General features: G+C 39.4%; 1 protein-coding gene across 3 annotated transcripts; it reads right to left on the bottom strand.

The window, feature by feature from the left end:
* Positions 1 to 15,365: 15,365 nt before the first annotated feature.
* On the bottom strand, positions 15,366 to 36,065 carry MED30 (mediator complex subunit 30). 3 transcript variants are annotated; one of them, XM_006047513.3, is made up of 4 exons: positions 35,714 to 36,062; positions 28,791 to 28,949; positions 26,746 to 26,847; positions 15,366 to 15,766 (listed from the first exon to the last, which is right to left on the bottom strand). In XM_006047513.3, the coding sequence occupies exons 1-4, from the start codon at positions 35,888 to 35,890 to the stop codon at positions 15,671 to 15,673; spliced, it is 534 nt and encodes a 177-aa protein (XP_006047575.1). In that variant the 5' UTR covers positions 35,891 to 36,062; the 3' UTR covers positions 15,366 to 15,670. The 3 variants fall into 3 exon arrangements, with proteins under 3 accessions (XP_006047575.1, XP_025120977.1, XP_025120978.1); XM_025265192.3 differs by having other exon boundaries at positions 15,721 to 19,973; positions 35,714 to 36,065; XM_025265193.2 differs by lacking the exon at positions 15,366 to 15,766 and adding an exon at positions 24,853 to 24,998 and having other exon boundaries at positions 35,714 to 36,065.
* Positions 36,066 to 72,089: the final 36,024 nt, after the last annotated feature.

The raw sequence follows: 72,089 nt of genomic DNA, 5'->3' as shown, positions 1-72,089 counted from the left end.
GTTGTGGATCACAACAAACTGGAAAATTCTTAAAGAGATGGGAATACCAGACCACCTTACCTTCCTCCTGAGAAATCTGTGTATGCAGGTCAAGAAGCAACAGTTAGAACCAGACATGGAACAATGTACTGGTTCCAAATAGTCAAGGCTGTATATTGTCACCCTGCTTATTTAACTTATATGCAGAGTACATAATGTGAAATGCTGGGCTGGATGAAGCACAAGCTGGAATCAATATTGCTGGGAGAAATGTCAATAACCTCAGATATGAAGATGACACCACCTTTATGGCAGAAAGCATAGAGGAACTATAAAGCCTCTTGATGAAAGTGAAAGAGAAGAGTGAAGAAAACTGGCTTAAAACTCAACATTCAGAAAACAAAGATCATGGCATCTGGTCCCATCACTTCTTGGCAAGTAGATGGGGAAACAGTAGAAGCAGTGACAGACTTTATTTTCTTGGGCTCCAAAATCACTGCAGATGGTGACTGCAGCCACAAAATTAAAAGATGCTTGCTCCTTGGAAGAAAAGCCATGACCAACCTAGACAGCATATTAAAAAGCAGAGACATTACTTTGCTGACAAAGGTCTGTCTCGTCAAAGCTATGGTTTTTCCAGTAGTCATGTATGGATGTGAGAGTTGGACCATAAAGAAAGCTGGTCAGTGTGGCTTCCTATAAACCTCAAACTCAAGTGACACTCGGGAGAGGGAGTTGAATAACCCACGCTCCAGAGGGAGAATCCGAGGTCCACAGCATTAGTGGTCTTCTTGACCACCTTTCATTTGTTCAAGAGCAGAGCACTGATGCTCGAAGTTGTGGGCTGCTCCCATCTGGGAAAGGGCTTTCCTTCCTTGTGTTTCTGCTTGTCATGGGTTAAGGGGTCCGTGCTTCTTGAAATGAGAGCCAGATCTGTCAAATTCTAACCTTTGGAAGTGTGCAGACACTGTGGATGTTGGTCCAGTTACTATTTTCTGCTTCCTTCCTGGTAAAGCCAGCCTCTGATGACAATGGCTAAAATGTTAGATACCCACTTGCCCAGTATCTCTATGGCTCCAGGTGGTCATGCCCTTCATTCCTGCCAAATAGATTTAAAGAGAAGTATGTTAGGAAGTGGGGCTTCCCTGGTGGTTCAATGATAAAGAACCTGCCTGCCAGTGCAGGAGTTGGGGGTTTGATCCTTGGGTCAGGAAGATTCCCTGGAGAAGGAAATGGTATCTGGCTCTAGTATTTTTGCCTGAAAAATTCCATAGACAGAGAAGGCTGGCAGGCTACAGTCCATGGGGTAGCAAAGAGTCATACATGTCTGAATGACTGAGCACACACCAACACAGACATACGTGTTAGGGAATTCAGGATAAAATTTTCCTCCCTGATGAAACATTGTGCTGTGACCAAAGAAGTCCTAAATTCCCTCTGTCTTGCCTGTGGTCTGGCGGTGTAAGCGTGTAGTGTCTGAAACTATAGCAGCCATCACACCACCACTGTGAGGCAAGGAGCCTAAAGACTGTGAGCGAACATGTCAGGGGTGGAAGGGAGGAAGGATGAACACAGCCAGGGTCCTTGATGTCATTGTTCATCTGCTGACCCAACCCTGGGACCCAGACTCCTTGTTCTGGAGGGTAACTAGAAGTGTTTTTGTTTAGGCCATCGTTAGATGTTCTGTTGCTTGTTATTCAAACCATCCTAAGTGACACACAAGTTACGTACTCTCTCTGAACCTAAAATTTCTCATCTAAAAAGTGAGGTCAGCACCACCTACGAGAATTGGGAGTAACTAAATAATTTGGTACATAAGTCATCTGACAAAATGCCACCTCAGAATAGATACTCAGCACATTTTAGCTAAACGCAAAGAAAACTGGGAGTGTGCTGCACTGTATTTGGCCAAATGTGAATATTGCCACAGCTATTTGATGAACCTTCTCATGTATGGAGTGAACATACAATGATTTTTTTTTCTTTTGCTTTACATTGGTTTATGTTGTTACTCTAGAGAAGAAAATAACAGCCCATTCCAATATTCTTGCCTAGAGAACCCCATGGACAGAGGAGCCTGGCAGGCTATGGTCCATGGGATCCCAGGAGTCGGACACGACTTAACAATTAGAGAGAGAGGTAAATATGCATACCCACATTTACGTTTTTTTCTCCAACTGTCATTTTCACTGCTTAGTTGGGGAGCAGACTATTTCTCCTTTGTCTGGGAAGGAAGGGAGATTATCACAGTTGAGTTTAAAGGCTCAGAAAACAGTCTGGATATATACAATAGCTACCCATTTAAGAACTCTTTCTACAGCTGTCTAGGCTGGTTTAAGCCTCATCATATCAGGTTTTCCTAGTAACATTTTCTGAGTTTGTATAAGCTTCCGCAGACCAGACTTTACCAGAACCTTGGACAAGATGCTCATTGACCTACTATGCAAACACTGTGAAACCCAGTTTTCCTCCCAGATGGAGCAAATACATTCCCTGGTGAAGCTTCCTCTCTTTTGTTACCCATCTCTTTGTCCTTTCAGAAGTAGCTGCTCTCACAGACTCCTGGGTGGTTGCTGAAATTGGCTTTATTTTTCTGCTTCTTAGAAAGCAATCAACTTGTCTATGAAAATCATCTTCCATTGTCAGGCCAACAATGGCTCTTGCAGCCTCTTCTGTGTCTTCAAGTGGAATTCAAAAGGCATCGGTCTCTTCGAATTCCGAAGGGCCAGAAAGCGGCCGAGACTCAGCTCCTGGAGTACCTGATGAAAGTACTCCTGTGTCTTTCTTCCTTCTCAAGGAAGTATACAAAATGGCCCTTTCTCACTGGAAATTTTCAAGAGGGGTGGAGTACACCACTTCTTGTATGTTCCTCTTACCCACTTTTTTTGCAGCACAGTACACTTCAAGATGCAGAGACCCACATCTTTGGTAACAGTGGCTGTGGGCTGGTCTGGCATAGGCTGGTGCTGAATCGGACCAGCTTCCAAGGGAGGCAGCCCTGGGCCCCATGCCCATATTTTCCTTGCAGATTGAGGTCATATGGTTGTGTGTGTGTGTGTTAGGTGCTCAGTCATGTCCTACTCATTGTGACCCCATGGACTATAGCCTGCTGTCCATGGCATTCACCAGGGAAGACTACTGGAGTGGGTTGTCCTACCCTTCTCCAAGGGATCTTCCCCACCCAGGGATCAAACCCAGGTTTCCCGCATTGCAGGTAGATTCTTTACCATCTGAGCCGTGAGGGAAGCCCCATATGGTTGTTCTTACCAAATTCAGAACCAGAACATGGCTCAAAACGCATCTTTCATAACTAGTGTGAACTCCTGGAGGCAGATGCTCGGTATAGACGGTTCAAGTCTTACGACTTCTCAACTTCATGATGCAACATGATACACATTCAGTAGAAACTGTACTTTGACTTCTGATCTCTTCCCTGGCCTAGGGATATGCAGGGTGATACTCCCTGTGACGCGGGGCCTGTACAGCAAGCCCCAGATCCTAGTCAACCACATGGTCACAAGGGTAAACAACTGACCCACTTCTATACCCACAGCACCATTCTGTTTGTCACTTTCAGTACAAAAATGCTGCTGAAGGCAGTCCACCCTCTACCAGGAGGTAAGGAGGTAAAATCTCTTCTCACTCAGTTTTTTTTTTTTTTAATTCTGTGGCCAGTCATGGCTTAGAAGAGCATATCAAACACCACCCAGAGTCCTTACAGCACAGGTCTTACTGATTTCTAGCTAACAGACCTTGCAGAGTGAAGTGCTGTGTTCTGCCAAAGAATTGCACTCATTTGCTAGATGCATTTGGATTCTCCTTACAGTGAAATGCCTTGAGTGTGCCTGGTGGCTTCTGAGCAAGGATGTTGCTGGAGACAGGAAAAGACAGGAAAACAGGAGGAAGAAAGTGCAAAGGATACCTGGGGGCAGGACATAAAAAGGGAAATGTTACTTCTATTTTTTGATAAGGCTTTCTTTTACCTTTCCATGACCTGCCTGTTCAAATAGTCCTTCTCACTCCAGAAAGAGAAAATAAGATATAGAGTAATACATCTCCTTCTGTGAAAGCAAGCCAGATTCCATTATCATGTTCTAGCAAGTCAGTTCTTAATGCTGGTCCTTCCCCTGCAGCTAAGGGAAGACAATGGCCACAGCAGGAATGCTTGACATTTACTAAGCACTTGTGTGAACCAGGCCTGTGCCAAGTGCTGGACAGATATCATCACACCGAGTGTTTGTGTGTCTGTATGTCTGTAAGGGTTCAACCGATTGCTAAGGTCGAGGTCTTCCAGAGGCATTCAGATTATAATACCGCACACCTCAGTCGATGTTTTACTTGTTTTTGCATCTTTTGTCTCATATACTGGTTAAGAATGAGGACCTCAGAGGCAGACTGAGATTTGAATCCAGTTCAAGTACTTTCTAGCTGCGTGGCCTAGGGCAAGTGTTTTAAAGTCCCTGGGCTTCCATTTCTTGGTTTATAAAGTAGGAGAATTAATAGTTCCTATTTCATGAAGTTGTGTAGATTAAATGAGTTACTACATGGGCCTGGCACACAGAATCTGTCGTTTTCTTTTTTTTTTTTAATTTTATTTTAGTTTTAAACTTTACATAATTGTATTAGTTTTGCCAAATATCAAAATGAATCCACCACAGGTATACATGTGTTCCCCATCCTGAACCCTCCTCCCTCCCCCCTCCCGATACCATCCCTCTGGGTCGTCCCAGTGCACCAGCCCCAAGCATCCAGTATCGTGCATCGAACCTGGACTGGCTACTCGTTTCATACATGATATTTTACATGTTTCAATGCCATTCTCCCAAATCTTCCCACCCTCTCCCTCTCTGTCGTTTTCATTGATTCTCTATGATTCATCCTCCAAGGAAAATAGAGTCATTGCTTTCAGTACTCACCTCCTTTCTAGTATGTGCTTACGGCCCTTGATCTATAAAAAGGGAATAGTGTGTGTCTCATGCACATGTGTGCTCAGTTGCTCAGTTGTGTCTGATTGCAGCCCCAGGGACTGTGGTCCTCTAGGCTTCTCTGTCCTTGGGATTCTCGAGGCAAGAATACTGGAGCAGGTTGCGATTTCCTTGACTATGCCAAAGCCTTTGACTGTGTGGATCACAACAAACTGTGGAAAATTCTTAAAGAGCTAGGAATACCAGACCACCTGACCTGCCTCCTGAGAAATCTGTATGCAGGTCAGGAAGAAACAGTTGGAACTGGACATGGAACAACAGACTGGTTCCAAATCAGGAAATGAGTATGTCAAGGTTGTATATTGTCACCCTGCTTATATGCAGAGTACATCAAGCGAAGTGCTGGGCTGGATGAAGCACAAACTGGAATCAAGATTTATGGGAGAAATATCAATAACCTCAGATATGCAGATGATACCACCCTTATGGCAGAAAGTGAAGAAGAACTAAAGGGCCTCTTGATGAAAGAGGATAGTGAAAAAGTTGGCTTAAAACTCAACATTCAGAAAACTACTATCATGGCATCTGGTCCCATAACTTCATGGCAAATAGATGGGGAAACAATGGAAACAGAGAGAGACTTTATTTCTTGGGCTCCAAAATCACTGCACATGGTGACTGCAGCCATGAAATTAAAAGATGCTAGCTCCTTGGAAGAAAAGCTATGACCAACCTAGACAGCATATTAAAAGCAAAGACATTACTTTGCCAACAAAGGTCCATCTAGTCAAGGCTATGGTTTTTCCAGTAGTCATGCATGGATATGAGAATTGGACTATAAAGAAAGCTGAGGCTGAAGAATTGATGCTTTTGAACTGTGGTGTTGGAGAAGACTCTTGAGTCCCTTGGACTGCAAGGAGATCCAATCTGTCAATCCTGAAGGAAATAAGTCCTGAATATTCATTGGAAGGACTGATGCTGAATCTGAAGCTCCAATACTTTGGCCACCTGATGCAAAGAACTGACTTACTGGAAAAGACCCTGATGCTGGGAAAGATTGAAGGTGGGAGGAGAAGGAGATGACAGAGCATGAGATGGTTGGATGGCATCACTGACTTGATGGACATGAGTTTGAGTAAACTCTGGGAGTTGGTGAATGGACAGGGAGGCCTGGCATGCTGCAGTCCATGGGGTCGCAAAGAATCAGACACAACTGAGTGACTGAACTGAACTGAATGACTTAGGGACTTAATATATGTAAAGTATTACCTTCTATATGATGTATGTAAAGTATTACACCTATATTATCTGTTCACAGAGTGCCTTCCATAAATGAGTTTGAACTTCTCTTGATGTCGTAGTATGGAAACTTATTCTAAGATTTTTGTTTTATCTTTAATTTTGTGTGTGCCAATCAATAATAATGCATTCATTAATGTATAAATTTACTCACTAATATGTGAATTTGACCTCAAAAGTATTGTTTCTTGCATCAAGTATAATGAAAAAGAGAAATAACTTTTTAAGGCAATATGCAAAGTTGAAAGGTCATTTCCTAATCAGTAAAAACTTATGAACCAAAATTAACTTTGATTCAAACGAAAGTGAAAGTGTTAGTTGCTCAGTTGTGTCCGACCCCATGGAGTGTAGCCTACCAAACTCTTCTGTCCATGAGATTTTCCAGGCAAGGATACTGGAGTGGGTAGCCATTCTCTTCTCCAGAGGATCTTCTCAATCTATGAATCAAACCCCCAAACTTGACCACTACTAATTGAATATCTATGATGGTCATAGTACTCTGTTGGATAGAGAAAGAGGGAAAATTAATCCAAACCCCAGAGAGCTTTCCATCTCCCCAGGCAGACAAAGCACACACATGAAGCCACAACATAAGAGCAGAAAGTAGGGCATGATTGACTTACAGGTCCACTGAGTTCAGAGATGATGGAAATCAGTGTGAATACTTTTAGGGCCGGCAGTGGGTTCAGAGGAGCCTTGAAGAATTATTAAGGATTTAACCAGACAGAAGAAGAGTGCGCAGGGCATCCAGGATGAGGAAGAGGATAAGCCAATACTGGATTCACCAGCATGTGACATAGAAAGGCTGGAAGTACAGCCTTCTGAAAGGGAGCTGTCAGCCACCTGGGTCGGTCCCAGGAGGGTTAGTGTTTAGAATGAAACAGCCAGGGATTGGAGACTGACAGGACAGAAGTGAAGACAGAAACAGATGGAATCGAAAAAGCTCAGGGTAGGGGGTGAGTTGGGCTTCCCAGGTGGTGCTAGTGGTAAAGAACCTGCCTGCCAATGTAGGAGACCTAAGAGGGAAGGGTTCGATCCCTGGGTCAGGAAGATCCCCTGGAGGAGGGCATGGCCATCTACTCCAGTATTCTTGCCTGGAGAATCCCCATGGACAGAGGAGCCTGGTGGGCTACAGTCTGTAGGGTTGCACAGAATCAGACACGACTGAAGTGACTTAGCATGCACCAGGGGAAGAGTTAGGGATTTGCTGACAGAGAAAATGACAATGGCAATGCATCTGCTTGAGCTTTGAAATTTCCTCAGCATGAGGAAACTTGAGTGCTGCTTTGTTGGAGGCAGGTGGAGGAAGAACTGGCTGCAGAGAGGGGGAAATAAATGATGATGAATTGCAACCTTTATTTTGAACTGAACTCCACTTAGAGATAAGGATATCTGACATCTAGGTATTCCTTTCCCTTCTCTGTGGAGACATAAGACTACACCTTTATTTCATCTTATCCTTGTAAATGGCCAAGTGGATTGTTAAGTGAAGCAGTGGTAGATTTAAAGTATTTAACTTTTGTAAATATGAACTTTCCAGTTTTTAAAAAACGAAGATCATGGCATCTGGTCCCATCACATCATGGCAAATAGATGGGGAAACAATGGAAACAGTGACTCTAAAATCACTGCAGATGGTGACTGCAGCCATGAAATTAAAAGATGCTTGCTCCTTGGATGAAAAGCTATGACCAATCTAGACAGCATATTAAAAAGTAGAGACATTACCTTGCCGACAGAGGTCCAACTGGTCAAAGCTATGGTTTTTCCAGTAGTCACGTATGGATGTGAGAGTTGGACCATAAAGAAAGCTGAGCACTGAAGAGCTGATGCTTTTGAACTGTGGTGTTGGAGAAGACTCTTGAGAGTCCCTTGGACTGCAAAGAGATCAAAGCAGTCAATCCTAAAGGAAATCAGTCCTGAATATTCATTGGAAAGACTGACGCTGAAGCTGAAGCTCCAATACTTTGGCCACCAGATGTGAAAAACTGACTCATTGGAAAAGACCCTGATGATAGGAAAGATTAAATGCAAGAGGAGAAGGGGACGGCAGAAAATGAGATGGTTGGATGGCATTACTGACTCGATGGACATGAGTTTGAGCAAGCTTTGGCAGCTGGTGATGAACAGGGAAGCCTGGCGTGCTGCAGTCCATGGTTTCAGAGAGTTGGACATGACTGAATGACTGAACTGAACTGAAATATAAACTTTTCAGTTTTCGCATCCCTTAAAAAATAAGATTCATATAACATACTATTTGTCCCTTATACAGAGAGGAAAACCAAGTCATAAGTAAGCTGAAAATTTTGCCCAAAGGAACAACTGTGCATGATCAGTCACTCAGTTGCATCTGACTCTTTTGCGACCCTTTGGGCTATAGCCCACCAGGATCCTTTGTCCATGGAATTTTCCAGGCAAGAATACTGGAGTGGGTTGCCATTTTCCTCCTCCAGGGGATCTTCCCAACCCAGGTATTGAACCCGTGTCTCCTGAGTCTCCTGCATGGCATGCAGATTCTTCATGTACTGAGCCATCGGGGAAGCCCAAAGGAACAGCAGGTAAGCAGCAAAGCTGGAATATAGGGAGTTTGTCTTTAAGACTTACACCCTTGCCAACTCTTCAGCACTCCGTCTCCCAGGGTGAGAATTCTCTAAGAGCTGAGATATTACTCTCATGATCTAGAAGCACGAGACTCTTCATTATCTTCTCCTATCCTCTTCCCCACAAATACAGTGTCTTGTAAACAAGTAAGTAACCCAGTGCTTGTGCAAAAATCCTTCAGATTTTCAGGGAAAAAAATACATGCTCAAAACAGAAGCTAACAGGCCCAGGAAATGCCTCAAACTCTCTGACCTCACAAGGCCAACAGACTGTATTTCTCCAACCTTGCGTGGATTGACAAGAACAAGCAACACTTAGGAATCCATCAAAATGAGCAAGGTAATAAACACGCTACAACTCTGTTTTATGCTTTAGTTATTTCTCACCTGGACTACTGTTAGCACCTTGGCAGGTCCTCTTCTTTCATCCATCTTGCTTTTACTGTCTATTCAGAACATAGAAGCACATTTATTTTTTCCTCCCCCACCAACTGTAATTCTCAAACCACCCTTTGTGCAGGCAATTACACCAGTTTTCTATTTCATCAGAGAATTCAATTTAAAATTTAAGTGCCAGTGGTTCAAATACTTACTTCATACATAGCTTCAGGTTTGTATGCTGTTAATTTACATTTATGTTTCCGTTCACACCTTGCATTCTTTAATTGATTTATTTGTTAGCGATGCCATCTGTAGATTTTAAGTACTGAGCTTTCACAAATGACTTTTCTTCCCCTTCCCAAAGCTGTTTGGAAAACTATTTCCCTCACCTTATTGCAATTAAAGCTGAGCTACATTCTTGTTTTCAGAGTGGAACATTTTTAAGGCATTGCCTTCTTGTATCTTTAGGTTGTTACAAGTCTGAGCATAGATAGTAATTTTTTAACCACAGAGATACTCTTTTCCTGTGGAACCCCTGGGAAGGAGACCTCTAGCTTGAGCTCTATTATCTGCTCTGTAGGCACCAAGAAAATCTAATTCCCTGTACTATAAAACCGGGCCATTGATTCTTTGGGTTGGTTGCTGGGCCTCTAATTTGTAAAGAAGAAATCATCTGAGAAGCCTGGAGTTTGTGTATATGGGCAGCTCTCTTCTAGCTTGTATTCTGTAACCTTTGAGAAAGGGTCCTTTCTCTCTTGGTATATCCATCTCCTAACCTGGGGCCCAGAGTCTGTAGGTGATCTACAAATGGCTGTTAAATGAATAAATTATAAATCCAGGTTAGTTATTTTATCAGTCTTAAGACATGGCCGTGTTCAGCATGAAACGAGGAACAAGAAGAAGTGTCATCTTCCTTTTGTTTTCACTCAACCTCTCTAATGTCTTGAAATGATTATGACCTGTAAGGACAGAAGATCATGCATCAGCCTGCTTTTCCTTTGCCTCTAAAAGTTGTTGACTTTCTTTCTTCAGTTTTTCCCGTCAGTTTGATTGTGACTGAGTAGAGTGAGGGCTCTTTGCTCCTGACATATGAGAGTGTACAGTCAAAAATACCTTGGTTTCCAACCTAGAACCTATTATACAGAATGAAGTAAGTCAAAAAGAGAAAGATAAATACTATATTCTAACGCATACATAATCTAGAAAAATGGTACTGAAGAATTTACTTACAGGGCAGCAATGGAGAAACAGACATAGCAAATAGACTTGTGTACTTGGGGAGAGGGGAGGAGAGGGTGAGATGTATAGAAAGAGTAACATGCAAACGTACATTACTATGTGTAAAATAGATAGCCAAGGGTAATTTGCTGTATGGCTAAGGAAACTCTAACAGGGGCTGTGTATCAACTTAGAAGGGTGGGATGGGGAGGGAGATGGGAGAGTTCAAAAGGGAGAGGATATATGTATACCTATGGCTGATCCATGTTGAGGTTTGACAGAAAACAACACAATTCTGTAATGCGATTATGCTTCTATAAAAAATAAATTTAAAAAATACCTTGGTATATAGGTGAGTTTTAGGATTTTGTCCTCTTTAAGATCTTTGCTCCAAATATTTAACTGTTACTGGAAAAATCAATCCTTCCAGATTATTTCCATGCTCATAAATCTACATACAGCAATGCCTCTTACCTTGGCTGAACGTTGGAATCATGGGAGCTTTAAAATACATTGCTGCCTGGATCCCACTCAAGCCATCCTGATTGAATTGGCCTGGGACATGGCTTCTGCACAGGAGTTTTAACATTTTTCCAGTTGATTCTAACGTTCAAGCCAAGGTTGAGAACTACTCATGTAGAGTATTATTTTTAAATACTTAAAAGGCTAGAACTCAAAATATGGCATGAAACATTTTATATCAATATTGCTATTTTTAAGAATTTTTTATGTTAAAATACTCATGACTATCACTGAAATGCATAGAAAAAATGTTTTTCCAGTGCACTTGGATATCTTATCATTAAATATGCATATATTTAGACCCTACCTTAGAGATTCTGATTTAGTAAACTTGTGCTAAGTCCAAAATCAGCATTTTTAAGTGCACCCCGCTTGATTCCTGTGTTCGCTGAGCTTGACGAGGTACTGCTTCAAAAAGGCATAAGTTAAAACAAGTAAGTTAAAACAAGGTAATTCTGGACAACCTTAGGCTCATGCCACTTGGTGATCTTGTGATCCTGTGTCATAGAAGACTAAGACCTCAAAGTACAGAGAAAATATAGGTTTACTTTTTCCCCTTAAGTTTTGAACTGTTTGGGGAATGCAAATTACATATTGCAACAGTAAGAATTTTCCCCCCAAAATACATGCATGAATGAATCATCAGTACATTCATACATTTAGTGATATAAATGCATTAGTGTACAATTCAACCCTATGTAAAAAGATAAAGATATTATCTTAAATATATTAACTCTACTTCAAATTTTAAAAAAAGATATGAAAAAATTCAAGACTGCTTCTATGTTAAAAATATATATACATCTGGAATACCTTTCAATTTAGTCCTAAAAAAAAAAAAAAAAAAGAGTCCTTGGACCACAAATGTTTTAAAGGAATAAGAAAAATTTTAAGGCATCCAGTTATGTTGCACAAATTTAAGAATACTCAGGATAACAAAGTCTTTGAGCTTTAGGACAAAGTACACATTTTAGTTTAAGGCTGAAAGACTCCTCTATCTAGCTTAAACTTCCTTGGGAATTCAAGGAAAAGAAAATGAATTACTCAAACTGGAACTACATCAAAATGTCAAGTTAACACATTTTGGCTTGTAATGGTGCCAAAGGATCTAATGCCTGAGTGATGAGGGCCTTAGGTTTCCAAATCATTTTAAAGATAATTTCATTACCAGGATGCTGGAGCTTTCCTTTTCCTTTTTTCTTAGCTCTCTTCTATTTCTGTTTTAACCCATGCAAGGCTAACCAAGACCTGATAAGATCACATTGCAATTTATTGAAAAACTTGCAAAACAAAACAAAAGACTGCAAAGAAAAATGTCAGCACAGAAGACTACAAATCGAGAAAGAAAATTAACAATTTTCTTGCGATAATCAGTGATGCATTTAGTTTTCTCTAAACGTTTGTTAGGTTTTTGAGAGTTGAATAACTTATGTTGTCTGTATTAGAAGTATTAGAACCAAAGAAGAACAGCAGTGGACTGTGGTTGCCGTTGTTGTTAGGTTTTTCTTACAAATTTTTCTGATTGTTTCTTTTCCCCCTAGTATGTGTTCCGTGCTCAGTAACTTTTCCATGATTTTCACACCCAATTCCGAGAGAGATGGGCTTATAACCTGGGTGATCTAATCATAGTACCCATGTACATAACAGTTGGTCCAAAGGTTGGCTACATGACCCAAGCTGTGCTCATCAAGGTCCACTGTAGTTCTTAACATAAAGTGGGAGAAGGGGCCCAGACTCTGGGGTCAGGGCATGGAAAAGATGTAATAAGCCAGTGGGAGGCCGTCTTTCCCAACATATGGAGAAAGCTTGTCTACAGTAGGAGAGGATGAAGCAGAGAGAGAGCGGAAATTAGGGGTAAGCAAAGAGAATCCTAGGGCATTGATTCTTGGTTCTATTTCTTGAAGCCTTGGTTTCTGCAGCTTTTCTATGCTGCTATGAGTACTTCTCAAGCATCATTTCTTGCTACATGAACTATTAAGTTCCCTTTTTGGCTTAAGCCATTTTGAATTGGGTTTCGAACATTTGCAACTAAAATTCTAACACAGAATATAAGATCTGTATAATTAATATAACTAATCCCACTTATCATTGTACAGACAAGAAAACTGGGATTTACTTGCGCAAGGCCACACATCATGACTAAATTGGCTTTCTGGCTCTTCAGTCTCCTGGCATGCTCTCCCTCAAGAAAAAGCTGAAACTTTGTTAGGGGAGTCTCTGTTTTTAATAACCCTCGACACATAAGCAGGGCTTCCCAGGTGGCACTAGTGGTAAAGAACCTGCCTGCCAATGCAGGAGACATAAAAGACATGGGTTTTATTCCTGGCTCAGGAAGATCCCCTGGAGAAGGGCATGGCAACCCACTGCGGCATGCTTGACTGGAGAATCCCATGGACAGAGGAGCCTGGTGGGCTACAGTCCATGGGGTCGCAGAATTGGACATGACTGAAACAACTTAGCACAACACATAACCAGTCTCAAGCAGACTAGTGAGTGACTAGTTTTGAGGACTTTGAGAGCAGAGAATTCAAGGTTCTCAGAATTTGGGGCTCCTGCTCTGTAGCTGAGTAGCTGCATTGATTCTTGCTCCACAGAGAGGCTAGCTACAGAATCAAGCCCCCAAAGATGCAATTTCCACATTCCCTTCAGGAGCTAAGTTTGTGACACCTTGAATGATATAAGGAGTTGAGTATGATTTAAAAACAAACAAACAAAGAGAAAACCCCACTTGATTAAAACATTTCTTACAACTGTTTTACAAGTTGTCAGTATCAAAACATTAAATTCCCAGTAGTAATCTGCAATCTACTATGCAAAGAACATACAGTGAAAACCTGTAAGAAAAACCCTTACATGTCCACCTGATGATTGGCTAAATAAACTGTAAAACCCTTAGATACTGCAGACTACTGGGGCAGATTGAATAACTGTCGTCTTGTTATAACCTCATATACCTTTGGGCTTCCCAGGTGGCTCTAGCGGTAAAGAATCCACCTGCCATTGTAGGAGACACAGGTTCAATTCCTGGGTCAGAAAGATCCCCCAGAGGAGAAAATAGCAACCACCTCCAGCATTATTGCCTGGAAAATTCCATGGACAGAGGAGCCTGGTGGGCTACAGTCTATGGGCTACAGAGAGTCAGACATGACTGAGCGACTAAGCACGCACAGCACACCTATACTTTTAGCTTCTGCTTTATAACTGCTGTGCTTTCCACTGTGGGCAGAGTCAGCTCCCCATTTGACTAACACTGTGCTTGCTTAGGTGAACTTGTTCTGACAAATGTACAATTAGGTCTAAAGATGTCTCCATGCTTTGGCTTGTCTTGTGCTTCCGCCACTTGTTAAAGGTGGGCATTTGCATAACTTAACATGAATAGGCAGTATTTGCAAATGCTGAAAAATGCCACAGGTACCTAAGGGTATACACTAAAAAGTAAGCATCTTCTTTACCCTCATCTTCAACCACCCAGGTCCCTCCCCAGAGGAATGTGGTACCCTCTAGAGATTCCAAATATTACCAAGTCAAATAGTGGTATTTATTGAGTCAGAACCAAGGCCAGGGGGTAGGAGCTACTGGATCAGGCTGGAAAAAGTCCTTCCTGAGGAAAATCTGACTCTTATTTGAGGATGCACTATTTATAATCTAAGAGTCCAGCTGCTTGTAGGCAGACCTATAAAGGACTTATTACTGTAGAACCAAGCTACAAAAGAATTTGTCATTTAAACTCTTAAGAATTCACCGTTTCCAAAATTTGCTTAAGGTTACTTTAGGGTATACTTGAAAAATCAGATAGGGGATTGCTTCGTGGCCTAAAGCAGGTAGCAAATAAACACACAGTTGGCGTTTCAACAAAATTTTCTCTCCTTTTAGAGACAGAGCATGCCAAGTAAGAACCACAATAAAAGAAATCTTAATTTTCATCTACTTACAGCAATAGATAAGCTAACTGTTCTTTCATTCTAACTTTCAGTTCAGTCACTCAGTCGTGTCTGACTCTTTGCGACCCCATGAATCGCAGCACGCCAGGCCTCCCTGTCCATCACCAACTCCCAGAGTTTACTCAAACTCATGTCTATTGAGTCAGTGATGCCATCCAGCCATCTCATCCTCTGTCATCCCCTTCTCCTCCTGCCTTCAATCTTTCCCAGCATCAGCTCTTTGCCTCAGGTGGCCAAAGTATTGGAGTTTCAGCTTCAACGTCAGTCCTTCCAATGAATATTCAGGACTGATTTCCTTTAGGATTGATTGGTTGGATCTCCTTGCAGTCCATGGGACTTTACTGGGACTCAAACTAAAATTTTTAAATTGAGCTCAAATGGTAACTTTTATGTTTAATTTGTACCACAGATGGACTGAACTCGATATTTTCATCTGCAAGAATGTTTAAACCTTTAATTTTCTCCTAAACAGGTAATGAAATGAACAAAACAATCAGTGATCAAATTCAGAAATTTATTTACAAAAGTTAATTATTTTTGCTTTTAAAAAACAATTATTCAATTCATGAAGAGTAACCAAAAACAAATCTCATCAAAATGTATTACAACAGCCTTTCACAGAATCAATAGCTTTTTAAAAAACCATCAGTGAATACTTTAATGTAAAACCACAGTGTAAAAAATAGAAACTTTAATTCTAGTGACTAGACTGAAAGCCAATAAATAATCTTCTTCAAAGGGAAAAAATACTTGAGGGGAAAAAAAACGGTGTAACATGTGTAAAGCCGGAAATTTAAATATCAGTTTAGTTCCTCATTGCTAACATGGCATTTATATCCCAGATGAGATTTCGTAATTGATCCATAATTTGCTTCAGCTGTTGATTCTTCTGTTTGAGTTTCTGCAGAAACAAAAGAATTTATCAAAAAATGTTTCATGAAGTACATACAGACCATGAAGATATAAGATTAAAATGGCATTAAGTCAGAACTCTAATGAACCAGACAGAAATTAAGCTAAACACTTCCTTAAGGCAGAGTAGGAATAGGAAATGGCACCCACTCCAGTATTCTTGCCTGGAAAATTCCATGGACAGAGGAGCCTGGTGGGCTACAGTCCATGGGGTCCCAAAGAGTCGGACATGACTGAGGGACTAAGCATGCACTTCCTTAAGGCAGAAGGTCTCAATACTTTTCTGGCCGCAAACATCCACTGAAAGGCATAATAAATTCTAATTCGGCCTACAGAGCCTATGGCTCCAGCCCCCTACCTCCTTTTCCTCCTCCACTCGAACCACCAAAGAAAATAAGCTAAATATTCAATTATAAGACCTAAGCATATAGGTTTCCACAAGGCAGTGTAGCTTAATGGTTAAGAACACAAGCCCTAAAGCCTGGGTTCTCTGGGTTAACCCTCAGCTCCTTCACTAGGTAAATATCACTTAATCTCTCTGTGCGTCAGCTTCCACAACACAAAAATGGGGATAATAACTGAACCTATTTCATAAGGGTTGTTATAAAGAGTAAAAGACCTGATTCACATCAAGTGTTAGCAGTGCGCCTGGCATACAAGTAAGTGAAAGTGAATGAAAAGTCAAAGTGTTAGTTGCTTAGCTGTGTCGGACTCTTTGAGACCCCACAGACAACAGCCCGCCAGGCTCCTCTGTCCATGTGATTCTCCACGAAAGAATACTGGAGTGGGTAGACGTAAGCATTGAACAAATGTTACTGGTAGGCACAGAACATAAACTGTCAATAGAGAATATAAAGTATAATAAAAATGCAATTGATCCTTCAAACATGTGGCAGAAGTCACTAATTTCTCTAAGCATGAAGTGCAATCTACTTCTAATTCTGAAAACTGAAGACAGGATGCCACAGCCCCGATAGAATCTTCTTCATGACTGAGATTTGCTGGATGCCCTGAATGCACATGGAATTCTCCAGATCTGGCTCTCTAACAGGCCACAGTTTATAAACTTCTTATTAAGCATCTTTTCTTCAAATCGTATGTAGTAAATGTCTGTGTAGATAAAACAAGATCAAAACAGAGAATTTCAAAGTGTTCACTAGTTATTATAATAATCATTACTGTTAAGTGACCTCTTGGAAATACTATGTTTGAAAGTAATATAGTTAGTTAGATAATTTTAAAGACACTACATTAAAATACCTCTAGATTAAGTCATACATGTTCATTATAAGGAGACCTAGAAATCTTAATTTTGATTTATTAAAGAGCAAACTGAGATTAAATAAATTGTTCATATTCTATCTAGAGTCAGGGACCAGGAGGAAAGAAGCCAAAAGGGAGGAGAAAGAAATTCCTATTGGTATTCAACTTCTTGAAAGGCCAAGTTTGGTGAAAGAAGCTTAGTGATCACATTTTCAGTATTCATTAAGAAGTAACTGGAAGTAATAAAATTATATTAATGAATGATTAAAAAGAGACTTTCAAATTAGTATCAAAACAGAGGTTACAGATGGCTCCCACAATGGTTTCATCAATGGAATAAATGCTACTTTCAAGAATACTCACTTGGAAATATAAATTCTGATATTAAAAACTTTAGCTTCATTAACTCAAAAAATAAAGATAACTAAAAAACGGTAGGATATTTTCAAGGTAATACTCAACTTTGGGGAACAGTAAAAATTTTAAAGAGACCACTAAGTTTTAAATTAAAAAAAATTAGCATACAACTAAAAAATACCTGGGGCCAAAACACGTCATGAAAATATCAACACCAAAGCTGACAGCTATGCTTATTAGTGGTTAAACTGTAAATACATTTTCATGACATGATACAGGATTTAATATATACAGTCTTGCCACTGATTGATTTTAACAGAGGTTGACAGCTGCTATTATCAAAATCCATCAGCTGTGCCTGACTTGTTACATTAACAGGTGAATGTGTAAGTAGAGTACTTAAAAAGTTTATGCTAAGTAATACTATGTAATTTAATATTCACCCAAAGGCTATGACAATTGATCAAAGCAGTCTGTCCTCTGTATCCATGGTTCTGCATCTGCAGATTCAGTCAGCTGCAGATTGTGCAGTACTGTAGTATTTTATTGAAAAAAATCTGCATGTAAGCGGACCTGCACTATCCAAACCTGTGTTGGTCAAGGCGCAACTGTGGTTGAAAAATCAAACCAATTAATTTTGACTTTTAATAGCATCTGTGTAATTATGTAATTAAATTGTTGTTTAGTCACTCAGTCTTGTCTGACTCTTTTGTGACCCCATGGACTACAGCCTGTCCATGGGATTCCCTAGGCAAGAATACTAGAGTGGGTTGCCATTTCCTTCTCCAGGGGATCTTCTCAACCCAGGGACTGAACCCACATCTCCTACATTGGTAGGCAGATTCTTTACCACTAAGCCACCAGGGAAGCCAGTAATTAGATTAGACCAACATTTTACCATCTGAAGGTGGTTATTTCAAATAAACATTTTTCACAAAAACACTCAGGTATGTGTGCCATTAAGGCAGAAAAATATATCAATGATCATGAGTTTACTCAGTATTTTATAATTATTCAACTGTATTTTAATCATATTCCAGAAGGGAGGTACAAAATTTGAATAAGTAGAGGAAAGGAAAAAATAATTAGTAGCACTAATTATACATAAGATAAGTTGGTTAATAGGATATGTATTATGTTTAATTCACATTTATGATGCTTTATTTAAGGAATGAGTTAAAAACCTCTTTGGGTCAAAAAATCCACTTTGGTTTTTAGCTGTTAACTTTATTCTCTTTTGCTTTTTTAAGGGGAATTTCAATTTGAGTTAACCAAAACTTAGGCCTCTCCCCTTTAAAAAAAAAAATTTATATATATATATATTTTCAAACTTTAAACTTTTTAGGATGGACTTAGAGAGTATCATTCAGAGTGAAGTAAGCCTCTCCCTTTTTTTTTTTTTTTTTTGGTCTGTTTATTACTTAGTTCTTCAGTCTTTCCTCAAATTAGACTAACAGTTTCCAGGAAGTAAGAGAGAGCCATGAGGCCAATCAAATAAATACTTCTCCTGCCACTCAAGAGAAGATACTTTCTCTCTAAATTCTCTTTAAATTTTTTTCCAATGGAAATATAGGGCTAAGCTTTAAATCTGTTTAATTTAAAACATTTAATGGATTCTTTCCTTTTTGTAATAATCTTCAGTTCAATACCATGTTAAATGAAACAAGTTTTACCCCAAAGCCAGAAACACATACAACAGCAAATTCAACAGATTCAAATGGTTTAATCAAAATCAAAGTGTTCTGAAATGCCTGAAGTAGAAATGGGAACAGAATTTAAAATATGGGCTTTTATTCCAAAAATAGATAAACCTTCAGAAATACTGTTTTGTGTATTGAAATAAACTTACCGCAGATAAATACAGTGGACTAAATTTTACACGTGTTTTTTTTTCTCAAACCCTAATAAAATGGCAGGAGAGGAATGAAAAGGCTATAAATTCACATGGAGAAAAATGATCAGAAAGGAGACAATAGTAGATGCCAGGTGGCACATTTTAAGGTAGGGCATAGAAGGGGAATAGTAAATGAGAGGAATGGTAAATGACATGGGAGGAAACCACTGTACCACCCAGAAGGATGCCCCTGAGAATGGCTGATCCTGAGGCAAGTGGCACAGCAAAGTCTGCTGTGAGGCCTAGGGACGGAAGCTGGAGGGGAAGAGCTACAGAAACAAGCGAGAGCCTAGGCTGCTCATTCCTACTTCTCACCAACACGGGACTGAGTCCCCTCTCCAAAGTTCCGTACCCACTCCCCCTTTCAGGGAACCAGGTTTGTTTCTTATGAATCAAATAGCTGGGGATTCAGGGATTCAGTGCCACCAGCACAGCAGAAGGCAAGAAGACAAGAGACTATCCCTCTATATAGGACACTGGACGATTCTGAACAGCCCTAAAGAAAAAAATCTCAGTAAATGATCCTTGGGGGTCCTCCAAAGAAGAAAGCCAGCTTGTTTCCAATCTTGCTATGATGAAAGCCAATTCACAAAGCCTATGATTAGTGTCTTAGTGCCTCACTCCCAAATAGAAATGGCTCATGTTTAAGCATCCGATGCTCCACAGATCTTTGATCCTCCATCTACAAAGACAACAAAACATAATAGACAGGGGTTGACAAACTATGGCATGTGACCTGTTTTTGTAAGGCCTGTGAACTAAGGATGGTTTTTGTTCTTTGGAAGGAATGATGCTAAAGCTGAAACTCCAGTACTTTGGCCACCTCATGCGAAGAGTTGACTTATTGGAAAAGACTCTGATGCTGGAAGGGATTGGGGGCAGGAGAAGGGGATGACAGAGGATGAGATGGCTGGATGGCATCACTGACTCGATGGACGTGAGTCTGAGTGAACTCCGGGAGTTGGTGATGGACAGGGAGACCTGGCGTGCTGTGATTCATGGGGTCGCAAAGAGTCGGACACGACTGAGCGACTGATCTGATCTGATCTGAAGGACCACCATGTCTCACAAAGCCTAAAAAATATTTATAACTAGGCTCTTTAAAATCTACCAAATGCCATATGAGAAGATTATGGAAGAACACCTTCTAATTCCTGAGGGAAATTAATTTACAACATATAATTTTATATCCAACCAAACAATCATCTGGACAGATACACAAAGACTAAAAACTTAAGTCCCTGCATTTCTTCTGAAGAAGCCACTGATGTATGAACCTTACAAACAAGGGAGGAAATAAACCAAGAAAGAGGAAGATGGAAGACTGAGGAGATAGTAAAATTAACTGAAGAGGTGAAGGAAAGGCCCCAGGACAGTAGTTGAATACCAGGCTTAGTGAGCATTCAATTCAGACCTAACAAGATGGTCCCAGCAAGACGGAGGACTCTGGGGGCAGGGTGGAATTGGGGGAACAAACCTATAAGTCATCTGATAATTTGCTGCTGGAAAGTTGGAAAATAGTACTGAGCTGCTCCCACAGATGCATAAAGAACTAATCAAAATTTTTCAAAATTACAGAACTATTAACTCTAGGAAAACAAAAAAAAGTTTTCAAGGAAACATAACTCTGGTTTCCTATGTGGTTTAGCAATAATCAGTATCTATGTGCCATAATAATAGGAACACAAAATATTTACTGAATCCCAATTATGACATAACCACACTGAAAGAACTGGGGGAAGGAAAGAGGTAGGTGGGTCCTAGACAGAGACCATAAAGAGACCTACATCCTCATGTGGAGAAATACTTTTACATATCAAATGCTTTGTATCAATTATATCCTTATCTTAAAATTCACAAAATTTTAGCTAGTAAGAGTGTTTTGATTATACACTGTCAAGGAATTACTATATTCTAATTATTTGAAAAGAGTGAAAGTGAAGTCGCTCAGTCATGTCCGACTCTTTGCGGCCCCATGGACTGTAGCCCACCAGACTCCTCCATAGAATAGGCTATTTCAAAACCATATTAGAAAAAGGGAGAAACTTAGAGAAATAGGAAGTGAAATGAAACTTATCTTTAGAGAAATGATCTCATTCTGAAGCTCTTCTCTCCCCTGCCCCACCAAAATATCGTAATATCTTTTGGTTAGAGAACAAACTATATTTAAGTCACATGTAGCATTCTGAAATCAAAGTTATCATCACAATGGTGTTTCATTTACCTATACATTTCATTTTATAACTAACATCCTTACTACAGAGAAAAATAATAGAACACATCCATTGTGAATTAATATATAAGATTATCAACAGAAACATATAACACTTCTTAATATATGGATGTCTCATCTCTCTGGACTACCAAACACCACTTACTCTTCAAGATCTAACTTAAAAGTTTCCCCTCCTAATCCCTACTGTAAATTCTTTATGCTTATTACTGTCAAATTTGCTGAAAATATTCTTAGTGTATAGTTCACCTCATAAAATTTTCTTAAATGTTATTTTATTTTATTTAACTTTACAATATTGTATTGGTTTTGCCATATACCAAAATGAATCTGCCACAGATATACATGTGTTCCCCATCCAGAACCCTCCTCCGTCCTCCCTCCCCATACCATCCCTCTGGGTATTTTAGAAAAATCTTTTTTTTCTGAGTTTTGATATATATTTTTCTTTTAGTTTTCTAATATTTTGTTTAACAAGTCTTATTTTCAACTCTGAAATTCATTTTGACACGTTGTGTAATGTAAAAACTAGCTAAATTTTCCCCAAAGTGTCTATTTTTAAAGACTAATTTTCCACATAATCCTTCTTATGTCATATTAAATTCTCATATATTAATATAATAGACAGTTTTTCTGAATATTATTTCACTAATCTATCTGTATAATCATAAGGGATTTGATTTAGGTCATACCTGAATGTCTAGTGGTTTTCCCTACTTTCTTCAATTTAAGTCTGAATTTGGCAATAAGGAGTTCAAGATCTGAGCCACAGTCAGCTCCCGGTCTTGTTTTTGCTGACTGTATAGAGCTTCTACACCTTTGGCTGCAAAGAATGTAATAAATCTGATTTCAGTATTGACTATCTGGTGATGTCCACATGTAGAGTCTTCTCTTGTGTTGTTGGAAGAGGGTGTTTGCTATGACCAGTGCGTTCTCTTGGCAAAACTCTGTTAGCCTTTGCCCTGCTTTGTTCTGTACTCCAAGGCCAAATTTGCCTGTTACTCCAAGTATTTCTTGACTTCCCACTTTTACATTCCAGTCCCCTATAATGAAAAGGACATCTTTTTTGGGTGTTAGTTCAAGAAGTCTTGTAGGTCTTCATAGAACAGTTCAACTTCAGCTTCTTCAGCATTACTGGTCAGGGCATAGACTTGGATTACTGTGATATCGAATGGTTTGCCTTGGAAATGAACAGAGATCATTCTGTCGTTTTTGAGACTGCATCCAAGTATTGCATTTCGGACTCTTGTTGACTATGATGGCTACTCCATTTCTTCTAAGGGATTCTTGCCCACAGTAGTAAATATAATGGTCATCTGAGTTAAATTCACCCATTCCTGTCCATTTTAGTTTGCTGATTCCTAAAATGTCAATGTTCACTCTTACCATCTCCTGTTTGACCACTTCCATTTTGCCTTGATTCATGGACCTAACATTCCAGGTTCCTATGCAATATTGCTCTTTACAGCATTGGACTTTGCTTCTATCACCATTCACATCTACAACTGGATGGTGTTTTTGCTTTGGCTCCGTCTCTTCATTCTTTCTGAACTATGGATGGACGTTCGTGACACTGTATAGGAGACAGGGATCAAGACCATCCCCAAGAAAAAGAAATGCAAAAAAGCAAAGTGGCTGTCTGAGGAGGCCTTACAAATAGCTGTGAAAAGAAGAGAAGCGAAAAGCAAAGGAGAAAAGGAAAGATATACCCATTTGAATACAGAGTTCCAAAGAATACCAAAGAGAGATAAGAAAGCCTTCCTCAGCGATCAATCCAAAGAAATAGGGAAAAACAACAGAATGGGAAAGACTAGTGATCCCTTCAAGAAATTTAGAGATAGCAAGGGAACATTTCATACAGAGATGCGCTCAATAAAGGGTATAAATGGTATGGACCTAACAGAAGCAGAAGATATTACGAAGACATTGCAAGAATACACAGAAGAACCATACAAAAGAGATCTTCACGACCTAGATAACCATGATGGTGTGATCACTCACCAGACATCCTGGAATGAGAAGTCAAGTGGGCCTTAGGAAGCATCACTACGAACAGAGGTAGTGGAGGTGATGGAATTCTAGTTGAGCTATTTCAAATCCTAAAAGATGATGCTGTGAAAGTGCTGCACTCAATATGCCAGCAAATTTGGAAAACTCAGCAGTGGCCACAGGACTGGAAAATGTCAGTTTTCATTCTAATGGATGTGAGAGTTGGACTATAAAGGAAGCTGAGCGCTGATGAATCGATGCTTTTGAACTGTGGTGTTGGAGAAGACTCTTGAGAGTCCCTTGGACTCCAAGGAGATCCAACCAGTCCATTCTAAAGGAAATCAGCCCTGAATATTCATTGGAAAGACTGATGTTGAAGCTGAAACTCCCAATACTTTGGCTACCTGATATGAAGAACTGAATCATTGGAAAAGACCCTGATGCTGGAAAAGACTGAAGGTGGGAGGAGAAGGGGATGACAGAGGATGAGATGGTTGGATGGCATCACCGACTCAATGGATATGAGTTTGAGTGATGGACAGGGAGGCCTGGCATGCTGAAGTCCACAGGGTCACAGAAAGTCAGACACAACTGAGCAACTGAACTGAACTGAATCTGTCTGTTCTTCTTATGCCAGTATTTCACACTTAATTATTGTTTTATAATATGCTTCATCTAACATTTTAATTTTTGAAGCAAAGAGTCTGTTCATTTATTACTCTTACTGGAATTTTTTTTTTTATTATATGTATTTGAGTATGCTCTCAAGGAAAAAAGTTCCAATTTTTTATTTGTTTTTTGATTAGTATTGCACTAAAATCTTACTATTTTGTGCAATTTCAAGAGAATTCACATTTGTACTTGGAGTGTTACTAACACTATTCTGTAAAGCAATTATCCTTAAATTAAAAAATAAATAAAAAACTATGAAATAATTTATGAAATAAAAAACTATGAAATAAAAACTATGAAACAATTGTCTTGGCATTATTTTGCCAAATAATGCCAAGACTGGCATTTTTAGAGTAGTTATGGCCCATGTAAGAATGTCATGTGTTTTTTTAGCTGTTCAAAATTTCTTTATGAGTCTGGCAAAGGGTTTATGAATTCTGTTTATCTTTTCAAAGTACCAGCTTTTAGTTTCATTCATCTTTGCAACTGTTTTGTCTCTATTTCATTTATTTCAGCTCTGATCTTTATGATTTCTTTCCTTCTACTAACTTTAGGTTTTATCTGATCTTTCTCTAGTTGTTTTAGGTGTAAGGTTAGGTTCTTTATTTGGGATTTTTCTTGGGAAGGGATAGTTAGGGAGTTTGGGTTGGACATGTATACACTTCTATATTTAAAATGGATAACAAAAAGGACCTACTGTACAGCACATGGAATTCTGCTCAATGGTATGTGGCAGCCGGAATAGGAGGGCAGTTTGGGGGAGAATGGATACATGTGTAAGTATGGCTGAGTCCCTTTGCTGTTTACCTGAAACTATCATAACATTGTTAATCAGCTATACTCCAATATAACATAAAAAGTTTTGCCAAAAAACAATCCTTTTATATGTGTTTAGTCTCATATATTATGGAAATCCTAACTACTTAATATTTGTTGTTGCAATTGTGAATAGGATTTTATAATCTAACTGGTTTATGACATTATAGGAAAATGGTATAAATCTTTAAGCTCTTTTATCAAATACTTATTGCCTGTACTTGTGAATCAGTGAGCTGCTTTGAGCTTCAGAAGCTTAAGCTATAATGTTATGTACTACCTTAATAAACTTAACAAATTTTTATATAATACTATAACTTCTGTTTCATAAAGTTTGTTTCACTGGCTATAATTTCTAAAATAGCATCAAACACAGTAGTATAAGGCATCTTATTTTCTGCCTGTTTTTAGTATGACTGGAGAAGGAAATGGCAACCCACTCCAGTATTCTTGCCTGGAGAATCCCGTGGACAGAGGAGCCTGGTGGGCTGCTGTCCATGGGGTCACACAGAGTCGGACATGGCTAAAGCAACTCAGCATGCATGCATGCATGCATTGGAGAAGGAAATGGCAACCCACTCCAGTATTCTTGCCTGGAGAGTCCCATGGATGGGGGAGCCTGGTGGGCTGCAGTCCATGGGGTGGCTAAGACCCAGACACAACTGAGCGACTTCACTTTCACTTTTCACTTTCATGCATTGGAGAAGGAAATGGCAACCCACTTCAGTGTTCTTGCCTAGAGAATCCCAGGGATGGAGGAGCCTGGTGGGCTGCCATCTATGGGGTCACACAAAGTCGGACGTAACTGAAGCAACTTAGCAGCACCAGCAGCAGCAATATGACTAGTTCTGTATTTCATTTCTATGAAAAATGTTGGCTGCATATCTGAAATAAAAAGTTTTTTTTTTAAAGACTATCACATTAATAATTTTAAGCATTCTTTGAGTCAGCAACATTTGAAGTCTATCAAATGTCTTCTAGATCTGAGGAAAAAAAAAGTTTTTTTCAATTTAGCCTACAGACCTTATATAAGTAAACTAAGTCATCCTCTTCTACCTCAGAAAACCCTCTTTGGCTGTGGTAGATTAATTAATGTCCTGATGAATTCTACTAACTAGCATTAAGAATTTCAGGAGTGAGGCAGGAGGTGGGGGCACTTATTTGTAAGTAAAGCACCAAGACTGGTAGTTTTATTTTGTGTGCTATTTGTTAGCCATGCTTCTATCCCAGAATGGACTGACAACATCGCTTATTTCCCTATGTTTCAAGAGAACTATCTGAACATTATCTTCTCAACTTCTGAAAGTACGCAGCAATAAATTCAAGTTAGGAACTTTTGTGGGGTGAAGGGTGGGATGGGGTAGTGCTTTGATAACTCTCAATTTCTTATTCAGCTGTTGAGACATTCACATCTCCTACTTGTAAAGTATTATCATTTGCTGCTCCAAACATGCTGTAACCTAGAGAGCTACAATTCTGCCTAGAGAAGAAAATGTAAATGGGCTGTGACAGAGCGCCTATGAGGCCTTTCTAAGAGCGTTACTGCTTGAATTCTGTGATCTTCTGACTGACCAGATGGCATTTCTGTTTACCTCTGAGTTTGGGGTTGTACTTTAGGTTAGATTTGCCACAGAAACAACTTCAGGTAATTCTATAATTCAAATTATGTTTTTGAGTTACATAGACTCCCTTTTAATTTGTATCAATAATTCAGAAATGTAAGACATACAGACTAGCAACTCACTTTATTGACTTCAGCAATTTCTCGCCTCTCTTCACTAGCAAAACGAGGTGGGCCAGCCCGGTCATCTTTTGAGCCATCTTCTTCCACATATGGAATAAGTTGCTGAAAGTGACAGACACAAGTTAAAAGTCAAAGATATGACACACAATTCCCAATTATACTGGCATAGATAATACATCCAATTAAGATCAATTTTTATACTTTTATCTTAATAGTACAAAAATACATTTTAATTCAAGTGATGGCCTAAAATAAAAGCATTATAAGTATATATCATTTCAATGAGTTCTGTACATTTGCTTTTGGGGTTTCTTTTGCAAAACAGTCCTTTTAGCTAAATTAGTTGTCACATGTAATTAAGTAATATCCTACTCAGTCAATCAGCAAATATTTAATTGGCAGATGCTGGGTGAGCAGACACTGCAAAAATAATGCCAAATAAGATACAAGTCCTACCCTTAAGTACTTTATGTCCATTCAGCTAGAATAGGCTTCCTTGATCTATACTAGAAAGAAAGGAACTTCATGGACATATATTATATAATTGTGATTTACTTGCTATTGAAGTGTCTATGTAGATTTCTAGACGTCTTATATTTGGGAGAAAGTTTTTTTGTAAGAGAAAAAGTTTATATAGCAATGAAACTTCCAACAGAATTATAATTAAGTATGTATAGATTTGTGATGACATTTGTTTGATGAAACCCCTTGTACAGTCACCAGAGACTTGTCTCTTCCATCTTATATTACCAATGCAGGAACAGGACAGAGGCAAGTAACTAGTATAACCAGTAATCAATCTGGCCAAACTTCTGTGAATTCTTGGGACAAATATAAATTTGCCTACATCCATAACTATTTTCTTCCTTTCCTCTCTCCAAATGCAGACAGTGGTCCTTCATCTCAAATACATTTAGTCTTCATTCCTGTACACTGATTCCTCTGCCCTCCCGACTTCATTATTTATTTCCCCTGACCTCACCTGACCGTTTTCTTCCATTTTCATCTAAACAAGTTCTCCCGTTTGGAAGGGGGGGCGAAAAAAAACCCAAGCTCTATCCCTCCTACCACCTACTGCTTTCTTCTTTTGTTTTTAGTCTAAGCTTCTTGAAAGATAGATATCCACTTTTTGGCTTCAGTTCCTTACTTCCTGTTTAATCTTCAGCTCACTGTGATCTGACTTCTGTTGCTATCTTTCCACCAAAGCTCCGACCAAATATACCAACAATTTTCCTCTAGCAAAATCTGCTGGACAGTTTTCATTCCTTATTTTCCTTGACTTTTCTGCAGCCTCTGTCAGAGTCCACCATATTTCTGACCCTGCACATCTCTGACCACTTTTTTCAGGCTGTATTGCAGTTTACTCTTTGTCTGTTCACCCCATACATGCTGATCACTCAAATAAGAAAGCACTGACGACATGGAACTGTTCTTTATATAGAGTGAGAGAACATCTAACCCCACTCCCTGCCACCAGCTACCTCTGGTGGCAGAGATTATCACTTGTCAACAGGAAAGGACCACCTATAAAAATAACCGTATACCTGATTAACTAACATATACCTACAATCCAAGATTAAACTTAAAGAAATATATTTAAAAACTAGAGTGATTCTACTAAGATAATTTAATAATGATGAAAATAGTCATAACCTTTTATCCATAAAGAACTTACATGAAAACCACTGTAAAAGTATTTTACAATACTATTAAAATGTCTACTAAGACATCATGCACTGACTTAATTAAAATGAGACACTGACAGCAACAATAGAAGTGCCACAGATAATCTCCGATAATCTCCCCCAGCAACAAAAATTCACTATCAGCCTGGATGCTAAAGTCTGCAAGAAATTATCAACATGAAAAGACAGTTCTATATATATATATACATACACACATATATCTCACAATTTCATCTTTTCTAGTCAAAAGTGAAACCAGTATGATCAAAATCTGAAAATACTGTGAAAATAAAAAAAGGGAAAAAATTACAAATGTCCTAAGACTCTTACATTCACCCTCCCTCGACCACTAAAACTTGCCTCTACTGGAATGGGATCCATCCCTCCGCAGTTTTCATTGCATTTATCATAGACCAATCTCAGCTTCCTGAAGAGAATAGAAAGTTGGCGAAGGTGATCCTGTAGTTTTGCTAACCGGTCTTGGTATGTTCCAGTATGGTAAGTGACACCATTTGGCAGCTTCTCGGACAAAAACCCAAAAACATAAAGTAATGAAAATCAAGATTTTCTTTAAGCAAAGCTAACGAACAGAAACAATCTTTGAGCGATGCATAAAAGCAAGCTGTTCCTCACAATGAATCAAGTGCAACTTTAAGAATTTAACAGTAATACATGCTCATTTATTAATTAGCTCCGTAGCATACTGTCAAGCAGTTCTACAAGACTTTGTGATAAGCCTTTCTGATCAGTTGAAATGCTTTCTGCCTCTAACATTTGACTATATTTATACCACAGCTTTGTATTATAACTAAAAAGAATACACAATTTTAATATCACTTAAGATAATGTAAAAGCAGCAAGGTGCCGAACTCAACCAGGAGCTGAATTCAAACAACTCAAAATACAATTTTAAGAAAAAGAAGAAGAAAAGGAAAAAAAAGAAGATAGGACTTTTCAGTAGAAGAAAAAGAAGAGTATGCTGCTGTTGTTGCAAAAATAATCTCAAGATACCTTAACTATTATAATTAAGATGCTCTGGGCATGCATTAAAACATACAGCTGTCACCAAAAGTTTTACTTTAAAAGAAATCAATAGCAGGCGATATATAGTAACAAATCAATCTGTACTTGAAAATTATTAATAAATTATTGCAAATAACTGCTATGATCATAACTCTGTCTTGGATGCTTATATATTTTTAATTCAGGAATTTTACCAAAAGAAGCCAAAATACATACTGAAATGACAAAAATCACAGATAAATGGAAAAACTACTACTTACTTACAACTAAATGCATATTTTGTGCAGTGCTGAAACTTACAAAATCTTCCTCTCTGTGTACATCTTTACAATATTTTATTCCCACAATTTGATCTGTGAAATTATCCTAAAACTAGAATTAACAAAGTTTGTACAATGGTTTCTAGTATACAAGGTAATTTCATTAAAATCACTAATTCATACACTTAGGGATTACAAAGTGACTTAAAATCAAAACTCCAAATAATGTCTAAAGCTAGAAGATCAATCCAGTCTTTTCTAAACCTCAGTTCATCCTTTTTTTCTTTCCTAAACAGCTGAGGTAGGAATCAAAAAAAGCCTATACAGTGTTCAGAGAAGAAAGAAAATAAGAGCCACTATTGTTCCAAGTAGGTAAAACCATAAACACGGAGGGGGAAAAAAAAGACCAAAGGCATATATGTAATTTTACATATATAGTTATTAAAAGGTGTGAGTGAAGTCGCTCAGTCGTGTCTGACTCTTTGCGGCCCCATGGACTGTATAGCCTACCAGGCTCCTCCCTCCATGGGATTCTCCAGGCAAGAGTACTGGAGTGGGTTGCCATTTCCTTCTCCAATTAAAAGGTGTAATAGTTCATAAAAGATGTAACAGGAAGATAGGCTTAATAATTGATTTTCTTCTTTTATCTCATTTCTAAATTTCCTGTAATGTTATGATTTACAATTTAAGGAGATGGATCTTTTAAAATTCTTTGAAATTAGTTTTTATAATATTAGGATTTTTGGAAATTTTCAAGCATTAAAACATTCTGAAGATGAAATCTCAAAGAAAAGGGTTAAAGTATCAAAGACTGAATTAGTGAAAACAGTTTAAAGGACAAAAGCATTGAGAGTTCACCCTCCACAATACTATGTGGGATTTCTCACGATCTTTCAATTTATGAAGTTTCAAAACATTAAAAAATAAGAAAAAATTTTCAAAGGGTCACTGCTTTCTTGTTTGGGTGACAATAAGAAATATAATAATTACACTTTACATACAGAAGCAGGCTATACCTTTATTATGGTACTACATTTTTTGTGCCTACATTGTAGGTAGTATATACTTTGCCTATATTTTGTATTTAATAAAGACTAAAGATACTCATGATGTACTCTGCATATAAGTTAAATAAGCAGGGTGACAATATACAGCCTTGATGTACTCCTTTTCCTATTTGGGACCAGTCTGTTGTTCCATGTCCAGTTCTAACTGTTGCTTCCTGACCTGCATACATATTTCTCAAGAGGCAAGTCAGGTGGTCTGATATTCCCATCTCTTTCAGAATTGTCCACAGTTTATTGTGATCCACACAGTCAAAGCCTTTGGCATAGTCAATAAAGCAGAAATAGATGTTTTTCTGGAACTCTCTTGTATTTTCCATGATCTAGCAGATGTTGGCAATTTGATCTCTGGTTCCTCTGCCTTTTCTAAAACCAGCTTGAACCTCTGGAACTTCATGGTTCACGTATTGCTGAAGCCTGGCTTGGAGAATTTTGAGCATTATTTTACTAGCTTGTGAGATGAGTGCAATTGTGTGGTAGTTTGAGCATTCTTTGGCATTGCCTTTCTTTGGAATTGGAATGAAAACTGACCTTTTCCAGTCCTGTGGCCACTGCTGAGTTTTGTGCTGGGCTGGAAGAGGCACAAGCTGGAATCAAGACTGCCGGGAGAAATATTAATAACCACAGATATTCAGATGACACCACCCTTATGGCAGAAAGTGAAGAGGAGCTAAAGAGCCTCTTGATGAAAGTTAAAGAGGAGAGTCACAAGGCTGGCTTAAAGCTCAACATTCAGAAAACTAAGATCATGGCATCTGGTCCCATCACTTCATGGGAAGTAGATGGGGAAACAGTGCAAACAGTGTCTGACTTTATTTTGGGGGGCTCCAAAATCACTGTAGATGGTGACTGCAGCCATGAAATTAAAAGACGCTTACTCCTTGGAAGGAAAGTTATGACCAACCTAGACAGCATATTAAAAAGCAGAGATATTACTTTGCCAACAAAGGTCAGTCTAGTCAAGGCTATGGTTTTTCCAGTGGTCATGTATGGATGTGAGAGTTGGACTGTGAAGAAAGCTGAGCGCCAAAGAATTGATGCTTTTGAACTGTGGTGTTGGAGAAGACTCTTTTGAGTCCCTTGGACTACAAGGAGATCCAACCAGTCCATTCTGAAGGAGATCAGTCTTGGGTGTTCATTGGAAGGACTGATGTTGAAGCTGAAACTCCAGTACTTTGGCCACCTCATGCAAAGAGTTGACTCACTGGAAAAGACTCTGATGCTGGGAGGGATTGGGGGCAGGAGGAGAAGGGGATGACAGAGGATGAGATGGCTGGATGGCATCACCGACTCAATGGACATGAGTTTGAGCAAGCTCCAGGAGTTGGTGATGGACAAGGAAGCCTGGCGTGCTGCAGTCCATGGGGTCGCAAAGAATCAGACATGACTGAGTGACTGAACTGAACTGTGGAGAGAGGTTAGACAGGTAGCAGAGGAGGAGGAATGTTCACTGTAATGTCCCTTTTCATGTCTGAATTCAGAATATATTTTATACTTAAAAAAAAAGTAAGATTTAAAGCACAACAAATAGAACCAAAGCAATACTTTTTCATGCAAGGAATCAACCTAGGTTCTAGTGATTTGGGGGAGACATCTGTTAGCCCCATGAAATTTTATTCAGAATGTTTCTTTATATATGCACTCGTCTCAGAAGAGAGTCTGTAGTTTTCATCAGATTCTCAAGAGGCTAAAGGACAACTAATAAAGAAGGACTTCTCTAAAACCAATGCTCAGAAATAATCTCAGAAGTTGGTATTTATGGCACGTCATCAAGAAACACAGACTGGAATCAAGATTGCCGGGAGAAATATCAATCACCTCAGATATGCAGATGACACCACCCTTATGGCAGAAAGTGAAGAGGAACTAAAAAGCCTCTTGATGAAAGTGAAAGAGGAGAGTGAAAAAGTTGGCTTAAAGCTCAACATTCAGAAAACGAAGATCATGGCATCCGGTCCCATCACTTCATGGGAAATAGATGGGGAAACAGTGGAAACAGTGTCAGACTTTATTTTTCTGGGCTCCAAAATCACTGCAGATGGTGATTGCAGCCATGAAATTACAAGACGCTTACTCCTTGGAAGGAAAGTTATGACCAACCTAGATAGCATATTGAAAAGCAGAGACATTACTTTGCCAACAAAGGTTCGTCTAGTCAAGGCTATGGTTTTTCCTGTGGTCATGTATGGATGTGAGAGTTGGACTATGAAGAAGGCTGAGCGCCGAAGAATTGATGCTTTTGAAGTGTGGTGTTGGAGAAGACTCTTGAGTCCCTTGGACTGCGGGAGATCCTACCAGTCCATTCTGAAGGAGATCAGCCCTGGGATTTCTTTGGAAGGAATGATGCTAAAGCTGAAACTCCAGTACTTTGGCCACCTCATGGGAAGAATTGACTCATTGGAAAAGACTCTGATGCTGGGAGGGATTGGGGGCAAGAGGAGAAGGGGATGACAGAGGATGAGATGACTGGATGGCATCACTGACTCGATGGACCTGAGTCTCAGTGAACTCCGGGAGTTGGTGATGGACAGGGAGGCCTGGCATGCTGCGATTCATGGGGTTGCAAAGAGTCGGACACGACTGAGCGACTGATCTGAACTGATCCTTCTGGATTAATAATATAGAAGATAATTTTAAAAATTTGAAATTAAAACTGTATTAACAAATAGTTTATATGTAGTCTTGTTTGTACCACTTCTCCTCCCTGATTTCTATAAATTAAGGAGCACACTGTTGCTTAATTTACAGCCAACTATGATATGGCCCAAAGGGTCTTAGTGAGTTAAAACACAGAATTCACAAGCACAAAGAAATAGTTATTGTAGTCCTTACAAATTGGTTTTGAATATATGTCCACATGTAATCTAGTTATTGATAGTATCTTTTAAAAGTTCAGTTCTTTCACTGTCAGTCATGGATGTGTATTAGATCTCTTAATAATACAAACTGTTGATAGCAAGTTAGTATAATAAAAAGGTTAGTAGAAAAAGCTACCAGTCATATATGATGTTGAGTAAATTCTTCAAGTCCCAGTTTCCTTAATTGTAAAATAGAGATAAAAATACTTCTTAGAACTGTTCTTAACAACAATGTTCCTAAGGAAAGTATTTGATAAATGTTAGCTATTAGCTCTACTAGTCCAATACAGCAGCTTAAAAATAAATATTTGCTAAATTCTGAGAGATCATTTAATCTGTATTTTAATCATCTTACATTTTAATCTATAAACTTTTAAAACAATTGCCAAAGATTTCATATCTCCTCTTGGATTCCCTTTTTATCTCACAATGGCTTATTAACAGAGTCTTAAAATATTTCTGTACAGTTGTATTACTTCTAGAATCAATAGGAAAAACACCCCAACCATTGTATTTAAAAAGGAAATAAAACAATCTTTAGTGCACCAGCTGAAATAAGAGTTTGAAAGTTCTAAGAGTCTGAGGACCTGGTTTCAAATTTACCCTACACTGACTATCACCTCTGTCACTTCACGTCTCAGAGCCATAGAATCTTCATCCATAAAACAAGAATGATATCCACATCACACAGTAATAAGATAAGCCTTAAACATGGGTTAGTAAAATAGTAAAATGGTGCTGGAATGACATGATATCCAAACGCAAAAAAAAAAAAAGACAGATCTATATCTATCATTATTTTAAAAAAGTAACTCCATGTGGATCATAGACCTAAATGTAAAACCTAAGACTATAAAACTTCAGAAGAAAACATAAGAAATCTTTGGGTTAGGCAAAGATTTCTTAGGTATGGCACCAAAACCCAAAATCTGTAAAAGGACAAATCAATAAATTGGATTCCATTAAAGTTTAAAATATCTGTTCTTCAAAAGACAATGTGAAGAGAATAAAAAGACATGCCACAGACTGGGAGAAAGTACTGATGAAACAGAAAGACATACAATTCCAAAAAAAAAAAAGGAAAAAGACAGTAACAACTACTGGCAAGGATGAGGAAACTTTTGGAAAAGTTTCTTAAAATAGTAATCAATCATTTCCCTCATAACCCAGCAATTCCACGCCTAGGCATCTACCTACTCAAGAGAAATGAAACATGTTCACACAAACATTTGTAGCTGAACACTCAGAAGTGTTATTTATAATAGCTCCAAAGTGGATACAAACCAAATGGCCATCAACAGATACACTAATTGTGATATAATCATACAATAGAATACTGTTCAGCAATGACAAGGAATGACCTACTGATGATATTTGTTGAGTGAAAGAAGCCAGATCCGGTCCCCGCCCCCAATCATAGTGTATGATTTCATGTGTACGAAGCTCTAGAAAATGCCAACTAGCTATGATGCCAGAAATCAAAAGAGAGACTGCCTGTGGATGGAAAGCCAGAAGTAAATTTAAAAGGGGCACGAGAATGTGCTCACTTCTCCACAGAGGGAACTGTGGGGTGATGGACGTTGGTTTCACAAGTACACATGTGTCAAAACTTTGAATAAATGCATTGTATTGGGAATCAGTTATACCAAAATAAAGCTGTTTAGCAAAAATGGTTAGCAGAATCTGAGTTCAACTCCTTGAACCATCACAAAGTATTCTGTGGAAAAAGAGAGATTAAAATAACCCAAAGAGCGTGGAGGAGTGAGGCCCACCTCTACCTTGAAAGATACACGAGTTCGCCTAGAGCCTACAGAACCTGGTCGAATCTAGAAAATGCGGCTTCATCCTTTTCAGAGATCCGGTCTGGAAAACATCACCTTCACATTTGGGGACAGACACTTTATCGGGGAACACTAATGAATGTAAATGGGGGCGACCCCATACTCGTGGATTGCCCAGGGCAGCCGCATCGACGCCGAGGGACCCCAGGTAACAATTAAACAAGCTGCTCCTTCCCTCGCAGAAGCACCTCGCTTTCTCCAAGCACGCCCCGGAGAGGGGCCCGCCCTCCTTCCCACCTGCATGTTCCTCAGGAGCTGGAAGATCTCCATGGTGCGGTACACGATGTCTTGGACCGTCTCCTGCCCGATTCGGCAGAGCGATGCAGTGTTGACTTCTCGGGCCGCCTGCTGGGCCTGGGGCCCGGCGAAGGGCCCGGGCGCCATCCCCGACGCCGCCAACGGAGGGGTGGACATGGCGTGGCAGCGGCGTCAGGTCAACAGGTCTGGAGGATAGGTGTCGGGGATGTCCCCCGACGCTGCTCGACCTCAGGCCTCGGCGTAAGCAGGAGCTTGTGAGACTCCAGCGGTCTGATTTCAAAACAGCGGCCACGACTTCCGCCACGGTGACGTGACGCGCCGTCAGACGTCACAGGGCCCGCCTACTCGGCAGGTCCCTGGGAACTTGCGGTTCAAGGACGGCTGGGATTGGACTGGACGCGCGGGCGGGTCGGATCGGACGTGTTGAGCAGCCAATCACCGGGTGAACTCCAGACAGAGGGGGCGGTGCGCAGGGTGGAAGACAGGTGGGCTTTCCCACAGTTCGTTTCCCAGTCTCAGCCAGTGGTTAAAATTCTTAATAGAACTCTGATTTCGTGTTAATTTCCTTGCTGATTATTGCCTTGTCACGAGCCTACGAAGTTTGTAGTATTACTTTCCTTTCACAGCTAGAAGGCAGACTCAGAGGGGCTAGTTCGACATGTTTCGTCATAAACAACTTGCAACTGAAACCTGAAATTTGAGTTTTTGATATTCCAAGCTTTACTGTGACGTGATACTAATTTCCCATTTGTTGTTGTTTCCTGCTAAAAAGTCCGTTTATTTGATAAGCTTTTCTGATCACAGAAAGTATAAAATTAACACTTCTGTCTCTCATGGCACACGATTCCTCCACTTCCTTCCCTTTTCTGACTTTGGCGCTATGTTATATATAATTTTCAGTGTTTTCTTTCTGACTTCTTGCCTTATTCACACAGACCAGATATCCTGGACTAAAATTCAAAGTTAGCACTGCCCAACTGTGGACAAATCATTTCAGCTTCCATGTAAAAGCATGGGAGTAACCATCAGTTCAGTCCAGTCTCTCAGTTGTGTCCGACGCTTTGAAACCACATGGACTGTGGCCAGACTTTCTTGTCCATCACCAACTTCTGGAGCTTGCTCAGACTCATGTCCTTCCAGTCGGTGATGCCATCCAACCATCTCATCCTCTGTCGCCTCCTCCTCCTCCTGCCTTCAACCTTTCGCAGCGTCAGGGTCTTTTCCAGTGAGTCAGTTCTTCGCGTCAGGTGGCCAAAGTACTGGAGCTTCAGCTTCGGCATCAGTCCTTCCAATAAATATTCAGGGCTGATTTCTTTTAGGACAGAATGGTTGGATCTCCTTGCAGTCCAAGAGACTCTTCAAGAGTCTTCTCCAGCACCATAGTTCAAAAGCATCAATTCTTCAGTGCTCAGCTTTCTTTATAGTCCAACTCTCACATCCATACATAACTACTGGAAAAACCATAGCTTTGACTACGTGGACCTTTGTTGGCAAAGTAATGTCTCTGCTTTTTAATATGCTGTCTAAGTTGTTCATGGGCTTCACTAGTAGCTCAGATGGTAAAGCATCCACCTGTAATGCAGGAGACCAGGGTTCAATCCCTGGGTCAGGAAGATCCCCTGGAGAAGGAAATGGCAACCCACTCCTGTATTCTTGCCTGGAGAATCCCACGGACAGAGGAGCCTGGTGGGCTACAATCTATGGGGTTGCAAAGTCAGACACGACTGAGCAACTAACACACACACACAAGTTGTTCATAGCTTTTCTTCCAAGGAGCAAGCGTTGTTTAATTTCATGGCTGCAGTCACCATCTGCAGTGATTTTGGAGCCCAAGAAAATAAAGTCTGTCACTGTTTCCATTGTTTTCCCATCTATTTGCATGAAGTAATGGGACCAGATGCCATGATCTTCATTTTTTTAATGTTGAGTTTTAAGGCAACTTTTTCACTCTCCTTTTTCACTTTCAATAAAGTTTTTTTCATTCTTCTTTGCCTTCTGCCATAAGGATGGTGTCATCTGCATATCTGATATTATTGATATTTCTCCCGGCAATCTCGATTCCAGCTTGTGCTTCACCCAGCCGGGCATTTCGCATGATGGGAAACCTTTGGGATTCTTGATAGTATTAAGTGAGATTCTGAATATAAAGTACTTACAGTTCGAAGCATAAGTATTCAATAAATGTGTTCACATGTGTAACAGTGAGAAGAAATAGGTAAAGTGAGAAGTAAGGAATAAAGTTGTCCCAGGACAGAGGCAATAGGAATACTAAGAGACAGAAACAGGAAAAGAAGGCCATAATAACAAAGTTGACAATAGCCTGAGAGAATGAAGGAAAATCAAGATAATATCATACCATGGAAGCCACAGGAAGCACAGGTTAGGAAAGGAGCTCTTGGTGAACAGTGTCGAATACTACTGTAAAAGGAGGTATCTTAATTTAAAGAATAGGAATGCTGCTGCTGCTGGAATATTAAATGGAAAATTCTTGCCTGACATTGTGTAGAAAAAATGGTGAAGTGAGATAGCAACTATGTGTTCAATCCAGGAGCTATGCTGCCTTTTTCCTTTGCAACAGAATGTCTGATTTTAATAGACATCAGGGTGAATATATGTCTCAGTTTTCATTACATGTTGGCAAGGCTGTTTTACTGGGTCATAGCCAGTGGGTTAGAAGCATGGGTGACATGTGAGGCTATTGGCAGTTATGTCTAAAAGAAGGGAACCATCTGAACAGCATGATAACCAATGAAACAAACAGGCAACCTGTGGAATGGGAGAAAATATTTTGCAAACCATAATACTCACATAAGGGGCTAATATCCAAAATATATAGGAACTTATACCACTAAATAGCAAAAGGACAAATAATTCATTTAAAAATTTGACAGAGGCTCTCAATAGATATTTTTCTAACGAAGACGTAAAAATGGCCAAAGAGTCCATGGAAAAAATCAAATCAAAATCATCAGAGAAATGCAAATCAAAATCACAAGGAGATATCACCTCACACCTATTAAAATGGCTATTATCAAAGATAAGAGAAAGAGTTGGCTATAATGTAGAGAAAAGGGAACCTTTGTGCACTGGTGGTAGAAATGTGAATTGGAACCGCCACTGTGGAAAAGAGTATGGAGGTTTCTCAAAAACTTAAAAATAAAACTACCATATTATGTAGCGATCACACTCCTGAGTATATATCAAGAAGAATTGAAATGAGGATTTCAAAGAGATATCTACATTCCCATGTTCATTGCAGCATTATTCACAATAGCAGAAATGTAGAAATGACCCAAATAGTCATCAACAAATGAATGGATAAAGAAAATGTGGTGCGTGCATGTATTTCAACCTTTAAAAAGAAGCAAATTCCATCCCTTGTGATAACAAGGATAGACCTACAAGACGTTATGCTAAGTTAATTAAGTCAGTCACAGAAGATCAAATGCAGCCATGATTTATCTTATATGAGGGGTCTAAAATAGTCAAATGTATAGAAGTAGACAATAGAATTGGAGAAGGAAATGGCAACCCACTCCAGTGTTCTTGCCTGGAGAATCTCAGGGACACGGGAACCTGGTGGGCTGCTGTCTCTGGGTTCGCACAAGATGAGAAAGTTCCAGAGATGTGATGTACAATATAATCGGTATAGTTAATAAGATATTGTATACTTAAAAATGTGTTAAGAGGGTTAATCTCATTTTGTATCCTTAACACACACACACACAACCCCAAAGGGACACAAGGAAATTGCTGGAGGTGATGAATATATTTATTACCTTGATTGTGATGATGGTAAAATGAGTATATACCTATTTCCAAACTCAGCAAATTGTGTACATTAATTGTGTGCAGTTCTTTGTATACCAGTTATTCTTCAATAAAGCTTGAGGGGTAGACAAAAAGAAGAGAGCCTCCAATTTCTCCTTCCAAGTGGAATTCAGACATTGTGGCTGCAGCTCAAATGAGCTCTTATTTGGGGACATTTTTTGTCACATGCAGCTGAATCTAATTCTAGCTGCTGAAGTGGCAACTTTGGAATTAGACCTGAGCTCCATTTAGTTCTTGATTCCAACGTAGTTTCTCCTAATATTATGATTTACCGCCTCTCCTTTAAATGATCCAAAAAACAGACCAGAGCCCCTTTTGACCTGGTCCACCATCCCCAGTGGTGCCACAAGCTCTTGTGTACTTTCAAGAGTGGAGTTAGCTTTGCTTCTGTTTCCACAGAAAGTGCTCACCTCTGCACTTTCTAGAACCTGGGCATGCTCAGTTGTTCAGTCGTGTCCAACTCTTTGAGACCCCATGGACTATAGTTTTCCAGGCTTTTCTGTCTGTGGAATTTTCCAGGCAAGAATCCTGGAATGGGTTGCCATTTCCTCCCCCAGAGGATCTTCTTGACTGAGGGACTGAATGCCCATCTCCATCTCCTCCATTGGCAGGTGAATTCTTTACCATTGAGCCACCTGGGAAACCTAGCACCTAGGAGATGAACAATTCTGGGATGTTTTGTGGAGTTAGGGTACTGTGCTAGTTAAATCAAAAGGTTGTAGGTCACTGTTGTTAGTCTGAACCTAAAAGCCAATATTTGAGAGTACACTGACTGGAAAGCAGTGGACACTCAGGGTAGGGAAGAGAGAAATATAGATTATGGAAAGATATAATGAAAGGAAAACCCCTCTCAAGTCAGCACAATGGAAACCAGATTTGCTTTGTCTTTACATAGTTTAGGGGGCTTAAGCTGGTCTATCGGACAAGGTAATGGCATCCCACTCCAGTACTGTTGCCTAGAAAATCCCATGGACGGAGGAGCCTGGTAGGCTGCAGTCCACAGGGTCACTAACAGTCAGACACAACTGAGCGACTTCACTTTCACTTTTCACTTTCATGCATTGGAGAAGGAAATGGCAACCTACTCCAGTGTTCTTGCCTGGAGAATCCCAGGGATGGGGGACCCTGGTGGGCTGCCATCTATGGGGTCGCACAGAGTCGGACACCAGTGAAGGGACCTAGCAGCAGCAAGCTGGTCTATAATCTGTTTCACTCATAAACTCTTACACTTTTCATGAACTCACACGTGCCATAGAAAAGCTTCAAACTAACCTAGGGACATTTGGAAATTTTACCACATAGGACCTAACAAAGCAAAGGATTGGGTGTAAACCATCATGGACATGACCTTGGCCTGCCAGTAGTGATGTTGAAATGCCCATTTGTGTACAATTTATTCATGACTAATAGATTATATTTTTCACTTCAGCCACTCATGTCAAGAATATTCCCTCTGGATATAGAGTTATTGAATTTAAACAAACACTTATTAGGCACCTGTAATTGGTCCAACTAACAAGCCTTTAGGTTGATTTAGACTATTGCCTACACCTAATTAGTATTCCAATTTAACAAACTATGCTAACTGGTCCCTGAAGATTCATTAGTAAAGGTTTTCTTTGCTTCACAAATGCTCAGTTAGAATTCCATACCTAAGAAATGCATGAATTAAATCACCACTTCACACCAAAAATGGTTCCTCCCCTAAGTTTAGAGAACTTGTGTGCCCTGGTCAACTGTTTTGGGTATTTAAGCACTTAATGTCTCTTTTTTCCCTAGGTGTCACATATATTGCCATCCATAGTCTGCTATTCAGACACATTTAGCAGGGATCAGGAGATGTTTGTAAATACCAGTAATGAGAGCATGAAGCTTTAAATAAGCAAACATGGTTTGGTGGAAAGGCTCAAGTTGTATATGACTTGGCCTATTGTTTGTGGTGGGTTGTCTCACAATTACATAAGCTGATAATGGTTGATAGTTATTCTTTTGTTGTGCTTGAAGTCAGTATTCTCCTTTTTTTTGAGTTGTATGACCATCAAACAAACTAGCAAAAACTTATTATAAGGGCTTTGTGATCATTGATACTTCAAGGTGAGTTGTAAGTGAGACAGAATACAGTGAATAATTCACCTGTCAGAATTTTCAGTACCCTTGTCTGCTACAACTTCTTTTAAAGTTTGTTTGTTTCAAACTTTTTCATGGAGTACTGGATGGAAAGCCTTCTGCATTACTGTTAATGCCTAAAGCGTGATCTTCAGATTCCTTAGGATATTAGAATGATTGGGTGTGATCATTCACCTAGAGCCTGACATCCTGGAATGTGAAGTCAAGTGGGCCTTAGAAAGCATCACTACGAACATAAATAGTGGAGGTGATGAAATTCCAGTGGAGCTATTTCAAATCCTGAAAGATGATGCTGTGAAAGTGCTGCACTCCATATGCCAGCAAATTTGGAAAACTCAGCAGTGGCTACAGGACTGGAAAAGGTCAGTTTTCATTCCAATCCCAAAGAAAGGCAATGCCGAAGAATGCTCAAACTACCGCACAATTGCACTCATCTCACACGCTAGTAATGTAATGCTCACAATTCTCCAAGCCAGGCTTCAGCAAATATGTGAACCCTGAACTTCCAGATGTTCAAGTGGTTTTAGAAAAGGCAGAGGAACCAGAGATCAAATGGCCAACATCTGCTGGATCATCAAAAAAGCAAGGGAGTTCCAGAAAAACATCTATTTCTGCTTTATTGACTATGCCAAAGCCTTTGACTATGTGGATCACAATAAACTGTGGAAAATTCTGGAAGAGATGGGAATACCAGACCACCTGACCTGCCTCTTGAGAAACCTGTATGCAGGTCAGGAAGCAACAGTTAAAACTGGACATGGAACAACAGACTGGTTCCAAATAGGGAGAGGAGTATGTCAAGGCTGTATATTGTCACCCTGTTTATTTAACTTATATGCAGAGTACATCATGAGAAACGCTGGACTGGAAGAAACACAAGCTGGAATCAAGATTTCTAGGAGAAATGTCAATCACCTCAGATATGCAGATGACACCACCCTTATGGCAGAAAGTGAAGAGAAACTAAAAAGCCTCTTGATGAAGGTGAAAGAGGAGAGTGAAAAAGTTGGCTTAAAATTCAACATTCAGAAAATGAAGATCATGGCATCTGGTCCTATCACTTCATGGGAAATAGATGGGGAAACAGTGGAAACAGTGTCAGACTTTATTTTTCTGGGCTTCAAAATCACTGCAGATGGTGATTGCAGCCATGAAATTAAAAGACGCTTACTCCTGGGAAGGAAAGTTATGACCAACCTAGATAGCATATTAAAAAGCAGAGACATTACTTTACCAACAAAGGTCTGTCTAGTCAAGGCTATGGTTTTTTCCTGTGGTCATGTATGGATGTGAGAGTTGGACTGTGAATAAGGCTGAGCGCTGAAGAATTGATGCTTTTGAACTGTGGTGTTGGAGAAGACTCTTGAGAGTCCCTTGGGCTGCAAGGAGATCCAACCAGTCAATTCTGAAGGAGATCAGTCCTGGGTGTTCTTTGGAAGGACTGATACTAAAGCTGAAACTCCAATACTTTGGCCACCTGATGCAAAGAGTTGACTCATTGGAAAAGACTCTGATGCTGGGAGGGATTGGGGGCAGGAGGAGAAGGGGACGACAGAAGATGAGATGGCTGGATGGCATCGCTGACTCGATGGACGTGAGTTTGGGTGAACTCCGGGAGATGGTGATGGACAGGGAGCCCTGGCATGCTGCAGTTCATGGGGTTGCAAAGAGTCAGACACGACTGAGTGACTGAACTGAACTGAACTGTTTTAAAATGTCAGTATTGGCTGCATTCATGCTGCCCCAATCTACTGCTTCAGTATCTAAGGGGATGCCTGGGAAACTCTTTCAAATTACACCTTTTTTGTCTCTCTTTCCTACCCTAGCCCCTCAATTCCATTTGTATTTTGATATAATTTATTTTCCCACCTCTCACCTTAGCTTATTGAAAACTTCTGATCTGAAAAACAGGTTCCTTCAACCTGAAAAACAGGTTGCTTTAGAGAGAATCATCTTACAACCAATTTTGTTTAGTTAGGGTAATAATGTAAAGTGAAAATACCTGTATTTTAAAATGTTAACACATATTCTGAGAGGTAAAACTATTAAGGTATGGTAAGCCAATGCATTTCTCTTAGGAGAACATCATGTACAGATTGAATTTTGAGCAGATTTTTGAGAAAGGAGTAACAGATAATGGTGTGGCCGAGGAGTGGGGAGGCATCTCGTGTTTTGAAACAGACAAATCATGGGTGAGGAATCGAAAATGTTCAGGAGAGCAATATTTTGGGAGAAAGTACTGACTTGTCACTGGCCAAGTTTTCAGAAAGAACCAATTTGACAAACAGCTCCTACTTTCACTCACTTTTTCCCAAGGTCAGGGAGGTGAATGAGTGATGAGACTGGATCTAGGATCAATTAATCAGACTCCCCTCCCCCTACCTTCTTTCTCTTCCTTTGGCTAGCCTCCACAGTGCCTTATTCTCACCTCGCCCTCAGGCGCTGTCCCTACCCTGCCTGGGACTGGTCGGCAATTCCAGAGAAAGGCAAAGGAAAACCATATTCTATAACCTAGCTGATACTCCAGGAGAAGGCTAATATTTTGCCTTTATCCCTTTGAATTTTCTATAACTACTTCTCATTGTATTTGTTCTGCTGGGTTAAAAGAAACGCAATATTATGTCCTTTAAATCTCAACGCCTGGTCTAATTGCAAAGAAAGTAGAGAATTAAGATAAATCTACTTATCTCCCTGAAACTCCGCTTTCACCATGTTAGTCTCTGTTTATCTCCTTCATATGATTCCAATCATCTCCATAAAAAGTCTCAGTTTCTCTGACTTCTCAAGGCCTCCCATTTTTTACTTCTACTTTGCATAAGCAATCTTATTTCTCACTGTGTGGAGCAGATCTATCATGGTCCTTGCCATCCTCAGGGCCCTTTCTAAGGGAAACTGTTCTTCCTACTTAGGCAGCAGTCTTAGGTATCCATTTCCATACCATATGACTCCTGGTCCCAGCTGAAGATTAGGGATGGGCATGTGACCCAAGGGCAACCAGTGTGTACGCTGACGAGCAGTATATCACCTGACTTTGTACGAAAAGCTCTGCTCAAACCAGGATGAAAGTAATAAACTGGGATGATCAGAAAGTGTTTCTCAGGACTTTGAAGGGGAAAGAAAGAGTGAATCAGGCAGTAATCTAAGGGAACAGGGTAGTTGGGAGCTAGACAAGAAATGAACTCAAAGAGAAGCAGAGACTGACAGAGGCTGGTAGTGTTGGAAGAGACGACTGGAAGAAGCTTGCATTTCAGGACCATGAGACCTCATGCACCATTTTTCTACCATAATTTATTTGACCTCAGAGGATGTGCTTTTCCACACAATTTGCTCACAAATTTGCACAGAAGCTCTGGACTCCTGAACATGCCTGATGGGGTCCTGCATGTTCTGTTCATGTCCTGCCTTTTCTTAGCTCTTGCGTCTTTTGCACCCATGCACTGAGCATTGTCACATTGTCCTTGAAGCTTTTCGAAGGTGCCAAGTTCTTTCCAACCTTGGAGTTTTCCTACAGGTTCTTCCCATGCTGTGAATTACTTTTCCCCACCTCACTCACTCCCAACACTTATTTCCCTGCTGGCTTCCTCTTCATTTAAATTCCAAGTGAAATGTTACTCCCTTGTACTTTCCCAAGTGAAATGTGATCTCTGTCTTATTCTGAGCACTTCCTGTTCCATCCTTTCATAGCACTAGTCATCGTTTGCAATGATATCTTTGCTTGCACATTTGTTTATTTGATGACTACTCCTTCCAAGTCTAGAAGCTACATGTGGAATAAGGAGAAGGTATATTTCTTCACCACTGTATTCTTCGCATTTAGCTCAATGCCTAGGACATTGTAGATTTTTAATAGCCATTAAATGAATGAAATATATTAAATGATCTCCCCACTTTGGCTCAATCCTAACTACCTTTCTTAATTCAGATGTCAGATCCTTCACTCCTTTCTCTATCTCAGTGCTTCTTTTTTCTCCCATCTTTTAATTACGTTTATAGTTCAATCACTAAAAGTGTATTTGACATATATTATTATATCATTCATTATTCCTTAATTGTTTTATGCATGCTTGGTTAATTTATCCACTGATTAAAGCAGGGATTGTGACACATGCCATGGATCCCCTCCTTCCTCAAAGTGCCTAACACAGTACTAGACATGTTATGAAAATTTAATAAATACTTGGCAGCCTGAATCAAGTCCCTTTCTGTGACTGCACCAAAACACAGATATGAGATGCTATGCAGTTCTAGAGACTTACATTGAAGTCTCACGTGTTAGGAAAAAAGTTCATCAGGATAAGAAAGTGAAAAGAAAGTGAAAAGAAAGTGAAAAGAAAGTGAAAGTGAAGTTGCTCAGTCATGTCCGACTCTTTGCGACCCCATGGACTGTAGCCCATCAGGCTCCTCTGTCCACGGGATTCTCCAGGCAAGAATACTGGAGTGGGTTGCCATTTCCTTCTCCAGGGGATCTTCCCAACCCAGGGATTGAACCTGGGTCTCCCGCATTGCAGGCAGACGCTTTAACCTCTGAGCCACCAGGGAAAGGCCCATAGATGAAGATCTGGAATAAGCCCTGGGGAGGTTTTAAAGTCCATCTAAAAACATAGTCCTAATGTGTTTTTCAATTAAAACTTAGCCAACTAAGACCTGCTTTATGCTTTGAATACTAATAATCAGATTCATTGGTTCCCTTTGCATGAGCAAAGTCATAAGTGGGGAGAAAGCCCTGTTTATTCATCTCAAATTAGACTTTAACATTTCCTAGCATAAAATTCAAAAGTATTGCTTTTAGTTCTACTTTTTGGACCTAGCTACCTTAATTTAAAAAATCTTATCTTTATCTCACCTCCATACCTGGATTATAAAAATCTTTGAAAGCAGGCACCATATCTTCTTTCTTTTCAAAGAAATAGTTTTTATTAATTTAGTTTTACATGCAATAAAGCTGCACATATTTCAAGTGTACAGTTTGAGTTTTGACATATGTTTATGGAGAAGGCAATGGCACCCCACTCCAGTACTCTTGCCCGGAAAATCCCATGGATGGAGGAGCCTGGAAGGCTGCAGTCCATGGGGTCGCTAAGAGTCGGACAGGACTGAGCAACTTCACTTTCACCTTTCACTTTCATGCATTGGAGAAGGAAATGGCAACCCACTCCAGTGTTCTTGCCTGGAGAGTCCCAGGGATGGGGGAGCCTGGTGGGCTGCCGTCTATGGGGTCGCACAGAGTCGGACACGACTGAAGTTAGCAGTAGCAGTACACCCAATAACTACCACAGTCAAGATGCTGAACTTTCTTAAAATTTTAGTTATTTCTTTCTGGCTGTGCTGGCTCTTTGTTACTGCTCAGGCTTGTCTCTAGTTGTGGCGAGTGGGGGCTCCTCTCCAGCTGCAGTGCACAAGCTTCTTACTGTGGTGGCGTCTTTTGTTGCAGAGCCCTGGCTCGAGGGTACGTGGACTCCAGGAGTTGGCAGCTCACAGGCTTAGCTGCTCTGGGGCCTGAGGGATCTTCCTAGACCAGGAATCGGAACTGTGTCCGCTACATTGGCAGGTGGATTATTAACCACTGGGCCAGCAGGGAACCCCAAGACACTGAACATTTCTAACACCTCCAAACTTTCTATGTGATCTTGTCCCTCGTGCCTCACTGTGTGTCCCTTATGTTATGAAATGACTTACCTATTTCTATTATTATAGATAAATGTTCATTTTATAGACTTTTATAAAAGTGTAAACATCAGTATATGCACTTTATTGCCTGGATTTTTTTCATTTAGTATAATAATTTTGAGTCATTACCTGTTGATGCAAATATTAGTGAGTGGTACCTTTTGACTGCTGAGTACTATTCCACTGCATGGTCATACCATATTTTGTTTATCTCTTCACTCCTGATGGGTATTTGGGTTATTTCCACTTTTAGAATATTACAAATGAAGCTGCTATGAACATCTGTAAACATGTTTTCGTATAGAATCAGGTTATAGATGGTGGATTCACTGGCTTATAGATAGTGCTTGTTTAAATTTTAACAAATCTGCTAAACTGTTTTCCAAAGCGTTTGTACAATTTGACATTTCCACCAACAGTTTCCGAGGTGAGATCACCCCCAGCACTTGGTAGTGCCATTGTTTTTACTTCTAATTCTTATGAAAAGTATTTAATTTATGTATATCATTGTTTATCTTTTTCTCATGATGAGGAACATTTTTTTCCATGTGCTTATTATCCATGTCTGTATCTTTTATGACATGTCTGTCAAATCTTTTGCACATTTGTAAACTGGCACGTTGTTTGAGTTCTTTTTAAATTCTGGATTCAAGTTCTTTGATATAACTTTCAAATTTTAGCTTCTTGTGGAATTTTAGGTCACTGAGAATTTGTTGTATTTTTCTGCTTCTTTGTATTTTGGGGTATTTTGGATTCTACCATGGGCATTCTGAAAGTTTTGTTGTATAGACTCTGGGTTCTATTATATTCCTCTGAGAAACTTTGTTGATGTTTCCTTTTTTACCATCAAGTAATTTGGTACAACATAAGCTATAACTCTTTTCTTACTTTCTGTGGGCAGTCATCTAAATTTTAGTTCAATTCTTTAGGCCTTTGCTGTATTGTTTTAAATCTGTCCCACATATGCTTGGTTGAAGTGTCAACCTGAACCTTTTAAAAAAGTTTTCGTGCATAGGATTAGGGATTTACCCCCCTGGGATTCTCTTTCCACCATCCAGTGTTGGCTGTTGTGCAGGCTCTTTCCTTGGCTCTTCTTTCAAGGAAGATGGTGGGGCTTCTCTTGTAGTTTTAGCTTCTTGAGTTTCAATAAACTCTGTTACTGCAGCCCAAGTCTGGGGCAAAACCATAAGAAAATGCAGAACTTACCCCATGCTTGTTGCTGCTCCACATTTCTATACTTCCCTCCATAATCTGCAAGCTTTTGTTTACTCTTCAGAATCTTCAGGTTGTTTTTTTTTCCAGAGTCTATAACTGTTACAAGGGGGAAGATTAGTCTAAAAGGGGGTTATGCCCCCATAACTGAAGGGAACTCCATCATATTCTTAGCCCTTATCTGTTATCTTATCCCTTGCTTCATCTCTGTAAAGCTATGGCAGGAGCTTAGAGATCAGGTCTCCATTTTTCTTTCTGCTTCTTCATGAATACACATAGCCAAGACAATTGAAAAGACATACAGGATTCAAACAGAAGTTGGGAGGTTGGGGATGTTGTTAAGGGAGAGAGCAGAAGTGTCAAATTTTCCTAAGCATTGCAGAATAGATATTTTGGCTCTTAAAGTCTCAATTAGTGGACTATATCCACTTTTTTCCTGCTTGTTTATACTACCTACCAGTGTTGAGTTTCTACTGTGTGCCGTTAGAAATTGTGCTTTATATACATTATCTTTGATTCGTATGTCTACAACAACTAAAGATTTTTTTTTTCAACTCTGTCTCCTCACATTAGGGAATAGGTCTCAGGAAAGTTAAACACACTGTGCAATAGTCGCATAGTTCCTTGTGCTTAGTCACTCAGTCGTGTCTGACTCTTTGTGATCCCATGGACTGTAGCCTGCCAGGCTCCTCTGTCCATGGGGATTCTTCAGGCAAGAATACTGGAGTGGATTGCCATGCTCTCCTCCAGGGGATCTTCCCAACCCAGGGATCAAACCCAGGTCTCCCTCTTGCAGGCAGATTCTTTACAATCTGAGCCATCAAGGAAACCCAAGAATACTGGAGGGGTAGCCTATCCCTTTTCCAGGGGAACTTCCCGATCCAGGAATTGAACCAGGGTCTCTTGCATTGCAGGTGGATTCTTTACCAGCTGAGTTACCCTTAAAGCCCTTGGAGCACAAATTCTCTTCTTTCTATTATGAAGCCCTATCCTATTCCCCTCATCACTCTACTTTTCAAGCTTGGATTCAGTGTTAGTGTCTTTGCCTCTCCGTAATATTTTGACACGGGCATCATTTCTTTTGTTGACTTAGAGAGCTGTTAATTTCTCCCAAAGGAGTTACCATCTCTGCAACGTATGCTCAGATCTAAACAAAAATTGGGAACTGAAAAAAAGTCTGTATTTGCGTTACAAAAGGAAGGCCAGTTTCATTTCCCTTTTTTATCAAAAAGTGTGATTCAGGTATTTGCTCACACAAGCCTTCAATAAATGCTTGCTGAAATGAATTGAGTCCTTGGGAAAGTGTTTAGGAAGATCAAGCAAATCACTGAAATAACCATGACAGTTTAAAATCATATACAACTTAAGATCTATTAGCACTTTCAATTGTACCTTAACACATACATTGTAGCAACTTGAAACTCATTAGCAGCTTGTTTTCTGACTTGTATGATTAATGTTTGCTTTCCACTTATAAGATTTTTCTCCTTGCTCTGCTTCACAAAAGAAGAGACGAGAGCTAATGGATCAGTTCAGTTCAGTTCAGTCGCTCAGTCGTGTCCAACTCTTTGCGACCCAACCCCACGAATCGCAGCACGCCAGACCTCCCTTTCCATTACCAGCTCCCAGAGTTCACTGAAACTCACGTCCATCGAGTCAGTGATGCCATCTAGCCATCTCATCCTCTGTCGTCCCCTTCTCCTCCTGCCCCCAATCCCTCCCAGCATCAGAGTCTTTTCCAATGAGTCAACTCTTCGCATGAGGTGGCCAAAATACTAGAGTTTCAGCTTTAGCATCATTCCTTCCAAAGAACACCCAGGGCTGATCTCCTTTACAATGGACTGGTTGGATCTTCTTGCAGTCCAAGGGACTCTCAAGAGTCTTCTCCAACACCACAGTTTAAAAGCATCATATACATCACACACAATGGAATATTATTCAGTCATAACAAGGGAATCCTGCTATTTACTACAACATAGGTGGACCTTGAGGACATTATACTAAGTGAAGTAAGTCAGAGAAAGACACATACTGTATGATATCACTGACATGTGGAATCTAGAAAAGCTGAACTCACAGAAGCAGAGTAGAATGGTAGGACCACAGGCTGAGAGGTGGGGGAAAAGGGGAGTTGTTGATCAGAGAATAAACTTCAGTTATGACATGAGTCTAGGAATCTAATGTATATGATGGTGATTATCATTAATAATATCTTATTATATCCTTGAAAGTTGCTGAGAGTATAGATATTAAATATCTTCCCTACAAAAAAAGAAGTGGTAATTATGTGAAGAGATACAGGAACTAGTGAACACCATATTGGTAATAATTTTGTAATAGATAGGTGTATCAATCAACATGCTGTGCTCTTTGTACAATGTTATATATCAATATTATCTCAAATTTACAGAAAAAAATGAAAAAAAAAATAAAAGCATCAATTCTTTGGCGCTCAGCTCTCTTCACAGTCCAACTCTCACATCCATACATGACTACTGGAAAAACCATAGCCTTGACTAAACGGACCTTTGTTGGCAAAGTAATGTCTCTGCTTTTGAATATAAACATACCCAAATCAGGGAAGTTTTATGCATTCTTAAGAAGCTTCTTAACATTTTTTAACATCTTTCAGAGTTAAAAACATAGGGGCTTAAGTCCATGAGTTCTTTTCTTTACATAATATTATCATTCTGGTTATTTCTGAAAAAGCTACAGATTTTTCTTTCTATGACTCATTCAGTGTTTATTTAACAAACTTTTATTGAGCACCTGACTTGTGCCTGACACTGTTCTAAGCCCTGGAGCTAATGAAATGAAGAAAATAAATAAAAATCCTGGCCCACCTGAGCTTACCTTCTAGTTGGGGAAGAGACAGTAAACTGTTGTTGTTCAGTCTCTAAGTCGTGTCCAACTCTTTGTGACCCCATGGACTGCAACACATCAGGCCCCTCTGTCCTTGACTATCTCCTGGAGTTTGCTCAGATTCATGTCCATTGAGTAAGTAGAGCTATCTAACCATCTCATCCTCTGCTGCCCCTTTCTCCTTTGGCCTTCAATCTTTCCCAACATCAGGGTCTTTTCCAATGAATTGTCTCTTTACATCAGGTGGCCAAAGTATAGGAGCTTTAGTTTCAGCATCAGTCCTTCCAATGAATATTCATGGTTGACTTCCTGAATACACTAAGACATTAATAAAATGACAGACAAAAAAAGTGAAATATATACTATGTCAATGGTGGAGAAAATCAAATCAGAGAAAGGAGCTAGACAATGTTGTTTAATTAAACTAGTCAGAGAAGACATCACATAGTAGATAATCTTTGAGTGGTGACCTGAAGGAGATAAGGAGTCAGGCTCTGATGTATTGAGTATTAACTTTTCAGCTTGAGAGTGACAGCTTGTCATCTCTCTTGCCTGACCAATGGTTTGAGGGCCTTGAGCAGGGAAGTACTGAGAAGGGAGCTGCCTGGCATGTTCAAGACCCAGCAAGTAGGTCTGTGGGGCTAGCACATTGCAAGCATTGGCAGGTGGAAAGAGGTTGGCATATCATTCAGTTCAGTTTAGTCACTAAGTCATGTCCAACTCATTGAGACACCATGGACTGTAGCATACCAGGATTCCCGGTCCATCACCAACTTCCAAAGCTTGCACAAACTCTTGTCCATCGAGTCAGTGATACCATCCAACTGTCTCATCCTTTGTCGTCCCCTTCTCCTCCTGCCTTCAATCTTTCCCAGCATCAGGGTCTTTTCCAATTAGTCAGTTCTTCACATCAGGTGGACAAAGTATTGGAGCTTCAGTGTCAGTCCTTCCAATGAATATTCAGGGATGATTTCCTTTAGGATTGACTGGTTTGATCTCCTTGCAGTCCAAGAGACTCTCAAGAGTCTACTCCAACACCACAGTTCAAAAGCAGCAATTCTTTGGTGCTCAGCTTTCTTTGTAGTCCAACTCTCTTGAAGAAAGTAGGGGAAACCACTAGACCATTCAGGTATGACCTAAATAAAATCGCTTACAATTGTATAGTGGAATTGACAAATAGATTCCAGAGATTAGATCTGATAGAGTGCCTGAAGAACTATGGATGGAGGTTCATGACATTACAGGAGGCAGGAATCAAGACCATCCCAAGAAAAAGAAAGGCAAAAAGGCAAGACGGTTGCCTGAGGAGGCCTTACAAATAGCTCAGAAAAGAAGAGAAGCTAAAAGCAGAGGAGAAAAGGAAAGATATACCCATTTGAATGCCGAGTTCCAAAGAATAGCAAGGAGAGATAAGAAAACCTTCCTCAGTGATCAGTGCAAAGAAATAGAGGAAGACAATAGAATGGGAAAGACTACTAGAGATCTCTTCAAGAAAATTAGAGATACCAAGGAAATATTTCATGTAAAGATGGGCACAATAAAGGACAGAAATGGCATGGGCCTAACAGAAGCAGAAGATATTAAGAAGAGGTGGCAAGAATACACAGAAGAACTGTACAAAAAAGATCTTCATGACCCAGATAATCACAATGGTGTGATCACTCACCTAGAGCCGGACATCCTGGAATGTGAAGTCAAGTGTGCCTTGGGAAGCATCACCACGAACAAAGCTAGATGTGGAATTCCAGTTCATATAGCATATAAGGCACTTATTCTAGAAAGAAATGGGGGTGCAGAGCTGGTTTGAACAGAGGAGGGATGGTCTGACTTTTATTTGAGCAGGATTTCTCTGAATAGAATTGACTATAGGAGACCCCAGAGAAGGCAATGGCACCCCACTCCAGTACTCTTGCCTGGAAAATCCCATGGACGGAGGGGCCTGGTGGGCTGCAGTCCATGGGGTTGCTAAGAGTTGGACATGACTGAGCAACTTCACTTTTACTTTTCACTTTCATGCATTGGAGAAGGAAATGGCAACCCACTCCAGTGTTCTTGCCTGGAGAATAAAAGAATTAAAGAATTAATTGATTATCTTTGTTGTACAGCAGAAATATAACATTGTAAATCAACTTACTCTAATAAAAATTAAAAAAAAAAATAGTTCAGAGGCAGGATCTGAAAGGTTGGACCAGGGTAGTGATAGGGGCAGAGGAGAGGAGTGGTCACACTCTGGATTTGTTTTGAAGGGAGAGCCAGAAGGAACTGCTGAGTGTAAGGAGAGCAAAAGAGAGGTCAGGAATGCATCCAGAGCTGTGGCTAGAGCACCAGGACCGATGTAGTCATCAGTAACTCAGAGAGACAAGGCCTTGAGAAGAGTACATTCTGGGAAAATAAGAGGATAGTTTTAACCTGTAATGTATGAAATGTCCATCAGACATCCAAATAGTTAGACACAAGCATGCAGAGGTTAAGAGAGAGGTGGGCCTAAAGTTATGGTGGTGAGAATTTTCAGAATATAGATGATGTTTAATACCATAAGGATGATTAAGATTGCTGCCGATTTCTGGAGTGCTGTAAAATTAAGAGATCCAAGAGATGAGGAATGATAAGGACAATAGGCTGAGAAGGTGAGGACAGTGATACAGGTGGCCAACAAGGAGAGTGTCCTGAAACCCACATTAAGAGAGTATTTCAAGCAAGTGAGCAATCAGCGAGTCAGATGCTCCTCACGGGTCAAATACGGTGAGGAACAACAACACAGAGGACGTCAGAGATCATGATCACGTTAAAACAGTTTAATTTGAGTGAAGACTGGTTGCGAAATATTATAGAGGTAATTGAAAGAGAGGAACTGTTGCTGGTGAATATAGAGAATGTTTTCCAGGAATTTTCCTCTAAAAGAAGGGCAGAGAAATAGAGGGTACCTGGAGGAAGCTGGAGGGTCGAGAGATTTTTTTTTTAATTTCATAAGATGGGAGAAATTACAATATGGTTATATGCTCCTAGAAATGATCGAACAAAGAGAAAGAAATGACGGTGCAGCAGAAAGTGGGGGAAATTACTGCCAAATTCTAGGAGCGTGTGCTAGAAATGATGGAAAAAAGAGAAAGAAATGATGGTGCAACAGCAAGTGGGGAAAGAAAGAGGATGGAATCTAGTGCGTGAGTAAAAGAGTTGGCCTTGAATGAGAGTTCATCCAAGAGTAAAGAGGAGAGAGGAGGGAAGACTGAGTGTCTTGGCAGAGATACCGGCTCATGTGGAATTTTCATTCTAATTGCCAAAACTTTAGTTGGTAAGAGGAAGATTAAAAAATTTAAAACTGTGTTGGCATGTAACATAAAGGCATAGTAAATATTAATAAATTTTAATTGAGAAAAATCAAAGCTGGAAGATGTCAGCTTCTCAGGTCTTTCATTTTTCAAGATGATAAACCAAGACCAAGACATTAACAAGCTAGTTGCTGCTTGAATTGGTTTCATCTCATAATCCTGTGCTTAGCTCATGATGTTGTTTTACTTTGTTACCTAAAAAAGGTACCTACCATCTGCATTGGTAAATGCAACATTTTAAATGGAGTATCTGTTTGTGAAAAAAAAATTTACATCAATAAGAAATACATATACCAAGTAAGTCTATAGTATTAGGAAATCCTAAATTACAGTCTTTTATATTATTTCACCCAGCCATCACAACAACCATGAGTTATGCATTATTGTTACCAATTTTGCAGATAAAATTAGCATCTCAAAGCAGTTAGCTGACTTGGGTAAGAATCCATAGCCACAGGTAGCAGAATCAGATCTGAAATCCAGGTTTTCTGACTCAAAACCTATATATTCTCTAATATATTTTGTTATTTCTGGTAGTGAGATCTCAATTCATATTCTTGAGCTATCCAAAAGTTTCTATTATCTTTAATGTCTTCTATTAAGATAGGAAAATAAACAAGTCAAATGGAGTTAAAATGAATATGCTAACACTTGAGGGAGTCGTTTCAGTTGTCTGAAGATACAGCTTGTCCAGAACTCCCCTTTTCCCCATGATAAATGAAATGTGGAAACATGAAAGAGAACTGATGTTTAGAAGGTGACAAATGAAAATAAAACTTTTGGGGAGTGGATTTAACTTAAAACTGAAACAAACACACTTAAAAGTTACTGATGCTTTGTAGAATGGGAGCATTTTTAATATTTCTTAGACCTTGAAGTCACTGGTGGAAAGAAAATCTGATATTTGAGAGACGTGATATAAGAGATGATTCCAGCGTATGTAGCTTGCAACCCAAGAAGCTGAAAAATCCAAATATTTCAGAATCAAAGTTTTTGCATTAGTTTTGTGCCTGATACCCACGATCCAGCTAATGTGAGCAGAAGCTAGCTTTCTCAGGACTGCTGAAGTAGAAAGTTGATTGGAAAACATTGCCCTACTTCCTCTCATTTAACCTTGAGACACATGCTATCTATCCCTGGGTCAGTTTATCTCAGTCTGGATGCTAGACTGCTCCTCTGGATCTTTTGTAGAATTTCTGTGGTCTTTTGGGCCAGTCAGTTATCTCTGTGATTGAAACTGAGGTTTTGCCATCTTATTGATAGGAATGTATCTCCTATCGACTTTCTCATCTTAAACTTTTGGTAGCTCTTTACTGTGGTGAAATGTTTTTGTCAAGAAGTAATAAAATAATGACAACTTATGGGGTATTTAGCAGATGGTAGTCATTTTACAGAACACTTTAAAAAATGTTTTAAAGTGTAAAAACCCTTTAAAGAAAAGGTTCATTTTCTTCTACCAGTGATCTTATGTAAGTAGTATTTTTATCCTTCTTATTCTACACATGAGTAATGTGAAGTTTAGAGAAGTTACGTGACTTGTCCAGGGTCCTACGGCTAGTAAACATTGCTTATTTAACTCTGGATATTCTTTCATGAAGGGAGGACTTAGGGGAGAGGCTTCGAACTGCTTTGCCTTTGTGAGAGAGGCCTGGAGAGAAAGGTAGAAAGAGATAACAAGTTGACAATACAGCCTTTCTAGTAGTTTATGGTCTCCTTCTCGCTGGAAATCTCTGTAGTCCTCAGAAAGGCAGTTATTATGGGACCATCAGCTGGGAGATGCACCAAGAAAGGTTTGACTTTCCCTTGTATACTCCAATCTGCAAGGTGAGAATCTCTGTTCTAATTGAGTGCGGACTTCAAACTCAGGTTGGTATATAGTCAATGCTTTAATGGAAATGAAGACTAGACAAGAGAAGTTCAAAGTCAATTGAGAGAGTACCATTGACATATATACACTACGATGTGTAAGGTAGCTAGCATTTTGGGACAGAATACACAAACTTACCACCAAAACTAAACAGCTGTAGCACATATTTTTTCAAGAACAGATTGATGAGAAAAAAAGTCTTAAATACTGTATTGTTAAAATAAGTGCACTCGCGCGCGCACACACACACACACACACATCCCAGAGCTACTTTAGTAAATAATAATTTGATTTTTAAAAGACCCCCAGTCATGGCACTGTGCAATTACAATTTTAATAAGTAACTACAAACTTTAATTAACTAACTGTGAAATGCAAACTGTCCAAGCTACATAGGCATTCTGTGTTAAACATGACTTCAGAATGAAACAAGCTAATTTAATTCTAGTAATCAAGTTAATACATAAGAGATTCATTGAGTACTGCCTTTTCCTACATTCTATTAATGGTTTGTGTAAAACTCAGCCGCATAAAATGTAAAATTGCCTCAAAATTGCAGGCTACATATCTAATTGAATCAAGAGAAAATAAATATCAATAAAAGGCTGACTCGTGGAAACAATATCCACTATTCAAATACGGTTGCTTGGTATGTGTTTTGGTTATGCACTTTCTTCTTCATGTTCACTTTGATATCTGTGTTTTTCTTGGAAGTCCAGAATTTATATCTTGGGGATAATATATGAACAGTGGAGAATCTGAATTTAATGACTTACTACATCAGAAAATCTTTTTTTCTTTTAGAATGTCATACACACCTACATATACACACCTACATATACACACCTACATATATATGTGCTATGTGTACATGCTGAGTTATGCCCAATTCTTTGTGACCCCATGGATTGCAGCTCATCAAACTCCTCTGACCATGGGATTTCCCAGGCAAGAATACTGGAGTGAGTTGCCATTTCTTTCTTCAGGGGATCTTCCAAAACCAAAAATCAAACCTGTGCCTCCTACTTTGGCAGGCGGATTCTTTACCACTGCTCCACTATATAAATACTTTAGTGTAACTCATTGTGATACCAGATTTATTAATAGTCAATAAATATTTGTGAAACTGAACTTGATCTTGCATGTCTCCATCCAAATGATAATTGTGCTATATTCCTACCCCTTTCATTGTCTATAAAGTAAAGCCTATCCATACTGTATCTACCAAGTCTTATAGGCTATTGACAACTCAACATATCCAGGAGAAATTCATCCTCTTTTGAACCATAGATGGTTCATGTCATCAACATCTGCCTAATCATGCAAGCCAGGAATTTTAAAGTCATCTTTTCTTTGCTCTCTTGCAATCATCCCTGTCCATCCATTTCTGTCAGCTTTGTCACTACTCCATATGCATGACCACTGCCTTATTTTAGTGCACCATATTTTTATCTAGGCTTCCACAGCATGCTCCTAAATGGCCTCCATGACTTCTTTTTCCCCTATCATCCTACAACCTGTTACTAGAGTTATTTTTCTAAGATACGGTTTTCATCCTTTCCCTTTTGGAAATTTTTTCAAGTAAAGTGTGTGTTAGTTGCTCAGTCATGTCTGACTCTTTACAACCCCATGGACTGGTATAGCCTGCCAGGCTCCTCTGTCCATGGAATTCTCCAGGCAAGAATACTCGGGTGGGTAGCCATTTCCTTTTCCAGGGGATCTTCCTGATGCAGGGATTGAATTTGCATCTCCTGCATTGCAGACAAATTCTTTACTGTCTGAGCACCCAGGAAAGCCCAAAAGAAAGTGTTAGTCACTCTCTCAAGTATAAGATGGAGTCTAAATTCTTCAGCCCAACAATTCAGAAGTCTGTCTCTTTAAGTCCCATCTATGGCCTCTTTCTCCAGCACTTCTTCAAGCTCACTGAAATTCTTAAGTTCCAGAAACATGCTATAAACATCTCTACATCTATTCCTTTACTCATACTGTTTTCTCTGGCTGGTAAATTTCTTTTTTCCAGTCTTGGTTTAAACATTATTTATTGTTCACTCGCTCAGTCATGTCCAACTCTTTGTGACCCCATGGACTGTAGCACACCAGGTTTCTCCTTCACCATTTCCCAGAGTTTGCTCAAACTCATGTCCATTGAATCAGTGATGCCATCCAACCATCTCGTCCTCTGTTGTCCTCTTTTCCTCCTGCCCTCAATCTTTCCCAATGAGTCAGCTCTTCCCATCAGGTGGCTAAATTATTGGAGCTTTAGCATCAGTCCTTCCAATGAATATTCAGGACTGATTTCCTTTAGGATTGGCTGGTTTGATCTCCTTGCAATTTAAGGGACTCTCGAGAGTCTTCTCCAATACTGCAGTTTAAAAGCATCAATTTTTTGGCGCTCACCCTTCTTCATGGTCCAACTCTCATATACGTACACGACTACTGGAAAAACCAAAGCTTTGATCATACTGACCTTTGTTGGCAAAGTAATGTCTCTGCTTTTTAATATGCTGTCTAGGTTTGTTATAGTTTTCCTTCCAAGGAGCAAGCGTCTTTTAATTTCATGGCTGCAGTCACTGTCCGTAGTGATTTTGGAGCCCAAGAAGATAAAGTCAACATTATTTACTTCTAATGAATAAAGTGTGGCACAAGTAATGCATTACCTTCCAAGACTTGGTGATACAAAGCTTTGGTTGTTGTCTTGGCGCTCAGCCTCCCTTGCTCTCTCACTTGCTTTCTCTGAGGGAAGCCAGCTGTCAGGTTGTCAGTTACCCATGTAACTCGGAATTGAGCATGGCTTCTGTCTGTAAAGAAGTGAGGCCTTGGGTCCAAGAGCCTGTGAGGAGCCAAATCCTATCAACAAGTATGTAAGGGAGCTTGGAAGAAGATATTTTCCCAGCAGTAGAAAAACAATATACTCTCTTTGATATGGTATCACTATATCACATTGCCCTTTGAGGAAGATTTATTTGAGGTCTCCTTCCAAGGGTTACCCAGGTACTACGCTAGGCAGTAATTCAAAAATCAAAAAGGATAGGTCTCTTCTTCTTCCTCTTCTCTCCAAAGCTGCTTCCTGTCTGCCTGCAGGCAAGCTCAGGTCTTCCCTGTCCTATACAAGTAAAAATGAAAACCCTGAAAACTCTTGCCTCAACACTCATCTCTTCATCTACTTATCAACTGCATGATGAGTCCTTAGAACAAAAAGACTGCCAGTGTGATATGGACACAGTAATAAAGGGAATGATACACGAGGTGGGGCCAGAGGAGAAGGTTATTAAGACTCACATAGAGCAATATAGGTCATGATGCAAAACTTGAAAGTGAAAGTGAAGTTGCTCAGTCATGTCCGACTCTTTGCGACCCCATGGACTGTAGACCACCAGGCTTCTCCCTCCATGGGATTCTCCAGGCAAGAGTACTGGAGTGGGTTGCCATTTCCTTCTCCAGGGGATCTTCCCGACCCAGGGATCTAACCCCGGTCTCCTGAATTCCAGGCAGATGCTTTAACCTCTGAGCCACCAGGTAATACTGTGAGAAGATAGCATCATTAGTGGTAACCAAATGGCAGTTTTATCTATTAGGCATTATAACCTTAGTGGCTAGACTAGTATATGAGCTTGTCAATTGCTTTTTTAAGATCTGGAAAAAAATTCAGAAGGTTTCTAAAAATTTCAGAAACCTCTCAAAAAATTTTTAGAGAAGCTGTATTTAGCAAGTGACATGGGTGTGATTTTATATGTTTGAAATGATATTGGGTGGGAGCCTCTAAACTTTAGAAACTAAGGAGGTCTCTTAATAGCTGTGGATCAGCTTTCAAATACCTAAAAAGAGCAAAGTATCTCAGGGGACAAGAATTAATCAAAAAGTGAATAGCATATATGTATAAAAGTATCTGTGAATAATATCCTGTAGTCCTCTGAGATAGTAAAAATGTATGCATATACATAATATTGGATATTAAATATCGGATATTAAATATATATTTCAGGCAGCTGTCATTTTTTATTTGTATGTAAGATGCATGCAATCAAGACTTCAGCTACAATATATACATCACTAATATATAATCCTTCCCCTTGAGTAAGGATCTTGTTTATTTTCAATGTCATAACAAGATATATCTGGCAGTTCTTAAAACTAGACCCAATAAATATTTACTTGATATTTTCCTTGACAAGTATCTGAGAATTTATTTTCTAGTTGACTAGCAAACTGGGCTACTTTTTCCCTTTGTTAATTTTTGCATCATATTTATTAGATACATACAAAAACATGTTCTTATGCACAAATACACACAAACATACATATAAACACACAATTATAATGATCAGGCATCTCACATCGCCAAAGAAAATTGAAGTGAGTTTTTGCTTTTTCTTTATGTTTTAATATAACCTGGAACCCTGCCAGCCACATCAGAATTGGATACCATCTGTGAAATTAATTTGAAATTCACTAGGTTTAATTTGCTTGCCTCTAAATCAGCCATGGCATCCTTCCAAATTTATTTTTCCAAGTTTAGACTTTAATTTTATTCTGAGATCCTTCTCCTGAGTGTATTTTGGTCCCTTTCACTAGAGAACTCTCCGTTTTCACGTTAACCATTTATATTTCCTGTCTTCCCAGTAGTTAAGTTGGTAGTTTGTATCTCAAACTAAGCCTTAGTAAAGTTAAAAAGGAACCATGTTCTTTAGTTCCATAATTCCCAAGTCATTAAAAATTTTAGTTTTTGTAGTTGCTGGTTTCTACACATGTTCAGGCTTCCCCAGTGACTCAGTGGTAAAGAATCTGCCTGCAATGCAGGCAATGTGGGTTTTATCCCCGGGTCAGGAAGATCCCCTGGAGAAGGAAGTGGCAACCCACTCCAGTATCATTGCCTGGAAAATCCCATAGAGAGAGGAGCCTGGTGGGCTACAGTCCATAGCGTCACAAAGAGTCGTACACAACTGAAGCAACTGAGCATGTGCCCACTCTACAAATGTTCAGCTTGATTTGGAAGTTGTACATGGCAGGGAAGATAATGAAGGGTGAAAAAAAAATCAATGCAGCCGTTTTTAACCTTTTTAGCCCAGGAAATCCTTTGGCATAATTTTCAGGTCCCAGGGAATTCCTGTATAAAATTATTATATCTATAGCTGTCAGTAAATTAGCTGGGTCAGTGAGTTGTAGACATAGCAAACCATTAATAATCCTCAACCCTTTTGTGAGCGTAGAAATGTGCTTTTCTCCAGGTCAGCTTACTTGACCTGCATTTGAGGTATTCTTTATGGTTCTCCCTTCTCACATTCTGATACTAGTCAGTAGTGCAGGTTCAGTGAACATCAGTGCTTTTGGCTCTTAAATTCTTGCTTGATTTTTTTTTTTTAAACTTCATCCAAGTAGGCTTGACTAATTTCTACCACTGAGTTGCTGAGGATCTATTGTATAAGGCAGATGACATGTAGAGAGTAGTTTTACTTCCTACTTAAAACTGAAAATATCTTTGTTGCCAAACTTTCTTAGAAACCTCTAGTAGGTAAGCTCAGTTAAGCTTTTTTGAAATTATTTTTTTCTTTCTTTTTAATATTAAAAAAGTTCATAAGGCAAAGATAATGAATTTCTGTAAAATAATTGACTTGAGCCAGAAGAAGAGTTTAATTTGTTGAAAGGTAGGCTTGGTAGATTCAATAAAAACCCAAATAGATTTTTTAACATGTCATTCATATATGAAAATTGTTGGCAAGTATTATTAATACATTGACTTATTGTACTAACAGTGAAACCTTTACAGCTCCTGACGCTACATATGTCCTCACATTTTACCCACTTGAACATAACATCCTGGCATTATTAGGTTCTTAACTTTTATGGGCAGTACATTCTACCACTGAATAACTTGGCTCCTGCTCCTTTTCACTGGGAAAAATTGTATCTCTATATTTCTATAGACATTGATTTTTTTAACAAAAGCACTGGCATTCCGTTGTAGTGCCAAACTTGATGTGTGTGTGTGTGTATGTCTATTTCACTAGTGCCATGAAGATTATAAATCTTCATCGGTAGACATAGACTGTTTATAAACCAGAAAGTAGAATCCTTATCTTTCACCTCATACCTACCTTGGAAACGTAACCACATTATATCATCAGACGTGTTTTTAAACCCAAACATTAATAATATATAAAATATAAAGGTATATAGAAAGCCAAATGAGAAAATCACCCAGTGTGTAAAAACTTTATAACAAAATTGCATTAGAAGTTACACAATTCATATTCTGCAACATTCACAATAGCAAAGTGGCAGGAGGTGGCTAGGCCATAAGATATGAAAATTCCTTCTTTAAGATAGAAATTTCTCATAAGTTGGTTGGTGACACATGATGGGAGGTTAGGGGAAATAAGCTGACACCATCAGTCTCCTGTCCTCTTTGCACTTTAGTGCAGTTAAGTGTTCACCAATTATCAGCAACCTCCTTTATCCCACATCGAAAACTGAAAATTGACTCAAGCAGATGAACTCACAATCCTACTGAACTCTCTTTCAGGATTGACAGACCTCTGTCAAAATACCTAACAGGGCCATTCAGTCACTACTTATCTCTGCGAGCACTAACACTGAATGGCCCAACAAGTTTAAAAGATACAGTGGTTTTTTTTTCCTTTCCGATTACAATCTCTGTTGTAGAACCCTTAACTACAGGGAATCCTTCTGAGAAATACTGTTTTACAATTGAACAATTCCGCCTCTCCCTCCTTCCCTACTTTGACTAAGAAGTCAAAGATTCTTTTGTGCATCTACTGAAGATACACATATTTTTCTGGTGATCTAGAGCTTGCCCTACGATCCAATGCATTTCTGTGAGTGGATACAAGTGTGGCCAATGTGGAGATGCACACTACTCAGTTCTTCTTTCAAGATACAATTCCCAGCCCAGCTGACAGTCTGCAGTGCCATGCTTCCTCCTCATGCACTGCACTATTTGAGCCAGAGTCTTGTTATTCTCAGGTCAGTCCCTGGCCAGTGACCAAGCAGGGTGATGGAATGAGGTGTTAGCCATTTCCGCCCAGTGACAGGTTCCTCCAACGAACAGTCTTTGTTCCAGAGTTCTCCTTTGGACTAGCAGAGACTTGTGACATCTATATCACAGTCTAATGCCAACCACCCCCATCTAACCCAGCTTCCTTCCTTTTCCTTTTATAGGAGTTAGTCTCTAAAAAACAGCTAACATTCCAAAGTCCATCTTAGCCTTTCTCTCCTAGAGGATCCAACATAGCACAGTTGGTACCAGGAGTGGCTGAATAAACAGGCGTGTAAAATAGTGCTTTGGAAATGGGCCATTCACTGATTGGCTGGTAATGAGGATCTTATCCCTCACAGATAGCCACTGGTACAAGGTAGTGGCCTAATTGTTAAAATGTTTACCCATGGGGAGCAGGATGTTGAGCTGGGATGGGACATGTACTGACCAGGGCAATAGATCAAAGTTTGACATGTATCAAGAAATAATAAAGATCAAGACAATGGAATTTGATGGTTATTACTATGTTGCATTGAATATCTATCTTTGCTAATTTATAAAGAAGCCTTCATCTTATGCAATGAAAGCTGATGGTTGAGTTCAAGATTTGATACAGTGGCTGAACTCCAAAGATGAGTGAAGGTTCGAATGAGGCAGACCTGTTGTGTCAAAGTCAAGACAAGTTGGGAAATCTTAGGACCCTGGTTGGACTTTTGGCCTAAAGATTTTATTTCCCAGACTGATCTGGTCTTCTGGCCTCGAAGAAGTTACCCACTCCTTCCCTTAAGAACTAGCAAGTCCTCCCCTAACTCCCACCAAACTAGAAGACTAGACAATAGGTTTTCCACAATAGAAGCAGCTTCCACTGCTTTCCTGATTCCAGGTCCTTAACCAGGGTTAAGTAGCAGCATAACTCAGCCAGGGATGAAAAGCATCTGATAAAGAAAAATAGAGCTATACTCCCAAGGAGCTTTAAGACCAGCCATCATAGACAAGAAGGGGCTGGGGTGGACCTTTTCTTTCTTTTTTTTTAAAAAGTAAAACTAGGAACATCTAAAAGAAGAATTATGAACTTAATTATAAATAATGTTAATAACAAGAACACTCAAGGACAAAAGGTAGGAAAAGATAAAATTAAAAAAAAAAACTTTAAAAAATATTCACATTACAAACCCAAGGTGTACATGGCAATGGATCCATCCACTCCCACTTTAAAAGTACTATAATCTGAAATATAAATATAATTGTTCTTGTCCCTTTCAAAGAAAAATTTTTTCCCCAATGTCCCCATTCAGTCATAGCCCTGAGTGTGTTCTGGAGGCTAAGGGTGCTTGAACAAAGCAGTTCAAATATAAGATTGGTAATTGGAGAGTTTATTGACTTGGGGACACTTGTTTGGGGTACAGGATTTAACCTTGTAACAACAGCCCCAGAGGATGGTGCAAACTTGTGGCTAGGATGGCTTCTACAGCCTAGATAAGGCAATGACTCGTATTGAGTGAGGTTGAAATGCTTAACATTGCCTAGTAAAATACACTAGAGAAAGGAATTAAAAAGCTGAGTGAAGTAGACAAGCTGGAATGCGTATATTATGTGAGGCAAGAAGAATCAGCAGAGGACTATGGTCCATGGACAGGTCCCCAAATCAAACTTTCACCTAGGTGGTCAGGAATTCACTGGTGAGAAGAATATTAACATCACTGTGGAGTCCAGTGTTGGCTGTCTTCTGTAAACCAGAGCTGAAGGCAGAAGAAGCTGTCATTGAAATTGGCTTACTAATAGCAATGCAGATATTTGAGATCCAATATAATGGTGTCCAGTCTTACATTTAAGTTTTTAATCCAGTTACAGTTTAGTTTTATGTATGGTGTTAGGAAGTGTTCTAATTTCATGCTTTTACATGTAGCTGTCCAGTTTTCCCAGTATCACTTATTGAAGAGAAAGTCTTTTCTCCATTGTATATTCTTGCCTCTTTTGTCATAGATTAGGTGACTATGTGAAAAGTGAAAGTGAAAGTCGCTCAGTTATGTCTAACTTTTTGGGACTCCATGGACTACACAAGTCCATGGAATTCTCCAGGCCAGACTACTGGAGTGGGTAGCCTTTCCTTTCTCCAGGAAATCTTCCCAACCCAGGGATTGAACCCAGTGTGGATTTATCCCTGGGCTTTCTATCCTATTCCATTGATCTATATTTCTGTTTTTGTGTCAATACCATACTGTCTTGATCACTGCAGTTTTGTAGTATAGTCTGAAGTCAGGAAGCCTGATTCCTCCAGCTCCATTTTTATTTCTCAAGATTGCTTTGGCTATTTGGGGTCTTTGTGCTTCTATCCAACCTGTCTGTCATCCAGTGTGAAGTAAGTTAGAAAGAGACAAAAAGATATCATATATTAACACGTATATGTGGAATCTAGAAAAATGGTACAGATGAACGTATTTGTAGGACAGGAATAAAGATGCAGAGGTAGAGAACAGATGTGTGGACATGAGGGCCAGGGGACGGGGAGGTGGCATGAACTGGGAGACTGGGATTGACATATATACATTCTATTTGGTTCAGTTCAGTGGCTCAGTCGTGTCCGACTCTTTGCAACCCAATGAATCATAGCACGCCAGGCCTCCCTGTCCATCACCAACTCCCGGAGTTCACTCAGACTCACGTCCGTCGAGTCAGTGATGCCATTCCAGCCATCTCATCCTCTGTTGTCCCCTTCTCCTCCTGCCCCCAATCCCTCCCAGCATCAGAGTCTTTTCCAATGATACCATGTGCAAAACAGATAAACTAGTGCAAACCTGCTGTATAGCACAGGGAGCTCAGCTCTGTGCTCTGTGGTGACCTAGATGGGTGGGATGGGCGATGGGAATGGGAAGAAGGTCCAAGAGAGAAGCAATATATGTATACATATAGTGATTCACTTTGATGTACAGCAGAAACCAACACAACATTGTAAAGCAACCATACCCCAATTTAAAAAAAGGAATATATTCATTCTATTGTAGGCAATAGGGAGTCATTAATTTTTAGGTTTTTTTTTTTTTTTGTAGAAGACTAGCTTAGCAATAGTTTCTATAGAAAATTTGATAAAGTCCCATGTACACAATGGACTAAGGATGTTGGGTGCTCTTAGAAAGATAGTTTAGCCTTTTACAATTTGTTATTCCTCCCCCATCTCACCTCAAATATACTCATCCAAAACATTTGTTGAGAATTTCCCCAGTGGTTCAGTGATTAAGACTCCAGGCTTCTACTGCAGAGGGCATGGGTTTGATTCCTGGTCTGTGAAGTTCTGCTTGCCACGTGGTATGGCCAAAAAGAAAAAGGAAAAAAAAAAAAAAAAAAAAAAGAAAGCAAAAGCAAACCATGTGTCAAATTGAGGGCTTGGGAGAAGAGGGGTGAGGATGGGATTGTGTGCATGACCTTTTCCATTTTGTCCCTTCTTGATTCAGAGCTAATTTTTCTTACTTATAGTTTGCAGTGGAGTGGCTGTTTCATCCCCTGCTCCAAAAGACTGGAAAAGTCATTTCCATCAGTGCCTTTGTTACTGCTCAGATCCACTACAACCAAATTGCATGTCTTGGGGAATTCATTTATAGTGAGCTTTTACCTGTATATTGTAAGTACTGCATTGCCTGCAAAGGACTTTTGAGTTCCTTGGAGAATCATGTTAGTATTTATTTTTTGCAGCTCTTTTAGAACCTCTTCAAAGTGTTAGACTTCCAACAGACTGGAAATATTTTCTAACAGGAAAAGTAGTGCAATTGTTATTAGACACAGAACAGTGGAACATTTGTAGTAATCAAGATAATCAAAGCAAATGAGGTCTTTCAATACAAAGTTTTGCTTCCATGATCAGGATAATGGAGTTAATCTTGTTGTTTGCTTGCAATAATAAATATTTGTGGAATTAATATATTAGTCATATAATTTGTATTAGAAAACAGTAACACAGTTTGCCAAGTATGCCTTAATTGAAGCTGAGAGAGAGAGAAATTACACTTTGCTCTCCAAACTCTCTTTTGTCTTTTAATGAAATCTTGTTATCAAACCATGTATAAATATAGGCCCAGAGGTGACTTCATAGGTTGGTATTACTTGCTTTTTCCCTAAGTGTAGGTAATTAGTCAGGAATTGTCCTCCGGTTTCCAGTGCATTTCTCCTGGGATTAAGGCCAAGTTACTACTTGCCTAAGAGCTCCCTCCACTGGAGGCTGAGATTTGAAATTCTTTCTGCCTAGTGTTTGCCTGCCTTCAAGACAGTCCCCTTCCTGCATACCATCTAGTGCTGGCAGATGAAAGCAACACAGCACTGAGCAATGTCACTCAGGAGAGCGGCACGTAAGCCCATTTATCAATCCAAGGAGGCTGAACTGGAGAGAACAAGAAAAACTCTTACAGCTCTTCCTGTCATTCTCAAGTCACATGGCTGCACAGAATATGTTCTTGGAAGCCTGGAGCATAAACTGACGGTAATCACATACCTTCAAGGTCTTGGCCCGGTTTTTCATCAAATGCACTTTTTCATGAATTATTGCTTTCAAGGAATGTTAGAAGTTTACATCCCCAAAGCTCTACCTCAGGTCAACTGTTTTCTTTAAGAAAGTTGACAGATTTGGCTGTATTTCTGAAAAAATGAAAACTTACTATATTTAACATTGTTTTAGGGCATTTGGGTTAATCAAATAGTCTAGTTAATCCTGAGTGACTGCTTTTGTCATACTTGGATTGCTTATTTTCAATGGATTGGAATAAAATAAGACCAGGTAATTAACACAAACTATATAGGTCATGTTCAACCATTCTTAGAAGGGCTAGGGTTCACCATTATGAATATTCATTACTAGCTGTAAAACCTCTGTTAACTTACATAAGCATTTTGAAAATGTTTCTTTGTCTAAAAATGGAGCTGTTTAACACGTTACTTACCTCTTGTACCAAACAATAAATTAAATAATGAATGTGAAGCGCTTTGTAAACCATGAAACCTTTTATAGGAGGTATGACTATGAGGTAGATGTTTTCAGAGTGACTGGTTGAACTTTGTAATAAAATGCGTGAATGAGTATCATGTGTAGAATTAATATCCTTTCTATAGAAACACACTCCATGCCATAGAATGTACAAGAGCTGGTTAATAAAGACAGTTGGTTAGCCAGATAACATTTGGCCCAATAGAAGGTACTATCTTTTCACAGAATAGAAACACTTAATGATTTTTTTTTTTAAACTGATGCTATTTTTCTGAACTCAGTTCTTTTCCATGTGAAAGGAAAGAGAAAAGGTGAAATTTCATCTTGCAGAGTTTGTTGTGGTTTGCCCTTTTAAGTGAGCAAATGTTTCTAACCTATCATAGTTTCATAGGGTCTGTGAAATTTGAGTGTCTTTGCATAAATTACACTGTCAGAGTCAACATAAACCAACTGATGCATACAGCCCTCCAAAAATAAATTGGGTTGTATGTTCCCAGTGCTGCATGTATATGTGTATGTAGTCATTTAAATTATCTACTTCCTAACACATTTCTCCTTCCCCCATGTCACAAATCCAATCACATCAGTAGGAGCTCAATAAATCTTGGTTGAAGGTAGTCATTATGCTTACATATCATAGAAATACCAGGCTCCCTGGAAGAAGATTACAATTAAATATTAGAATTTTTCATATATTGAAAAAACCAGAGGCACCTAGCATGTGAGCTACTAAAGTATACTTCAGGTATTTTTTCTATAGAGTGAATACTTCTTCTCAACTGGAAATCATTGTATAATTTGCTCAATAAATGTTTGCTGATGACCGATATTATATTATTTCAGAATTTATTTCATTTCCTATGACCAGATAAGGTGAGAACCAAACAGTCTTTCTTTAGAGGTTCGAATGTCATTATATTTATATATTTTTGAGAGTTGCATCTCGTTACCTCCATCTTTTCCTTCTTTCCTTATCTTTCCTGGTAGCGTGATGGACTTCCCTGTCAGTGTTAAAATAATTCTTTGTAAATTCCACAACACATCAAATCTTTCTTTTTTTACTTCTTTTTCAAGGAGACTCTGACTCCTTGGAGGTATTTTTTATTTTTTTACTACCTATGTCCGACTATGGACTGCAGCACGCCAGGCTTCCCTGTCCTTCACCATCTCCCGGAGCTTGCTCAAACTCATGTCCATAAAGCATCTCAATATACCATTGCTGTATAATGAGAGAGTAACAAAAGAAAATACTTTGATTCTTGCACTGTCTTGTTAAAATCCTTGAAATGTGACAAGGTAGTATGCTTGAGAAAATATTCTTGAGCATAGGAGCAACCACTCACTTGATTCAATAATTTGCCTATAAAATCTAACTAGAAAAATCTGTACTTCCCGGGGGATAAAAGTAAATGATAATTTAGTTGTTGTTGTTTAGGGCTGGAACATTTGAAGTGAGCAGCTGGGATGATAACCTCCTTGCACTTTGTTCATACATAAGGAAAAGTGAAAATTCTGAAAAGACATCTGTATTGTAAATCAAAATACACTGCTGAAATCAATGTAGAGTTGACATTCTGCTTGCAAATATTCTTTTGAGATTGGTTCTTGTAAATCTCTTTCCCATCTGGTTTTTATGTCTGCTCCGGGACTTGTATGCACATAGTTGTCTAGGATCTGCTCAGAATGTTGAAATAAAGTACGTGGTTTTTAATAAAAAGTTAGCCAGGAGGGGAAGACACTGTCTTGGTCATGTCTAAACTGCTTGTATATCTTGTGGTTCGGCTTTACTTTTAGAAACTTTGGGACATCTTTTCTTAGAAAAAGAAAACTTATTTGAAGTCATGAAATAATCCTACCCTACAACTTATATCTTTATAAAGAACATTTGCCAGAAGGATAATTTCTATTTTTAAACACGGGAAGAGGAAGCAGCAGAGAAGAGTTGGTGATTGCAATTTCCTCTCTTACCATAATCACACTATTTCCATTAAATTAATGATGGAAAAGAACAATTGTTTATATAAAAGTTTCTTTTGTTATTGAAAGTTAGCTAATTTGGGAATGTCTACTACTTCCTAGAAGACAAATGCAATGATGACAAAGGAAAACGAATCAATCTGATATGTGTCATAATTTTTAAAAGCCCATGATTATAAAGTAACATCTGGAATTAATATTTCTCCTTGAGTTTTGTGAAGGAATGGCGTTGCAAATGGACTCTTCCACGTGAGAACATATGTTTACTCAACTCCAGTCTCCAATTGCAGGTTGATGGTTAATCTTTATGCAGCCACCCATCTAGAATTCATACAAAGAAAAAGAGACATCATCCTACTCCTCAGAAGTATGAAGTCACGTGTGTGTCAGGGCATCCCAGAGGTCACCTAAATCTTATAGCAACAGCAAAACTGTCATGTATCAAGGCTTTAGATTTATTTTTCAACCAAAATGGGTAAACCATTTGCAAAATGGAATATTTAAAAATTCTCTACTGATCCTTCATTTAGCATTAGTGATTTCACAATGATCTTAAAAACAGAGTGGCTTTCATGCCTTGACATCTGAATTTAGGGTTCTCTTTTCTTTCTTTAGTGTAGATCAGTTGTTTTCAAACTTTCATATCAATAAGAAAGAGATCATTGTTTTTGTTGTGCGTGTCCTACTCTTTGCGACCACATGGACTGTAGCCTGCCAGGCTCCTCTGTCCATGGGATTTCCTAACCAAGAATACTGGAGTGGGTTGCCATTTACTCCTTCAGGGGATCTTCCCTGCCCAAGGATGGAACCCACATCACCTGCATTGGCAGGCGGATTCTTTACCTCTGAGCCACCAGGGAAGCAAGAAAGAGATTATTCAATGGCAACTTTGTCTACATATCCTTTTTCACTTGTTGACTTAAGATTCCCACTGTAACTCCCCATATTATGCTTTCCAATGAGTCTATATTCTACAAGCAGTTTAATAGGATACCTGCTCTGTGTTGGTCTTTCGGAGGGATTTTATGGCTGGTATCAACTCACAATCCACTGTCTTTACTTACCACCTGTGCGTGACAAATACTAGCTTCTCCTGAGCTCAGGAGTAAGCCCAGCTGCAGCAGGCACTTCCTTCCTAAGCCTAAAGACAACAGTGTCACCACGCATATCGTGCTCCTTACAATAAGACTGCAAAAGTGAGTTATACTGCAACCCTACAAAGCATACCTGTTACATTACAAACGCTTACAATTTGGACTCTCCAGCATCACACAGTGTCAAAGTGAATGACAAGGTGGGGCTTTCACTCCTACTTTTTTTGTTTTGTTTTGTTTTGTTTTGTTTTTAGACTTCCCTGATGGTCCAAATCACTCCTACTTTTTAACCACTTTATCCAGATAGCTTGTGAAGTAAACATATTTCTTGAGGTTACTATTGCATTATTTTTTTTGAACTGTTTTTTAATTAAAAAAATTTTTTTGTTGGAGTATAATTGCTTTGCAATGGTTTGTTAGTTTCTG

Source organism: Bubalus bubalis, chromosome 15 (assembly GCF_019923935.1).
Source record: "Bubalus bubalis isolate 160015118507 breed Murrah chromosome 15, NDDB_SH_1, whole genome shotgun sequence".
Lineage (NCBI taxonomy): Eukaryota > Metazoa > Chordata > Mammalia > Artiodactyla > Bovidae > Bubalus > Bubalus bubalis.
This window is presented reverse-complemented; position numbering and strand designations above follow the sequence as displayed.

Coding starts and splice junctions, on each gene's coding strand:
- MED30 (XM_025265193.2), bottom strand. CDS start 35,890: ATGTCCACCCCTCCGTTGGCGGCGTCGGGGATGGCGCCCGGGCCCTTC. Junction 26,848..28,790: donor TGGATCCCATTCCAGTAGAG/GCAAGTTTTAGT, acceptor TGTCACTTTCAG/CAACTTATTCCATATGTGGA. Junction 24,999..26,745: donor AAATTGCTGAAGTCAATAAA/GTGAGTTGCTAG, acceptor ATGTTATGATAG/TTTCAGGTAAACAGCAAAGG.